Source organism: Manihot esculenta, chromosome 2, assembly GCF_001659605.2.
Source record: "Manihot esculenta cultivar AM560-2 chromosome 2, M.esculenta_v8, whole genome shotgun sequence".
In the NCBI taxonomy this organism is placed as follows: Eukaryota; Viridiplantae; Streptophyta; class Magnoliopsida; order Malpighiales; family Euphorbiaceae; genus Manihot; species Manihot esculenta.
In genome coordinates, this window is record NC_035162.2 from 18,572,716 (window position 1) to 18,644,804 (window position 72,089).

Here is a 72,089-nt window from a genome sequence, read left to right on the forward strand (position 1 = left end):
CAGCCTTCTTTTGCATGTTTTATGTGATTGTTTTAGGATGTTTTAGAGGGGTTATGGGGAGTTTTATAGAGATGTTCTTGAGTGAGTTTGGTCCCTCATTTGAGTCCACCTGTGTAGGAACGGACCAGAGGAACCGAAGAGATCAACAGTGAGCACTGCCTCAGAGTCAGTACAGAGTCAGCCAAAGGTGAGTGGAACTAAACTTAATCTTTTTAATATGAGAAATCAAATGTTTTCAGCATGCTTCATGCACCATGACTATGTAATAGGTTGATTGCATCAGAAATCACGAATATGTTGCATTGCATTCTATTTTATTGTTGATGTGGGTGATAGTGGATTATCCATTAGTCCCTGAGAAAGATCAGGTGTCCATTCTACGCCCTGGCATGGATTAGGAGGAAGTCCAGGTGCCCATTCTACGCCCTGGCACGGTATATGGTAAGTTATGTTATGATATGATATGGCAGGAAGACCAGGTGCCCATTCTACGCCCTGGCACAGTATATGGTAAGTTATGTTATGATATGATATGGCAGGAAGACCAGGTGCCCATTCTACGCTCTGGCACGAGATTAGGATGTCGGGACTATTGGTGACATGTTCACCCGAGATGATGTGAATTGTCTGTGATGTGATGCATTCCATGAGAGCATGTTTTATTAACATGTTGTATTGTTCTACTCACTGGGCTAGTATAGCTCACCCCACTCCCTTAACCCCAGTCTTGCAGGTTCAGAGTTCAGGGGGGAGTTCAGCAAGGTACAGAAAGAGTAAAGAGTTATGTAATAGCAAAGTGTGGACATGTAATGTTGTAAAAGAGATGTTTTAGTCTTGTACAGAGTATAGTATTGTGCTTGACCCATATGTAATGTTAATCCCTTTTTGTATACATGGTCTGTTTATGTAAATGTTTTATTGATAAGGATGAAAAACCAGGCTTAACATATATAGTATTGACCCGTCTAGAGCATTCATGAGAGCTCTAGTAAGGGGGTTCTGTAGTACAGAGAGTGTGCATACACAGGTTGAGCCTTGGTACAGAACAAAGTTTTATGTTTTTACAGAAAATGTATGATCATGTATGGGATGTTTACAGGTACACAGAGAGTATAGCAGGCTTGCTACGGGTGTAATACCCGGCTAGAGTCCGGCACCGGAATTCCTGTAGTCCGATGGAATCTCGGGTGTCGGAAACATCTAGAAGGGTATTGGGTATGTTTTAAGTGTTTTAAGAAGGTTTTAATGTTTTTAAAAGTATAAGGGAAAATAAGTTTTGAAAGAAAGGCAAAAAGGGAGAAAATGCAAAGTTCGGCCGCCGAAGGTGACTTTCGGCCGCCGAACCTTGCATGGTTTAGGCTTCACATTCGGCTGCCGAAGGTGGTCTGGCCAGCCACCTATAAAAGGGCCCAGGGTCGGTGGAGAGAGGGTATTTCCTTCTCCACTTGCAGCCAGAGGTGAGTCCAAGCCTCTCCATGTTGACTTTCATGATTTTCATGTTTTTCATCAAATCTTTCAAAGGTTTTAAGGGTTTTGGTGTGATTTGAAGGTTTTGAGCATAAAACCCAAAGTTTGAAGCTTGGAGAGTTTGGGAGCGGATTTCTCCATACCTCCACGTTAGGATCATCTGACCTCGAGTTCTTGAGGAGGTAAGTACTGATCCTTGGCTTCTTAAGTGTTTTTAAAGGTTTTATGGGAGTTTGCATGGTTAGATATGCATGTAGGTTTTTGGAGGGTTTTGTGCAAAGTTGGTGTAAGTTATGTTTTGATGTGTTTGCTTGAGGTTCTAAGCTAGTTTTGGACCTCTATATGCATGATATATGGTATGTGCTAGTTGGGAGTAGTTGGTTTGCATGATGGAAACGTTTGGGGGAAGTTTGCATGAAACAGAGCAAGGTTCTGCCCTTCGGGCAAAACCAGCTTCGGCCGCCGAAGGTAGGTTCGGCCGCCGAAGGTGCTTGGGAGGCGGTTTCGGCTGCCTAGCCCCCGCACCCGAAAGCTGGACTTTCGGCTCTGGAGGGAAGGTTCGGCCGCCGAAGGTGCCGCCGAAGGTGGGAGACTTTCGTCTCTGGAATGCTTAAGTGCCCCCGAAGCCTGCCCCCGAAAGTGATTTCGGGCTAAGGAGGGACATTCGGCCGCCGAAGGTTGAGGTTCGGCCGCCGAAGGTACCCGAGTTTCGTCTCTGGAGGGGACATTCGGCCGCCGAACCTGCCGCCGAAAGTGCCTGTCCAGCCTCCTTTTGCATGCTTTATGTGATAGTTTCAGGATGTTTTAGGGGGTCTTTGGGGAGTTTTATAGAGTTGTTCTTGAGCTTGTTTGGTCCCTCATCTGAGTCCATCTGTGTAGGAACAGAGCAGAGGAACCAAAGAGATCAGCAGTGAGCACTGCTTCTGTGTTAGTTCAGAGTCAGCCTAAGGTGAGTGGAACTAAACTTAACACTTGTTTTAAATGAAACATTAAATGCTTTTGGCATATCTCATGCACCATGATGATACATAGGATGATTGCATTAGAACTCACAAAGTTGTTGCATTGCATATCTAGTTGTGGTTGTGGGTAAATGCTGAATGATCCAGTAGTGCCAGACAGGAAGTCCAGGACCCCATTCTACGGCCTGGCAGGTATAGAAGTCCAGAGGCCCAGTCTACGCCCTGGCAAATGGTAAGACAGGTGTTATATACACGTATACATATATGGAAGTCCAGGACCCCAGTCTACGGCCTGGCACGGTTTACTGGACTATGTGGTGACAGGTTTACCCTTGTTGTGGATTGGTTGTGCTGTGATGCATTCCATATGAGCATGTGTTAATGGCTTATTTTACTGTTCTACTCACTGGGCTATAGTAGCTCACCCCACTCCCTTAACCCCAGTATTGCAGGTACAGTGTACAGGGCAAGTTCAGATGTGAGTAGAGATAGAGAAGAGTAAAAGAGTTCTGTAATAGTATAGTGTGGACATGTATTTTTGATGTAATTATTGTAAAGAGATAGAAGAGTATGTAAGAATTGATATATTGAATAGTGCTTGACTTTGTTGTATAAGTCCCTTTTGTTTACATGATCTGATATGTATGAGTTTGCATGAGATGAGTATGTATGATCAGGCTTTGTATACCTTGTGTGGACCTAACTAGAGCTTTGATGAGTGCTCTGGTCAGTGGGGTCTGTGCACAGGATCAGTGTTGTGCATGCACAGGTTGAGCCATGATATCTAAAGAAAATTTTACAGGTTTTTGTTTGATCATGTTTGGGATTATACAGGTATGCAGTGAGTATAGCAGGCTTGCTACGGGTTTTGGCGGCCTTAAGCCGACCTAAATCCTAGCGCCGGTGGCGGTCCATTTTTGGGTCGTTACAGATTGGTATCAGAGCCCTAGGTTCATATGGTCGGACCTATAGAGAGAGTGTTGGGCTCATAGAGGTTATAGTTGGTCAAGCACTATAGGGAAACATGTCCACTAGGATAGGATGAGGAGTCCTGTCTATATGATGATGTGAATGCCATGATTCATGCATGCGCATAAGTGATATGTGATATATGCTTGAGGGTTCATGTGTTTCCACATGGACTATATGTTGCTGATATGCTGTGTTATGTGCTGTTGTTTCAGAAGTAAGAATGCGGGGTACTCGTCGATCAGCAAGATTGACTAGAGTTCCATCTGAGGACGAGGGCACAAGTGCCGGTCCCCCTGCTTTGCCAGGAGCAAGGCCTAGCAGGTCAAGTAGAGAAGGTGCGTCAAGGGACCCTAGAAGGTCCTCTGACGAGAGCAGAAGAGGAATGGCTAGAGGAGGAAGGTCAGAAGAGGTGAGGGAAGCAATGGAGGTGGAGTCAGGAAGGGATGAGAGCATGGACGTGGGCAGATCTGATGAAGGGATGGGAGAGTCTCAGGGAGGTGCTCAGACCTCAGGGGTTGGTTATCCACCCTTTTCTCAGGGCCGGAGGTATCCGATGGGAGGTACGTCGGATTACTCCAGTTATCCTCCATATCCCACCTATATGCCCTACATGCCCTATCCTCCTTTTTATCCACCACCCCCACAGTATCCTGTGCATCCCCCTACACCTTTTCACCCAAGTGCAGCACCCTCAGAACCAAGCAGTGCAGTACCTCCTCCACCACCAGAACCAGAAGTACCAGTTGTTCAGGTACCTCAGCCTAGCTCGTCTGGGGATAGAAAGGTGAAGATGTCAGAGTATCTAAAGCTTGATGCTCCCAAGTTCAATACGGGAGATGACCCTTTTGAGTACCTCAGGTTAGTGAAAATGATAACAGATGAGCTGGGGGCTGATGACAGCAGGGCCATTGAGATGGCAGGATTCACAATAAGGTGCAAGAAAGCCAGAGAGTGGTACAAGAGCTATGTGGATCCCAGAATTGATAGTATGTCTTGGGGAGAGTTCGCCAATGAGTTTGCAGGGTGGGCTTTTCCTGACAGTTCCAGAGAGATGAAGGTAGTGGAGTTTGAACAGTTGAGACAGACCGAGGAAATGAGTGTTGATGAATACACTGATAAGTTCCTGGATCTGTTACAGTATGTAGGTCAGGCTTATGATACTGATCAAAAGAAGGCAAGGAGATATACCATGAGGCTTCATCCCAGGTATTCTTCCTTGATTCTGCCAGCAGAGAAAGAGAGTTTCCACTCTATAGTGGATGCAGCAAGAAAGATGGAGGCAAGTGCCATAATTCAGGGGACAGTCAAGCAGTCAAAGGCACAGTCTTCGGGAGTCAAGATAGATCCTTCTTCTCAGAGATCAGCAGGTGCAAGTAAGCAGAGATGGGGAAAGGTACAGGGTAAGAAGAATAAGTTCTGGAGTAAGGTCAAATCTGGTCTGGGAATGGGCAGTGGCTCAAGTTCTGGCGCAAGCAATCCAGTTTGCCGGAGATGTGGAAGACCACACAGAGGACCTTGTCAGTTGGGATCTACAGCCTGCTATAACTGTGGACAGCAAGGGCATTTTGCTCGAGAGTGTCCTACAGCGACTCTAGTGGCACCATCCCAGCAGATGACTTCTGGCAGTGTGGCTCAGTCAGCAGCGCCAGTAATGCCTCAGAGCAGTGGTAGAGGTCGAGGAAGAGGAGCAGCCTCTTCTTCAGCAGCAGGTTCCCGAGGTGGAGGTCCCGTAGCTCCAGCACGGATCTTCACAGTGACGCAGGAGGAGGCTAACACATCTAACACAGTGGTGTCAGGTAATCTCATCATTGGTTGCTCTGATGTGTATGCTTTGATGGACCCCGGTGCTTCTCATTCCTTTATCGCTTCTAGAGCCGTAGAGAGGTTGGGTTTGATAGTCTCTGGGTTAGAGTGTCCTCTCTGGGTCAGTGGACCCAAGTGTGATCCATCGGTAGCAGAGTCAGTCTGCAGGTTCAGTCCAGTGTTCCTAGAGGGTAGATGCCTTCCAGCTGACCTTGTGGTTCTAGATTTGACAGATTTTGACGTCATTCTAGGGATGGACTGGCTATCTACATATGGTGCTACTCTGGACTGTAGAGATAAGATAGTGAGTCTTAGAGATCTGGATGGGTCAGTCTGTGTCTTCAGGGGAGACAAGAGGGGGACACCTAGAGGCTTGATATCAGCCCTTCAGGCTCGCAGGTTGCTTAGGAGGGGTTGTCAGGGGTTTCTAGCTCAGGTGAGAGAGCTAGATAAACAGGTTAGGGAACCAGCTTCAGTACCAGTGGTTTGTGAGTTCCCAGATGTGTTTCCAGACGATCTTCCAGGGCTACCATCTGATAGGGAGATAGAGTTTGAGATAGAGTTGATGCCAGGCACCAGACCGATCTCTATTCCTCCCTACAGGATGGCACCAGCTGAGTTAAAAGAGCTGAAAGAGCAGTTGCAGGAGTTGGTAGATAAGGGTTTCATCCGTCCTAGTACCTCACCTTGGGGTGCTCCAGTGCTCTTTGTCAGGAAGAAGGATGGATCCCTTAGACTTTGTATCGACTACAGACAGTTGAACAAGGTCACTACCAAGAATAAGTATCCCTTGCCTAGAATCGACGATCTATTCGACCAGCTAGCTGGAGCAGGTTGTTTTTCTAAAATAGATCTGAGATCGGGATATCATCAGTTGAGAGTCAGAGAAGAGGATGTTCCTAAGACAGCCTTCAGGACCAGATATGGGCATTATGAGTTCCTGGTGATGCCGTTCGGGTTGACTAACGCCCCTGCAGCATTTATGGACCTCATGAATAGAGTTTTCAGTAAGTACCTGGACCACTTTGTTATTGTCTTCATAGATGATATCCTAGTGTATTCCAGGGATGCAGAGGAGCATGCCCAGCATCTGAGGACAGTTCTGCAGACCCTGAGAGAGCATGGCTTGTATGCTAAGTTCTCTAAGTGCGAGTTCTGGTTGAGGAGCATATCGTTCTTGGGGCATGTGGTGTCAGCTGATGGCATTGAGGTAGACCCCAAGAAGATAGAAGCTGTAGCTAACTGGCCCAGACCCACTGCAGTGACAGAGATTAAAAGCTTTTTGGGTTTGGCAGGCTACTATAGGAGATTTGTACAGGATTTCTCCAAGATAGCTGCTCCTATGACCAAGCTGACCAAGAAGAATCAGAAGTTCTTATGGTCAGACCAGTGTGAAGAGAGCTTTGAAGAGCTTAAGAGAAGGTTGACGACAGCACCAGTGCTAGCTCTGCCAGTCAGTGGTGAGGACTTCACAGTGTTCTGTGATGCATCCCGAGTGGGACTAGGTTGTGTTTTGATGCAGAAGGATAGGGTGATAGCTTATGCTTCTAGGCAGTTGAAGAAGCATGAGTTGAATTACCCCACACACGACCTAGAGATGGCAGCAGTTATCTTTGCACTCAAGATGTGGAGGCATTATCTCTATGGGGTGAAATGCGAGATCTTCACGGACCATAAAAGTTTACAGTATATCTTGAGTCAGAGAGAGCTGAACCTGAGGCAGAGGAGGTGGGTAGAGCTGCTTAGTGATTATGATTGCAAGATCCAGTATCATCCGGGTAAGGCGAATGTTGTGGCAGACGCCCTAAGCCGGAAATCACTTGGCAGTTTGTCCCATATAGCAGCTGAGAGGCGACCGGTGGTGTCGGAGTTCTACAAGCTCTTAGAGGAAGGGTTGCAGCTGGAGTTGTCTGGTACGGGTGCTTTGATAGCACAGATGAGGGTAACACCAGTGTTTCTGGAGCAAGTGGCTCAGAAACAGCACGAGGATCCAGAATTAATGAGAATTGCCAGGACTGTTCAGTCAGGCAATAATGCAGAGTTCAGATTTGACAGCCAGGGGATCCTTCGCTATGGGAATCGTCTGTGTGTACCAGATGACAGTGATCTGAAGGAGAGCATTATGAGGGAAGCTCATAGTGCCAGATACAGTGTTCATCCTGGAGCCACCAAGATGTATCAGGATCTAAAAAGAGTGTATTGGTGGCCAGCTATGAAGAGAGGGGTGGCACAGTATGTGTCCGCCTGCGAGGTTTGTCAGAGAGTAAAGCTTGAGCATCAGAAGCCAGCTGGTATGCTTAACCCACTACCTATTCCAGAGTGGAAATGGGAGAATATAGCGATGGATTTTGTGGTAGGGTTACCAGCAGCGTCCAACAGGTTAGACTCTATATGGGTGATTGTGGACAGATTGACCAAGTCTGCTCACTTCATTCCTGTTAGGAGTGGATATTCTGTGGACAAGTTGGCTCAGGTTTATGTGGATGAAATTGTGAGGTTACATGGGGTTCCAGTGTCTATTGTGTCAGATAGAGGACCTCAGTTCACCTCCAGGTTTTGGCGAAGTCTGCAGAGTGCAATGGGCACCAGATTGGATTTCAGTACTGCTTTCCATCCTCAGACTGATGGACAGTCCGAGAGGACCATCCAGACCATGGAGGACATGCTCAGGATGTGTGTGCTGGATTTTGGTGGATCTTGGAGGCAGCATCTACCTTTGGTTGAGTTTGCCTATAACAACAGTTACCATGCCAGCATAGGGATGGCTCCTTATGAAGCTCTGTATGGAAGGAAGTGCAGATCACCAGTTTGCTGGGAGGAAGTAGGAGAAAAGGCTCTTGCAGGGCCAGAGCTAGTTGAGATAACCAGCAGTGTAGTGCCCATGATCAGAGAAAGGATCAGAACTGCTGTTAGCAGGCAGAAAAGCTATGCAGATGTTCGCAGGAAGCAGCTTGAGTTTCAAGAGGGTGATATGGTTTTGCTGAAAGTGTCTCCGATGAAAGGGGTGGTTCGGTTCGGGAAAAAGGGTAAACTGGCTCCACGGTACGTAGGACCCTTTGAAATCTTGCAGAAGATCGGGAATGTATCGTATAAGCTGGATTTGCCTGCATCTATGGAAAGAATTCACCCGGTTTTCCATGTTTCTATGTTGAGACGGTTCGTGTCTGATCCGAGTAAGGTTCTTAGTGAGCCTGATGTAGAGATCCTTGGAGATCTCACCTATACTGAGCAGCCAGTGCGGATCTTGGACACCCAGATCAGGAAGTTAAGAAACAAGGAGATTCCAATGGTGAAAGTTTTGTGGAACCACCACAACCTAGAAGAGTGTACCTGGGAGACACGGGAGTCTATGCTCCAGCAATATCCATATCTGTTTTAAGGTTAGTTAGTTCCCCTTGCCTTGTTTTTGTGTTTAGTTGTTTCGGAACATTCGGGGACGAATGTTCTTAAGGGGGGGAGAATGTAATACCCGGCTAGAGTCCGGCACCGGAATTCCTGTAGTCCGATGGAATCTCGGGTGTCGGAAACATCTAGAAGGGTATTGGGTATGTTTTAAGTGTTTTAAGAAGGTTTTAATGTTTTTAAAAGTATAAGGGAAAATAAGTTTTGAAAGAAAGGCAAAAAGGGAGAAAATGCAAAGTTCGGCCGCCGAAGGTGACTTTCGGCCGCCGAACCTTGCATGGTTTAGGCTTCACATTCGGCTGCCGAAGGTGGTCTGGCCAGCCACCTATAAAAGGGCCCAGGGTCGGTGGAGAGAGGGTATTTCCTTCTCCACTTGCAGCCAGAGGTGAGTCCAAGCCTCTCCATGTTGACTTTCATGATTTTCATGTTTTTCATCAAATCTTTCAAAGGTTTTAAGGGTTTTGGTGTGATTTGAAGGTTTTGAGCATAAAACCCAAAGTTTGAAGCTTGGAGAGTTTGGGAGCGGATTTCTCCATACCTCCACGTTAGGATCATCTGACCTCGAGTTCTTGAGGAGGTAAGTACTGATCCTTGGCTTCTTAAGTGTTTTTAAAGGTTTTATGGGAGTTTGCATGGTTAGATATGCATGTAGGTTTTTGGAGGGTTTTGTGCAAAGTTGGTGTAAGTTATGTTTTGATGTGTTTGCTTGAGGTTCTAAGCTAGTTTTGGACCTCTATATGCATGATATATGGTATGTGCTAGTTGGGAGTAGTTGGTTTGCATGATGGAAACGTTTGGGGGAAGTTTGCATGAAACAGAGCAAGGTTCTGCCCTTCGGGCAAAACCAGCTTCGGCCGCCGAAGGTAGGTTCGGCCGCCGAAGGTGCTTGGGAGGCGGTTTCGGCTGCCTAGCCCCCGCACCCGAAAGCTGGACTTTCGGCTCTGGAGGGAAGGTTCGGCCGCCGAAGGTGCCGCCGAAGGTGGGAGACTTTCGTCTCTGGAATGCTTAAGTGCCCCCGAAGCCTGCCCCCGAAAGTGATTTCGGGCTAAGGAGGGACATTCGGCCGCCGAAGGTTGAGGTTCGGCCGCCGAAGGTACCCGAGTTTCGTCTCTGGAGGGGACATTCGGCCGCCGAACCTGCCGCCGAAAGTGCCTGTCCAGCCTCCTTTTGCATGCTTTATGTGATAGTTTCAGGATGTTTTAGGGGGTCTTTGGGGAGTTTTATAGAGTTGTTCTTGAGCTTGTTTGGTCCCTCATCTGAGTCCATCTGTGTAGGAACAGAGCAGAGGAACCAAAGAGATCAGCAGTGAGCACTGCTTCTGTGTTAGTTCAGAGTCAGCCTAAGGTGAGTGGAACTAAACTTAACACTTGTTTTAAATGAAACATTAAATGCTTTTGGCATATCTCATGCACCATGATGATACATAGGATGATTGCATTAGAACTCACAAAGTTGTTGCATTGCATATCTAGTTGTGGTTGTGGGTAAATGCTGAATGATCCAGTAGTGCCAGACAGGAAGTCCAGGACCCCATTCTACGGCCTGGCAGGTATAGAAGTCCAGAGGCCCAGTCTACGCCCTGGCAAATGGTAAGACAGGTGTTATATACACGTATACATATATGGAAGTCCAGGACCCCAGTCTACGGCCTGGCACGGTTTACTGGACTATGTGGTGACAGGTTTACCCTTGTTGTGGATTGGTTGTGCTGTGATGCATTCCATATGAGCATGTGTTAATGGCTTATTTTACTGTTCTACTCACTGGGCTATAGTAGCTCACCCCACTCCCTTAACCCCAGTATTGCAGGTACAGTGTACAGGGCAAGTTCAGATGTGAGTAGAGATAGAGAAGAGTAAAAGAGTTCTGTAATAGTATAGTGTGGACATGTATTTTTGATGTAATTATTGTAAAGAGATAGAAGAGTATGTAAGAATTGATATATTGAATAGTGCTTGACTTTGTTGTATAAGTCCCTTTTGTTTACATGATCTGATATGTATGAGTTTGCATGAGATGAGTATGTATGATCAGGCTTTGTATACCTTGTGTGGACCTAACTAGAGCTTTGATGAGTGCTCTGGTCAGTGGGGTCTGTGCACAGGATCAGTGTTGTGCATGCACAGGTTGAGCCATGATATCTAAAGAAAATTTTACAGGTTTTTGTTTGATCATGTTTGGGATTATACAGGTATGCAGTGAGTATAGCAGGCTTGCTACGGGTTTTGGCGGCCTTAAGCCGACCTAAATCCTAGCGCCGGTGGCGGTCCATTTTTGGGTCGTTACAACGGGTCCCGGCGACCTTAAGTCGATCTGGATCCTAGCGCCGGTAGCAGTCCGATTTTCGGGTCGTTACAATTCTTTTCTAACCCCTCAATGCGCTTATCTCATTGCTCAAAAGTAGGGGACATCCCTTCTTAGGTTGGGCACTCATTTGCCCCATTCAACAACTCTTCAACCCTTTTCTCTAGGGCACCCACTCATGAGTTTCTTTTCATCCTCCCTTTATATTACTTGTAGATCTTTCTTGCTCTGATACCAATTGTCACAGTTTTGGATTTTAGCAACTTCCTAAAACCGTGTGGCACTTGGTTTGAACACCTTCAAGCCAAGTCAGCCTTCAGGATCACCCGATATTCTGTAGATATGAACAACTTGGTGAGTCAAGGTTATATAATCGAACAGCGAAACCAACAGGTAGCATTCAATCAGAAACCTCACAGTAGGCACAAGAGATAAGAATTGAACATGAGAATTCATGAACAACCTACTTATTTTATTCCAAAGGCAAAATAATAATTATACATTGTCATCAACACAATTGTTACAGTAATTCTCACTTCCCTTGTAGACAAGGGGATGGTCTATAAGGAGTGAAGGCACAATTCAGGATCTTCGTAGGTCTACAGTAGCCAACTGGGTCTAGTCTCAGTTGGTGGCTAACTAGTTACTCCCCTTAAAAAGCCTTAGAAATAAATAGGCTTGTTGTACGAGGAGACATCAACATGTCTCATATGACACCCCCCAAATAAATATATGGAAAGGAATTACAATAAATTGTCTCGCCCCTTATTTTTCCGCTAATTTATACTAATTTATCCCAATATTATTTTATGGTAATTCCAATATTGAAAAATTACACTTTTGGTCCCTGAAAACTCTATGACCTTGACACATGGCAACACGTCTTTGGATACCTCACAAAAGAAAATGTGGTAGTTAAAAGAGTATTTGCAAGTCAGGTAACTTCACTATTGCCCTCCTTCTCCCCTCCAGTTCGTCAACCTTTAATTTTTGTTTTATTTTAGTTTATTATTTTTATTATTAATAAAAAATATAACTAGATACTATAGATGAAACAAAACAACATATAAAGTTATAAAATTTTATTTGTAGTCGACCTTTCAAGATCTCAAAACAAAATTCTCAGAGCACATAAATTTAAAATAATTAATTTATGATTAAGATTTGGTGAATGAAATTTTTTAATTGTGTTATAGCAAACTATAAGTCATCCACTTCGACATAACTTTTTAGATTTTCATGTTAATTTTAACGGATTAATTTAAAAACTCTTGTATTATTAAATATTTTTTATTTTTCACAAACAGCACCAATTTCATAAATATTTTTGCTTTTACTTCATTAGAAAAATTTTATAACACACTATCTTGAAATGGAAACTTGCAAATAGAAGAAAGGGGTTGGGAGGTCTACTGGTTACCCCAATAAAGATCCTAGGACACTCAAGTTAGGTCTTAAAAATTTAAGAGTGAAAGCTTCTTTCATAAAAAACTGCAAAGAAAAAGAGGAAGAAGAGGAAGAAGAGAAGAGGGGAGCAAATCATGAGCTATAAAAAGGTCCTTTTTCCACTTTACCTTGTGCAAAAGAGTTGTGAGAATATGTCTTCCATATTCTTTAGATGGTCTACTTTTTTTTATAAATTTAAATGATTTTATAATTTTTAAATGTTATCAAGAAGTAAAATAAAATTGTACTGATTCGTCCATTCAATATAAACTTATATTTACGAACATTTTTCTTCCATTATCCTCGATAAATTCATCTAAATATAAATTATCTAATCATAATTTAATTAAACCCAGATAATTTCTCACTGAAACTTATTTTTAATAAATATATTATTTAGTCAATCTCATTTTCTTTTAGAAAACTTATGTATTTACTATAATTATATTATATAATCTAAATGATGCCTTATACAACCCCTTTTTTATTTTAGATCAAAACTTCTCTTTTTCCTCTATGAAACTGCATCGTACTAGACAACAACATAAATTTTATAAAATGATAGTTATCATAGGACAGAGGTTGTAATTAACATATAAGCTAGTTTATCAGTCACTTGTAAACATTTTACATTTTAACTAAACACAATTATTTAAAATTGTAAGCCAAACCCTATAGCTAAACAATGTGCCTCCCAGTTTCCCACACCTCCAAAATCTAAATGCAAAATACAGACTCAAATATTTCATTTTCAGTTTTTTTTTTTTTTTTTTTATAATCGTAACTGGAACTGGGATTGTTATTGAAGAATATATTTTCCAGCAAAAACTATTTTCACACTTCAAAAAGTCTCAACTATCCAACTAAACAGCATTATATAATTTTTTTTAATGACAAAAGAAAAAAAAAAAAAAAAAAGGAAAAAAGAAAAAAGAGAAGGGTCAATCGGATTAAACTACAATCTCACGACAATCACTCGACATACCATGACCCAAACGGATTTGGTATACATCTGCCTCTCTGCATCGGATGGCTACTTGAACGTTGAACCTTTCCTTTCTTCTACCCCTTCGTTTCATGTGGTAGCGGCAACCAGTCCATTACAGCAGGTCTAAAAGAGGGGGCTGCTCCGATTGTGATTTAGCATGGCTAGATCTTGAAGTAGAAGTGGCCCCTCGTCCTCTTCCTCTTCCTCTGCCCACCGCAATTGATGGAGGTGGAGCAAGTTTAGGTGCAAGCTGGTCATTCTTGCTGGAACCAAATATAGATCCAAGGTCTGTTGAGTTCTTATCATTATATGAACCCAAAGCTGGCATACCTTGATTCTGTTTCATGAAACCAATTGAATTCTGAGGATTACCAGCATTCAATGTAGAAATCCCTTGGTTTGATTTCAAGGGCTCAGATGAACTTAGGTTGTTGAAGGCCCAGCTACTATTTCCATTAGCTTGGAAGTTCATGTTGTTGGGTTTGCTTGCATTCAAACTGGTACTGTAATTGTTTACCAGTGATCCCAGAGAGCCATTATTAGAAGTTCCAGAGGCAGTGGAAGTACCACTAGGTCTTGGAGGCCAATTAGCAAAAGGATCTAGATCATCAAAACTTGAAGATGACGATGCTACCGTATTTGGTTGCTTATCAACATTACCTAACTGAGGTGTTACACCTGAAGATGCCCGAGGAGGCCATTCTATGTCAACTGGAGGGCATGATGCAGTTGGTTGCTGACCAGGTATAGAAGAGATCAAAGAAGATTCTGATTGCAAAGAAGCTAATTGAATTGGTTGATTGTTTAAAACAGAGGGAGTAGGCAATGGCTTGCTTGTAGAAGGCTGGTTTCTAGCGGTAGGTCCTTTTGATACAGGACCCCAATCCTCATCCCATGAAGGACTACTTTTTGATGCCGGAGCAACAGTCCCACTTGTTTTGCTTGAGGCTAGAGACTGAAGCCCATTGGGGATAGGTGTCATCTTTACCTCTGGAATTCCAGAATCAGTGATGGTAACTCCTTTCTTTTCTTCTATTTTCCTATGAAAAATATCAAATAACAGAAAAGGGTAATGTCATTAGTACATGCAAATAGACAAAAAGATACTAGTACTACTAACATTTAACAAAGAAAAACAAAATGACTGTTGAATCCCACATTGATTGTGAAAAGGCCTAATGTGCCCCCTTATATGGACTATAGGCACTCCTCCCCTTGAACTCGCTTTTGGGATGAGTTAGGCCTAACTCAAATTTAACATGATATCAGAGCCGTCCTATTCAATGTTGGGCCTCCTATAAATATGTCACGCACCAATAAAATTCTGGGCGTGAGAGGGTGCAGGGCATAGGCACATCGGTTGTGAAAAGGCGTAATGTACCCCTTATATGGGGCATAGGCACTCCTCTGAGCTAGATTTGGAGTAAGTTAGGCCTAATCCAAATTTAACAAACTGAATAATTTATCGCGCATGTGCATACAAGTTAAAAAGAGAGGATTGAGTTTGGAAGGGCTATGGTAAAAAAAAATATTATTGTAGTACCTGAGGATATCCTTTACAAAGAGCATGTATTTGGCAAACTGCTGAACATTTAATTGTTGGGCAGTGAGAAGAGGTACAAGTAGTGGAAGGACATGCTCTGCTACGAATTCTACTCCATACTGGCAAAGAATTAAGCCAAAAGGGACAGGGAATCAGATTCTTCTACATATAAAGAATGAGGGGAAACTATTACATGCATCAGTAAACACTATTACCTGCTTCAGAATTGAATTTGCAACCCCAAGGGTACACATAAGAGTAGGAGCAGAATGGTCAACAGCTGTACAACGTTGAATTGTTTCCAAGATTTCCAGAACTGCATGTTTATCGAGAGTGTGAACAAGATCCCCGAAGCATAACAGAGCATTCACTCTTACCTAATAATAGGAAAAAATTCTTAGCTTCTGATTAATGTCTGCAATTCCCCCAAAGTCATTGATGCGTTACAAGTCTCACAAAGGTACAAAATTTCCTTTTAGGTGTTCTCATGAAGAGACCAACTCATTAAAATCAGCTGAATTAGCAGAACGAAAAAAACAATATAATTGAACATGAATGATAAATAAATACAGAAACAAGCATACCGCAGCAACAGTTGTTTTTAGTGCCAATCCATGGACACGAGGCAAAATTGATTGTTTCACTAGCTGCAAGGAGTAAAATAAATTAAAAGACAGAAAGAGTGAGATGATATGGACTTTGGAACCCATCCTTGGTAAAGCATACAAACAAGAAGGAAATATTGATTAATTAGCAGTGTCAGTCTTTTTCCTTCTCTCATAAAGTGCTGCAATGTTCGCATAACAGCTAAAAAGGAATGTGATACAAATAATTGTGCAAATTCAATAATGAAATCATAAAGCCTACCTCCCATAAGCATATTTATAATTCTAGTTTATACATTTCTTTTGCTAAGGACAAGAAAAAAAATATTACTCCCTCTGTCCCATAATTTTTATTCACTTTGCTTTTTCACACATATTAAGAATGACAAATTCTTTTATTAACTTTTCAATTATACCCTCTTAAAGTTATTAAATTTCATTAAACATTAAAAGATATTTTCAATAATCATTTAGAAAAATAACCATTAATGAGAGGTTGTTTTGAAAATAAAATAAAAGTAAATAAGGCTATAATAGTCAATTTATAAGTTAATTATGCATAAAAAAGGAAAATAGATAATAATTTTGGGACAATAAAAAAAAGGGAAGATGGACAAAAATTATAGGACGGAGGGATTATTAATATGTACCTAAGTCCAAAGGGGTACAAGCTCAAAACTAGGCAGGCTTACACGCATAAAAAGGACCCTACTCGAGAAACAATATGGTCATCCACAAAAAAAAAAAATCTGCTCCAAAAACAGAACAAGAAAAATTGCTCCCTTTCTGATGAGACTGGCAGTGATTAACAATTTAAGAACCTCTACAAGATGCTTCAAAGAAATTATAAAAAAAAAAAAAGAGCTACTTTAGATGGACCCTCATACTTCAAATGTGCCTCCATGAAGAAGTATGATTTCCATCAGGATAGAGCCCCGCTTAGTAAAGGGCTTAAAGTAAAATCCTTCCCTTTCTTGACTGTCTACCGAACACTATCTCACTAATCCACTAATTTTTCACACTACCCACAACTGGAAAAACTAGGGAATAAATAGAGGCCCCAATATTGCATTCAGTTAAGAATGACAGCCTGTGATATATTCCTGTTTATAAGTTATAACATTCATGGAAACCCTATTCAAGTTCTCTCAAGCTAGCAAAAAAAAATCTTGCATTTGAATTTAAAGGGGAATAATTTGTTGAACATCATTGCAGAAAACAAAATATAGAGCTCAGCCCTATCTCAAAGAAAATCTACGCATCGTTTGGACACCAAACCATTAAACTTTGCAGTGACAATCTTCCTCCACAAATAGCTTTTGTAAGTCATGACAAGTCACACATTTTTATGTGCCAAAGATCACAGATGAATTAATATGTCAATAACCAAGAACAAGAATCAATTGAAAGAATCACATTCTGTTAGCTAGAGTATGTAAATCTATATAAAAAGACACGCTGAGCAAACATTAAACTGTTATAAAGATGCCAAAACAAGATTCCAGCCAATTTGATAATGTTGGTTCTTGGGCCTCACCATTTTTATGTGCCAAAGATCACAGATGAATTAATATGTCAATAACCAAGAACAAGAATCAATTGAAAGAATCACATTCTGTTAGCTAGAGTATGTAAATCTATATAAAAAGACACGCTGAGCAAACATTAAACTGTTATAAAGATGCCAAAACAAGATTCCAGCCAATTTGATAATGACTAGTGACATTGGTTCTTGGGCCTCACCAAAAGTGCATTTAGAAATAATGCAAAACAGATCTTGCTTCTCTTTTAGGCTTGGTTTTTTTTTTTTTTCCTTTTAGCTTGACAATAGATTCCTCTGACAAATCCAAATCAGAGTTTGAAATACCATAAAAAATTCATTCTTATTAACTATCCATTTTGTCTCCTTTCCCCTGCAATCTCAAATCATGTGTTTTAGGCTGTTTCGCTTGTCACTATTCAACTTGGATTATATTCCTTCCTTGCTCCTTCCATAAATCATCTCTCTCTCTCATCTGTTAATATGTTCCTTATATGCCATGAAACACTTCTAATAAAAATTTGTCCTTTTCACCAAAAAAAAAAAAAGTCAAAGTGGGAAAAAAAAACACTACTAGATATAAACAAAAACCTAATAACACAATTGAAATGAATAACAAATTGAATAGGTCCTCATATAAAAATTGTTACATTTTTTAATATAAATAAAAAGAGTTTTTTTTTGTTTCTGCTTCATGGCATCAATATTCTGGATTGACTGTCAATCATAGTTCTCACTTGAGATCCAAATTGAATTCAATTATAAGATTCACTAAAAATTCTACAAATTAATTAAAAATGATATAAGTTCTAAACATTGAGTAAGAAAAATATCACAACAATATTTTTAATAAATATAGAATTGTCATTTAGCTAATGAGAAAGATGCTTTCTAATAGAACAATATATACTTATTATGTTATGTGATTTATGTTATAAATTATGAAATATTGAATTTAGACAATGATTATCATTGTATATCTATATGCACTGGAACTTCCATTTAAATTTGATCAAATTGCTAAACAATAAAAAATATAGTGGACTAAATTAAAATGCCAGTATACAATAATACAAAATGTTATAATTTGACAATTACAATTAGAAAAAGTAAAAAATATAACAAAAATAAAAGAAAGAAAAAGAAATAAGAGAGATGGAAAAGAATGGCTAGTAAAAAAAGAGCAAGATAAGGGAAGGTTGTTATATGCACTGTTCACAATTAAAAAATTAAGCAAAAATTTCAATTTTGAAGCTATAGGATCTAACACCCTCAAAAAAAAAAAAATTAAACAATTAAAGAAGACAAATAAAAGAAGACCAAATTGTTAGATGCATATTGATTCACCCGATTCACCATCTGATCATAAGATTCAGTCATTCAGGTGTATTTAAGATTCACCTGTAGATTTGAATAGCTAGAATGGGAATTGAATAGAATCATATGAAACAAATCGAGAACCACAAAATTCTAACATTGCTGTCAATCACCATGTAATTGTGATATTAGGATACTGATGCAAATATGAATTTACATAAATGAATGGAAAACACTAGGTATAAACACATGCAGGCACACAAATCCATACAAATGGCAATCACCTGAGCATCAAGTTGCTTAGCAAGAGATGATGATTTTTTCAGGACTTCCTCTTGAATTCGTGGATCAGTGTCAGCATAAGCTTGAACAAGCAATGGCAGGACATGGGATATCAAGTTCTCCTTACTAGTCTACAACAATTAGATAAGACAAAATATCAGTATTGAGTATTATAAATGCTATAAAGCAGGGGAGGCAGAGAGACTGACAGAAAAGAGACAAACAAAGATGCTATTTAAATATTACAATCCTTTGACTCGGCAAAGGAACTCACAAATAGAACAAGGAAAAAAAAAATCCACAAGCCAGCCATATTCATTTGTACATGTCAAAATAATATTGACATCAAGCTTAATCCTTTAGAAGGGAAAATTTTTTCAGTCCATATTTTCATAAGTTAAGATAATAAAATTTTTAGTACCAATGCACTAGCAGCCTAAAATACACTTTCAGTTTAAATAACAAAAATTACAAGGACAAGATCCTCCAACTAAAGACCCTATGGAAGAGAAATTAGAATCATCATTGTGCAATGAGCTTATCTCAAACTTCATGTCTACTATGTTATCGGCTATGTTATGTGGACTTAGGTGTGGGTGTCAGAAATAGGTGCATATTCCTGTGCCTAACTTGTCAACTTTCTAAATCGAAAATATAGATTTAAATTTAGACACAAATACTTGGATATATTATGTTATATAAAATAGAATAAAAGAATATAAAATTATGTAATAGCAATTATAGTCAAACTAAATGATCATCCAAGTACATGCTCTTCATCTTCTAAGAAAATAATATTCTATTAATTATGAATGAATATGTCATTCAAGTGTCCAATGGTATGAATATGTGTTGGACACTGTTGACCAACATAGAAGGTTCTTACTTAGAAAGATTCAAATTTTTGGAATCCTAATTAGACTTGATTTAAGAGATTTTATTCTTATCGTAAATATTCCTAATTTAAATTGATTATTCATGTATAAATACTCAAACCTTGTAAAGATCAATTCAATTGAAATAGAGTAAAAAATTCCTCTCAAAATTCTTCATGGTATCATAGCTTTTTCGTTGATTTTAAAATTTAAATTCAATTTTTCTCTTAAGGTTTCTAAAATCCTAAATCTACCTTTTTTGGGTCGTCGGACCGTCACCGGCCAGCCTTCCAGTTCCGACGCCGGAAAGCCACGCACGTGAGGCTCACGCGCCCTTGCAAGATTTTGCGTCTTTCCCACGAACCGGCACGTGTGACGTTTTTCAGTGGTATTTTTTGACGGCAATCCTTCCCGGCAGACTCGCCTTCAAGTCGCACTTCTATCCTGTGTGAACCCCATGACTTGGTTCACCTTTTTCCGGCATGGGAGACGTTTTCCGGTGGTTTTTCCACCAATGACCCTTTCTGCCAGACTCGCCTTCAAGTCACGCTTCTGATCTGCTGGATTTGTGCCTTTTTCACTAGTGAACAGTCATTCTTTCTTCAGTAACAAGAATTTTTCACTGTTTTTTTCAAAAAAAGGGAGGTTTTTTTTTTTCTTAAAATGACAATGACTTGTGTAGTTAATGTAAGGACTTCTGATAATATTTTTGTTTCGTCTCTTGATTCTGCTCTATGGATTATTAATTCTAGTGCAAATAGACATATGATGGGCTCCTCTGAAGGCTTTCTTAATTATCTTCTATATCTACAAAAAGACACTGTCAGAATCGTAGATGGTTCTTCCACTCCTATATCTGGAATCGATTCTATTATTTGTACTCCAAATATCAAGTTATTCTCTGTTCTTCATGTTCCTTGTTTTCCTGTTTATCTTTTATCTGTTAGTACTCTCACCAAAGCACTTAATTGTAAAATTGAATTTTTTCTTGACCATTGTGTTATTCAGGACCTTCAAACTGGGAAGAGGATCAGCGATGGTAAATTGCACGATGGCTTACATATGTTGGAAGGGAATCTGAGTTTAAATTCAGCTCTGGCTCTTTTTGAAAGAAATCAGAATGTCAACCACGAAATTATACAGTGGCATCGACGGTTAGAACACCCATCATTCTTTGTTTTAGAGAAACTTTATCCTGATTTATTTTCCAAGGCTCAATGTGGTTTTTTAGATTGTGATGCTTGTGAGTATGCTAAGCATACAAGAACCTCTTATAGCTCCAATAACAATAGGAGTACAATCCCTTTTGTGACTATCCATTTTGATTTTTGGGGACCTACTCAAACGGTCTCACTATTTGGTAATAGTTGATTTGTTACTTTTATTGATTGTTGCACTCACATGACTTGGGTTTATTTGATAAAGGCAAAGAGTGATATGATTTCTTGCTTTCAACCTTTCATAAAATGATTTATACTTAATTTGATGCAAAGATAAAAGTTTTGAGAACTGATAATGGTGTACATGGATGGCCATTTTTTTGCTTATCTAGAGTCTAATGGGATACTGCATCAACTAGTTATCCTTATACTAGTGTCAAAAATAGTGTTGTTGAAAGAAAAAATACACCTGTTGGAAGTAGTCCGATCTCTCCTTTTCAGCAGATCCTAAATGGAATATAGCAATTATTGAAGAGATGAAAGCACTAGCCAAAAATGAGACCTGAGAGCTTGTCACTCTTCCACCTGGAAAGAAACTTGTTGGCTGCAAATGAGTATTCACTATGAAACACAAAGCAGATAGATCAATTGAAAGATTCAGGGCTAGACTAGTGGCCAAGGGATACACTTAAACCTATAGAGTGGATTATCAGGAGACATTTGCTCCTGTTGCCAAAATGAACTCAATCAGAGTATTGTTATCTTGCGCTGTCAACTTTGACCGGGATCTACAACAATTGATGTGAAAAATGCATTCATCCACAGAGACTTGGAGGAGGAAGTGTATATGGAAATTCCTCCTAGATTTGCTGATGGAAAAACATAAGGAAATGTGTGCAGACTAAAGAAGGCTTTATATGGGTTGAAGTAGTCACCAGAGCTTGATTTGATCGATTCAGTAGAGTTATGATTTCTTTTGGCTATCAACAAAACAATGCTGACCATACCCTATTTATCAGACATAACAAGGATAAAATTACTTTTCTTATAGTCTATGTTGATGACATAGTGGGGATGCTACTGTAGAGATGACTTGACTGAAAAAGCTTTTAGCTCAAGAGTTCGAAATTAAAGATCTAGGAAAACTACAATATTTCCTGGGAATCGAGGTTGTCAGGTCAAATAAGGGAATTTTTATTTCTCAGAGAAAATGCATTCTGAATCTTTTAAAAGAAATTGGTATGTTAGGTTACAATTCAGTAGAAACTCCCATTGAGAGCAATCACAAGCTACAAGCAGGGATTGGTGAATCAGTGGATATAGGCAGATATCAGAGGTTTCAACCAGACAAAGCATATGCAGTCAGCTTAGTCAGTCAATTTATGCATGATTCTCGTGAGTCTCACATGCAAGTTGTTTTTTGCATTTTGCGATACTTGAAATCTACTCCTGGAAAAGGTCTCCTATTCTCTAAACATTGTCATCTTTGCATACATTCATGCACAGATACAGATTGGGCTAGATCCCTTTATGATAAAAGGTCGACTAGCGGGTACTGTACACATGTAGGAGGAAACTTTATCACTTGGAAAAGCAAAAAGCAAAGTGTTGTTACTTGATCAAGTGTTGAAACGGAATATAGAGCGATGACGCAAGGTGTGTGTGAACTCCTATGGTTGTAGATATTGTTGGAGGAATTAAAACTATTGGAGAGGGACAAACTCCTCTTATACTATGACAATAAAGCTGCCATCAATATAGCTTACAATCCGGTTTAACATGACTGAACAAAGCACATAGAGATCGATCAACACTTCATTAAAGAGAAATCAAGAAATGGTGTCTTGAGGTTAGACCATATGACTTCTGATCAACAGCTAGCTGTTGTGTTTACTAAAGGGTTCGGCAACAAGAACTATCATATCTTGATTTATAAGTTGAGCATGTGTGATATCTATGCACTAACTTGAGGGGGAGTGTTGACCAACATAGAAGGTTCTTAATTAAGAAGATTCAAATATTTGAAATTCTAATTAGGCTTGATTTAAGGGATTTTATTCTTATTGTAAATATTCCTAATTTATGTTGCTTTTTTATGTATAAATACTCAAATCTAGTAAAGATCAATTCAATTGGAACAGAATAAAAAATTCCTCCCAAAATTCTTCAGACATAAATTCCTTGTCGTATCCCATGCCATGTTAATACAGATACAGCACAACAAAATGAAGAGCTGGAATATCAGGGGTTACCGGCTTATAACTGCAAGGCCCTACATCTTTTACCATAAACAATAAAATGGCAAGAAATTCCAATAATGATTTATTGAATTTTAAAATAAATTTTTAGGAAGAATGCATATGTAACAGGGAATTAGAAAATTGATGTCTTGATATTTGTTGGCATAAGAAGCTTTCACAATGGTACTAAACTTTTAATTTCAGTTAATTGAAACAGTCCGGCCCAAACTGACCCAAATAATTTTTGGACATACTTTCCACTTAACCCAAAATGATTAACCTAAGTTAGCTATTATATACAATTTTGATTTTTCGTACTTTGCCGATGTAGGATGTGAAAGCACCTAAATATCACACTCTTCCCTACTAAATTTGCGACATCCTCGTCGCAACTGAATACTGGATCGGATACAATTGCCAAGTCAAGACCGAACCTATATTGTGGTTCGCTAGTACCTCGGGCGACTCCACCTCGTCTTACACGGGTAGCCCTTTCCTCGCAGCCCCACTCGCTCTGCACAATTTTTTCTGATCCAGGGTGGCTCTAATACCATGTAATAAGATAAAGAATAATTGGACAATTTCAGTATATTTTTTCATTGAAGTGGGTATATATACCGATTACAAGGTCTTGTTAAGACAACTCCTAATAATCCTCTATCAATCAATTAATTTATGATTATGTAATCTCTTATAACTACGTACAGATTATATTCACACTAACAAAATCAAATAGAAAAGCTTTTAACAGTGGAAGCAACTTTAACACTCAAAGCAACAGTTCCTTCAATCAACCATGTACATGAGCAGCACAAGCACAATGCTTCAGTTACCTTGTTGATAATGATTTCAGCACGCTTTACAAGCAACAGTAGTGTCTCGCCAGCAGCGGTATTCAGGACAGGAATGAGAGCTGGAAGTGTTGATTGCTCAAAATCATTTTTATCCTACAACAGAATTTAAAACATCAAATTATTTTCTAAGAAATTATTGCATTTTTCATGAAAGTTGGAATAAACAGATAAAGACATTAACAATAAATAAAACATTAACGCTAGTTTAAACAAATTAAGGGATTGATAGGAAGGAATGTTTAGTGTTTACTACTAATATGTTCATAGTGTTATTGTTAAGCATATAAGGAGGATAACTATCAGAACCATGATGTCAAAAATAGATAAAACAATGTTCAAGCCATTTCATAATGTAAAAAGAACAAGCAATGGAAGTACCAAGATGTCTGAGTTGAGGGACATCAAGAAGCCCATAAAGCAAACAGGGTACTTACTTATCTCCAGCATGAATAGATTATATTGGAAATAGAGAGAACAAACTACATGAATAAACCAGCCCAAGACATAAATCACAATGATGAGGAAACCAATACCTGAGAATCTGCTATTGTGAGAACCATGGGAAGGATCATTGGTTGCATCACCATATTCCTAAGTTCCGCACATAATGGTGGAAGTACCTACAAGGAAGTATTGTTTGCTAAAATTGTTCCTTCAATTTAAGAAAATAATAATAATAACTATCAACAACTATTTCCCATTTTGCTAAATGAAACAACAGCTTGAAGAGGAAGCATACACAATGACCGTCATGCATGTATTAGAAATGGACAATTTTATAGCATGAATTTAGCAATGTAGAACATTCACTGTTTGCAATGATTCTTGTGCTACAATTCAATTCTATTAAAAGTATTCAATTCAAGTAATCAGGTTAAAAAAAAGTTACTGTAATTGGAATAAATTTTCAAATGATAGAATTCATTTGAATTCTATTATTTGGTATAGTTGACAAATGAAACGAATGTCATTTTTCTCTACTTTGCGCTCATACATAAAGCAATAAATATAACTTAAAGAAGGGCATTTTGAACCTATAATAGAAAACTTCACTAAATCAATTGAATTCTTCCAAAATCATACCACTTTTGGCAAGAATTTATTTCTGTCAAAATGATCTCTTAACAAAATTGGATTTTATTCAGTTTACACATTCCAAACATAGGTATTGATCAGATAGAGTTTGATTTATTTGAATTTTTTCATTTTTATACTTTCTGAACACAACATACAAGCATATGTGAAACAAGCAAGCAAACAAACAGTGGCCATTAAATTTCACGTTATCAACAAAGTAGGGTGTAGTTACGTATAACATCAGAAAGTAACTCTATACAAAGGCACAAGAAAAAATTGAACAAGACATCAAATTGGTGAGCAAAGAAAAAAACACAAACCTTATACCGCAATACACGGGAGTCAAAATCTTTCCACATATCTGATAATGCCTTTAAGAACTCAGACTTCTGCATATTATCTCTTTCCTGCAATTAAAGAAACACGTCATTAATTATCATTCACAACATTTACTCTATTTTATCTATTTTATTTTTCCCAGAATTTCCTTCAAGCAAAGTATCTCAGGTGAATAAATCCCAGAAGCATTAATCAGTCAAGATTATATGCAATAGCATACAAGCATGTGGTCCAGGAACCGAAGAGCACGCAACCTAGTGTCATTCCGGAAAAAAGGAGAACCTGTAATGGAAGAACATAGAACTTAAAAACAATACAGAAATTTACAAGAATGAATTAAGTGGAGATGCCTATTTATGCTTGTTAGACGATAAGGCACTGAAATTGTTAATATGCCATTCAAGCATCTGTCAGGTAATGAAAATACAGGCATTTGAAGTCTGCTAAATATGATGGTAGAAGTTACTGGTGTTTCTGATACAAAAATATAAAAGTTGGAGATTGCATTATTAATATGAAAATGGAAGAAGCAATGTCCCTATCCTTTCATCGATCAGAATGGGAATATATCAAGAGTCAAGAGACTCATCCTCAAGACTAAATCAGAATCTGTGATGTTGTTAACCAAGCAAAGCAGGCAAAAGGCAGATGTATGAACACAAAAGGTAGTTCTTCACAAGATTGCTAGGGATGACAATGACATAAGAGTTAAAACTTTAGACCTAGTTTATTTACCAGGAATAAGAGAGCAGGAATGGCAAAAAGGATTGATCATTCTGGTTCTTGATTTCCAATACCTAGCAGCTAGCCTCCATGTAGGAATGAAATTAATGCAATAAAAAAACATCTTAACTCGTAATTGATCTTTCACGTATTCTTCATTTCAGCTAAACATACTCGAGAAATTTGAATGGAAGCTTGTCATTCTTGGTCTCCTATTCACAGTAACACACAAGGCCTTGGCCACTAGTACTTTTTGCATGCATCCTGCAAATTACTTATGAGAAGAAACACCCTCCAATATTGCACTATATACTTTCCTTCTATCATTATCTTTTTGATAAACTCCAATTATATTCCATCTTTAGTACATCTCATCTACATGTCATTATTTGTAAAAATAGCAACCATATGAAAATTGAATTAACTGTGCATGCAACATATGTATTACCTAAGTAGATGGAATATAGATAAATAAAAAGACATATGCAGCCATACGGTATTGTCCAGGGGCTCATGTTTTACCCGTAAAATCCATTGCTGTTGGCCTGAAAGACTCATTTGCAGAGATCATCCTCTGCAGGTCGGGAACTAATTCTTGTGGAATAGACGAAAAAGCTTCACTAGACAAGTAATTCAATGTATTCATGTACTGCAGAGAGAATCAGAAAACAAATTAACAATTGCTAACTGAAGATAGAATCAAAAGAAGTGTACAATAGCAATGTTTTGTCAAACAAATAACAATTATCAGACATCAGATGTCAGCTAACAGCAGCTAAATAGCTATGCAGTCAAGAAATCTAACTAGGAATTCAAAATTTTCACTGTATAAATAAGACATTTAATTTTCTACTAATTAAGTAGAATTTTATTTTGTGTTGGAAGTTAGAATTTGAATTTGTTTTATATTCTTAAATAGCATTTCTAATCCTAGTAGAAGTAGGACTATTATACAATAAGTACTTATGTCCTCCAGGTACTTTTAATATTTTTATTATTGACAATTAAAAATTAACAAAGTTTGAGAATTTATTATGATGACAATTGAAATTGTGAATTAATACAAGTTACGAGAAATGATCCACCCCCTTTTAAGTGTTCTTTTGGGTTTTACATCAATTTGTTATAAGAACCTGGTTTGGTTGATTGCCTGTGAGCAATTAGAACACAATCTGTCCTTTGGACATTTCCTTCATTGCCATTGCAAAACCTCTTGTTTCCAAACCCCATCATTATGGTTACTTGCTTCCTTATCTCATTGGCCTCACTTTATTCCCTAGTGTGAAATACTCACCCCTATCTTCAATTTCAAAAAATATAAAAAATTGAAAATAAGAATGCACAAAATCCTTGAAACTTTGGCTAGGTTGAAAGCAAATCTGGAAAAAGCAGCAAGAGTTCTTGAAAATATATGCAACCTAATGGGACACAAGGTAAGAAATTCATAATAAAGAACAAGAAGGAGCAACTAGAAGAATCTGAATCTTTGCATGTTGAAATCCAATATGATAAAGACTGAGTTGGAAAATTTAGGTGAACAAATTTTAGGAACCTTTTCTAGAGGAAAGAACTAATGAAAATGAGCGAAAAAAAGAAGAAGAAATTCAAGCCATTGAAAAGATCATGGAAATTGAAGCTTTAGCTAATACTCTTGTTCCTAGTAAATTCAAAAGCCTTTCAACTGTTGTGTTCCTGAATCTTCAACACTACAAAACTGAAGACCTAGTTTCATCCAACCAAGGGAGAAATGATGCAATCAATTAAGTAGAAATTGTTTTATCAAGGAAGTTTGAGTTTGAGTTGGTTTATACTCCTAATTAGTGTTTTCAAGTCTGTCCTAGTCCTAGATTAACAATTCTACCATAAATAAATATCCTCTAGGCATTTTGGTAGACTTATTATTGCCAATGCAGAATTAGTAAAATTTGAGAGTTTATTATTATTATTATTGTTATTGTTGAATCCCACATAGGTTTGGGAAAGGGTAATGTGCTTTTATATGGACCATAGACACTTCTCCCCTTGAGCTAGCTTTTAGGAGTGAGTTAAGTCTGACCCAGATTTAACATGGTATCAAAGCCTCCCATTGGGAGACCCATGAATGTGTCATGCTCCAGTGTGGTTCTGGGCGTGAGGGTGTGTTGAATCCCACGTCGGTTTGGGAAAGGAAAGTAGGTCTGACTTAGATTTAACAATTATTATTGATTTTAGGATTAATGCAAGTTTTGAGAATTGTTTTTATGATCCCATTTTGAGTGTTCTTTTGTGTTCTACCTCAAGGACATTTAGACTGATAAACAAAGTCAATTCTTTTTTTTTAAAAAAAAAAAAGAAAAATAAAGGCTATTAGCAGATACCATCTTAACATTGTTGTGGCAGTTAAACAAAGGCTTGCGAGCAATCAAGTGGTAGGCAAGACATCCAAAACTGAAAATATCAGAAGAGCAACCAGCTGACGGTGATTTGCTCCGAACAAGTTCAGGTGCAGTATAATTCAGAGATGGCTCAAGTGGCAGTATAGAATCCTCAACATCATATTCCTGATTGATTGACAAGAAGAAAAAAAAAATAAAAAAGAAACTTAAAACATACTTCAATTTTCAATCATCTCTGTGATGAAATGAAACTGAACGGAATAGAATTAATAAGCAAGAAGTCCATATATAAGATTGATTGCATTCAAACACACAAGGCATCCATAGTTCATTTAGAAAGAGTAGGTATCGCTTAGAGGGTGTTTGGCTTAGCTTATAAGCATTGTAGCTTATAAAGCTTAGCTTACAAGCACTTAGTGCTTATAAGCTTTTTGAAGCTTATAAGCATTAAAAATTTTAAACAGATATGTGTTTTATTAAAATGCTTATAAGTGACTGGTAAGTAGTTGACATGTTTGGTAATAATTAGCTTATAAGTACATTTATTATTAAAATTACTAAAACATGATATTAAATAAGGTATATCATGAAGTTCTAAAACTAAATGAAGTTAATATAGTGACTTATTTGGTTATAACCTTTGTGTAAGCACCAAAATGAAAAGCTGGTGCCCCTAACTTATTTTTTTTAGCTTATAAGTTGCAGTCACAATTTCAAAAAATGTTTTTAACAAAAAGGTCATCTTACTTTTAGAGCTTATAAGCTGGTTTGACCAACTTATAAGCTAACACAAACACAATATTCAGGAGAACCTGGAATAATTGCTTTAGAGATACCAAGGGGGAAATCAAAAGGAAAAAGGAGAAATGATTTAAGATTCATAATAAACACATCAAAATCGCAAGTCATGCAAGGACTTTATGATGAAATGTGAGATCACATATAAGAAATGCTGGAACAAGGATTGGACTTATAAACAAAATACAACAGTGGTTATTATGCAAAAGCTGAGATTATGCCATCTAAAGTTAGCTTACCATATGCAACACAACACTTTAAAAATATTGATGAGGAAGTGTGAATACTGAGAATCTTTAAGTTCAAGTAGAAGGATTGATCAGTATGCTTTATGAAAAATAACCATGTGAAACACATTTTCCAAAATAAACAATTCGGTATTTTGTTTTAAAACTCAAAGATATTGGAATTATTTAATGGAACATGCAGAAATGAGAAAAATTAGTCACTTTTCACAAAAGAATGCCATGAGAATGTTTGGGCTTAAAATGACTAACTATTTTTCCTATTATTAAGGAAGTATACTATAAATGCCTTTTCTAACGATTGTTTTGCCATAAATAAAAAAATAAAAATAAAAAAAAAAAAAAGAAGCAAAGTTCAGCTCACAGCATAATGAAAGGCCTGAGAGTTAGGCAATTCGCCTGTCGCCTGGTCTGTTGTGATTGTAAATCCAAATCCACCAAGCTTCCATGCTCCGCTTGAAGTGATTAGGATATTCTGCAAATTATAAACTCCTGTTTAGATATCTGAATGCCTAACTACAAATATCAATTTCATAGGTTCTTAACCACAGAGTTGAATATCATTTAAAAGAATTGAACAAACAAATCTAGTGGAATAAATAAAGAAATGAGATTCAATTTATCCCAAAAAAAGAGTTGCTCCATTGTACAAGAAAAAGGATAATGGAAGTGCCGTCATTTATATCTGGACATATTTTGTGTAGCTTGTCATCTTGAATCAGATCTTTTACCAGCTTTGATATCAGTACCAATGCCATAGTTCAGCAATTACCATCATATAATAATAATTATTAATAATAAATGTTTTCACCACCCTCTTTGAAGTGCTGATGTAGCTCAAGTTAAACTCAAAAATTAGCTGATTCCGATCTTGAATTTTCTGTCGACCAATATTCATTGGCGGGTAGTCATCATTTTCTTTACACTCTTTCACTCTTATGGCTCGTATTATACATGCATTTGTAATTCTCTTCTTTGAACTGCTCTATCATGTTTTCATTTGTGTATTTAGCATTTAATTTTCATAATTACACATCAAATATATTATCTTATTTCTGTACATCATTTAATAAGGTGTCTTCCCTTATGCATGTGCTTGCACCTTGTACCTCTCATCCCAATGCCAATTTCACCTTAATGATAAATAAGCTTCTGAATATCTTGAAACTGGGGGACACCATCCATGCCCCAGGTGCCACATTTCCTTAACAGGTCTTTTGATAACTATGCTTCTGAATACCTTAAAATTGGGGGGAACAGATTGAAACACATACCTCAGGTGATATAGCCCGATGAATGAGTCGTGCATGGTTGTGGAGGAAGTCCAAAGTTTCAGCAATTTGGAGTAAACCATGTTTCACCTCCAACAAACCCATTTCCTGCATAGAGAGAAAGAGAAGGATGAAGCGCTTTCAGAAACTGAAAGGTATAAATATCATCATGACCATAGAAAGAAAATATCAGCAAAAATTATAGATGAAGTGCATGCAATTCTCATGGATACATTGATTGAAAACTTTGACAACTTAATCCATTGTTAGAATTTGATTTTTCTATTAAACAATAGGTATATCCTTATGAGAACTCCTCATAGGACATTAATAACAGCCATCTATGATAACTCTGTATTCTAGCCTTTGTGGGTTTGTCTAAACATATCCTTTTAGGCTCAAATATTCCAGCCAAAAAGCACTTCACAGACCTTGTCTAGCCAGACTCCTTCAAAGACTAGAAAAATAATCACCAATTCGTTATGGTTGTCAAAACAAGTACACCATTTGAAACCTAGTACAGATATTTAAAAAAGAGAGCCATGAATTCAATGGACATGTGCAAAGTAACCTCAAAGATGAAACACTTGAAGCATATGCATATAATGAAGAAAGAAGATCTGGAGGATAAAATTGTTGTTAGACCAGTCACTACACTAACATATTGCCAATAGAAGAGTAACTCACATGAATAGACTTGATGCTAAAGATGTAACTGAGCTAATTAATGCTAAAACGTCGTGTTGTGGGAGAGTGAAGAAGAATACCTATAGAATGATATCCAGCCAAAATTATTAAAGGCACAAAAGGGAGCTAGAGCCTAGGCACAAGGTGCAAATGCATGATTGAGAGAGGTCAAGTGGGGAGGGGGGGGGGGAGGAAGGGAATTTCAAATTGAGACATAATATGCATAACAAACTCAAGATATTAACAACATTGATAAAGATAAAAATTAGTAGCAGGTTCGAAGAAATTCTGCAATCCTTGCAGAAAAGGGTTTAAGAGGTGAATGAAATAAGCCTTCAAATTTTGGACTTGCTTTGATGAGAGAACTCGAAAAAAACTGATGTAATCCAAGCAGCTAAAATAACAACCAAAAAAAGACCTACAAACTGCTTTTTCAACTGTGAAGAAATTAGGCTAGAGACCCAGAGCTTATGCACACAAAACCAAAAGCCTTAGATCTGAAAGCAAAGATGTGGCTTCAGAATTGAAACAAGGGTAAAGCATTGATATGTAGGTGCGGATTTTGAATTAGAGTTTTTCATAAGAAATTTGGTGATGCTTTAATGGAGAGTGTTGTGCAGTGTTTTAACAAGTTATGAGAAGAAGTTAGCATGGAAGAATTTCAGGCAAGATTTGAGGACCTATAATCCCATATGGAAAGAGTTAATCCCTAACAAACATAGTCCAATTTTATTTCTTGTTATACAGGGTTTCTCAAAGATGAAATTAAGGTGACAGTGAGGATGTCGAAACCTGACAGCCTTATTCAGGCAATGGAATATGCCGAATTACAAGAGACCCTCCTGGGTGGTGCTGCAAGGGCAAATCTACTACCAAACAGATGCATACGCCTTACACTCTCCAAAGTCCTAGCCTAATCAGAATATCATCCATTCATTTTCTTTTCCTAACCCATCAAACAACATACTAGTTATTCAAAAATTGATACACCAAAACCACATAGACTCCCACAAAACAACCCCCACCTGAATCCAACGGCTCTAACCAAAATAAATATACATCCAAAAGAAACCATAGTTGCTATAAATGTTGGGAATGATACTTACCAGGGCACCACTACCAACCAAGAAAATTAATGTCCTTACAGGAACAAAGGTGAAGAAACTAGGGACAAGGAGTAGCATGAATGGCCGAAGAGGATAAAGAAGTATAATTGAGTGAAGAAAACATTGAATTGTCGGTCACTTCACAAAGAAGCTATAATATTGTATTATTTCTTAAGATTTGATGTTTATATGCATAAGAAAGATAAGAATGAGGAAATTAGAATCAGAAAACGATCAACAGAATATGCTTTCAAGCTTACTGAAGCATCTCAAATTAACTTGCTAGTGAAGCAATAGTGGATCACATTACCATCCCAGATAAGAATATGAGAAATTGATACAAGAATATAACTATATAATTTTGCAGACTCAGAATACAATATGTATATTAGTCTGCCAACCAAAATATCAACAGTAGATGCTGCTACCACTCTAAATCAGGTAGGAAAATGGATATACAGATAAGTGCATGCCAAAGCAACATAAAATACGTGCAATTCACGAAGATCTAGTAAACTAAAAAATTGTCACTACTATGTGAAAACCATGAAAAGCGAAACTTCCCAAACTGAACAGTCATTCACTGCTACAACACCTAATGAGATCGCAATGTCAAATTAACACCGAAATTCAACTTGGCGTTCACTAAATCATATATAATTTTCCAAAAACTAAACCACGATCGATCTTTCATTAAAAATAAATTAAAAAACCCCAATTCAAGCAGCTAACCACAATAATCGAAGCCAATGGTTAGTGCTTACCATTCCCTGCAGCTCCTTAGGCACCTTTGGCACATTCTCCAGGTTTCCAAGCGCATTGGCTACTGACGCAAACAGCGGCTCCGTCACCATTGCCATCGCATTCTTGTTCTCATCCAACGCCTGCACCACATGTACGACTCCTGGGTGCCTAAGCCTCACCAACCGCGATGCATCAGCCCGAATCACATCCAGAAACGAGTCCTCCACCGCCTTAGACAGTCCCGCCCGAACACGAGCCTCCGACAACGTCCTCTTATCCAGCACCCAAACACAAACAGTAGGATACTGGTGAGCGCGCGTAGCCTCACGTGCGGCCTTAGCAGAGTATAATTTCCAAGCAAGGCCAGGTCCAGCGGAGCCGATCTGGTCGATGAGCTCATAGTCCTGCAAGGGCTTTGGACCTGTTACTTCCTGTACGGTAGTCTGCACGGTCTTCTCGATCACTGCTGCCGTCTTGGCAAGCGCTTGGGTTAGGGTTTTCATGTTCAGAGACATTTTTTTTCTTCTATCTGAAGACTAAATAGATGCCACCAAATTACAAATCAATAAATATGTATATACAGGTGGCTTAACTGTCTATATTGCGTGTATGTGAGGTGTTTTTGAGCGGACAGACGAGAAGGAGGAGGAGGAGGAGGAGGAGGAGGAGGAGGAGGAGAAAGCGGTGGTCGTGGAGAGACGGTGGTTTTGGAGGAGGAGAGGAGTAAGGAATTGAAGTCAGAGATCAACAAGGTTGATTCATCTTTTCCTTTCGGTCCACTTCTTCTCCCCCTTCCCTCTTTCGAGTTCTCTCTCTGTAAATTGGTATTTTAACTAATTTTTGTTTTTTTATTAACAGTGCGGGTATGTGAAACTGCTGACATAAAACTATTTTTTATAACTGCATAAATTACACTTTAACCCTTCAACTATAGGTGATTATCCAAATCAACTCTTAACTATTTTTGGGTAAATAGCCTCTAAAATATTTTAAATGTCGTATTTAAAACTCAATTGATAGAATAAACAACAGCATTAACATTGAATATATGAGGCCCACCTTAAAAAAGCAGTGGACAGCTACATTTTCTGTGTAGCCTAACTACTATTCTCTCTACCAAAAACAAAGTAAAAGTGAAAATCCCTTATATTCTCCTTTCTACTTTCTCATATTCAAACCAAGAGTAAATGAAGTTTACATGGAGAAATTGAGGGAGACATGAGATGCAAGAGAGGGATATGAGATCTAATGAGAAAATTTAAAGGGTTGCTAACAGTGAGTTAGAAAATAATGGTAATGCTCGGAGAAAGAGAGCTTTTGATGTGCTTGTCAATGAGATGAAGAGAATTTTGTAATTATTTTATAGATTCTTTTTTATTAAGAAAATTTTTATATTTTCTTAGCAATAATTAAACTTTTTTTTGTTATAGAAGAAAAAGCACAAGTGCTCTACATCATAGTATGCATATTTGCTAAGCCTACAAAATTATAAACGAGCATAGGGTGCAGCTCTTGTGGAGGGTCGGTAACAACATGCAGGCCAATTGGAAGAGATGATGCTTTATTGGAGATCCAATCGGCACATAAGTTTCCTTTTCGATAGATAAGTCAAGATGTTACCAAGCATTCTGGTTTGATCAGGCCACGGATGGTCAAGGCAATATTATTTATCTCTTTAGGGTTAGTGAGCTTGTCGTTTAACATGTCCACCACCTTGCCATAATCACTCTCAAGAAAAAGCAATTGGATCCCAACTCAATAGCAAGTTTGATACTCTCATAAGCCGCTTTGAGCTCAACTCCTAGCACACTATCATTACTACTATTGAGCTCATGAAGTAATTAAAAGCCAAAGAGTACCATGAGATGGTTGTGCTTAATTATTTCATGCCATCTAAATAGAGTCAACCATATGTATTTAACAATTACAGATTTGGTTTTCACAAACTCAGCGACTGCTATAGAGATAGCTGACATCATAAGCCCTACTTCAATTATTTGAAGGTACTGAACTCCAGTGAGTATTCCTGTGATCTTCTAAGGTAATGGAAACACATACGATCATATTTGGGGACAAACAACAAAAGCAAGGGGTTTACTAGAATTATGGGAAAAAAGTACATTTATGTTTTCTCCAATCTCTCAATCTTAGACTAAAAGACTAGCTGAACTCTAAATCTGATTGTAGATTACACCTAGCTTTGCTAAAGCTCGGCCTCAATAAGTGGAGACAGCCCTCTTTTCCAACTTATCTTTGAAAGAACTATTTTTTTGGCAATCACTCTTGTAACAAGTCCAATTGGTTGTATGGGAGATAGTTCTAGAATGTAAGGTATAAGAAAAAACATTCCTTTAAATATCATAAGAAACAAATTATAGACATTCATCACTGTTGATATTGCCACATGAACAACAGTTAATAAATTTATAATTTTTAAAAAATTTTGAGTTTAAATGACACTTAAACTACTTTATGGAATTATTTGTCTTCAAAAATAGTTTAAGTGTAATACCCGGCTAAATTTTAATATTGAAATTCCAACTTTCCGATGAACTCTCTATTGAAATTTAGAATCTCGAAACTGGAAACTTTAGAAGGGTAAAAATGAGTTTTTCTATAAAATAAATTTTAAGCATTTTATAATGTGTTAAAAAAAAAGAATGATTTTCAAATTATCAAGGTTCGATCGCGGAACACAAGCTGGCAGATCTAGTTATAAAAGGCCTTCAACCCAAATTTATGAGAAGTTCTTCTCTCTTCTTTTGGGCAGAGGTGAACCTAAGACCTCTTGATGATTTTTGCTTTGAGTTTTCTACAAATTCTTTATAAATTCATGAGTTTTACCTTTGTTTTGGAAAATCAAGTTGAATTTTTAAAGTTTTAATTTTTGGGATCTTCAGATCTCATCCCTTCTTTCTGAAATCTTTCCTTGTTCTTGTGGTTGTGCCTCCAAGAGGTAAGTTATAATCTTTGTCACTCTTTTGTTGCTGGAGTTTTTAAAAGAAGCATAAGTTGTTTCAATGGTTTGATGATGCATGCAAGATCTTTTAAATGTTTTGGGGTTTAAGTTTTTGGTTTTTAGATAATGGATGTATTCTTGTGTGGTTAATGCATGATGAAATTTAGGTTAGTTTTAAGTGTTTCTTGTATTTTGAGTTGTAAATGGTTACTTGTGAGCTGTTACATGTGGGCTTTGATTGCGTTTGGGTGGTTGTTGGCTGAGATAGAATCAGATTCTGCATTGCATAAGAACTTAGGTTCAGTCGCCAAACCTGCCTGTGAAGGCTGCCTTTTGGCCGCCTAACTTACTTCCGAAGGTTTAACCTTTGGATCTGTAAAGGGACTTTAGGCCGCCAAACTTGCCATTGAAAGTCCCCCTGTCCAGCCGTTTTTAGCTCATTTTCTGTATGCTTTCTTATATGTTTATAGAGATTTCTTAGGGTAGTTTTAAGAGTTATAAAAGTTATATTTGGTCCCTCATTAAAATCCATCTGTGTGGGATCGAACTTGAAAGACTGTAGAGGCCAGCAGTGAGATAACTGCTTCAGAACTAGGCTTGCGTCAATCAGAGGTTAGTAAAACTAAACTAAACTATTAATTTAAAGAAGTCAAATATTTTAAGCATGCTCATGCATCACGAATGCCATGTATATATGATTAGGTTGTTTTGCATTAGAATTCACGAATATGTTGTAGTGCATAATTTATTGTTGTTGTAGATGGATGTTGAATGACCCACTAGCTCTTGAGTATGTTATGATATTTTATGACGGATATGAAAGTGCACTTCGAGACCCATTTTATGCTCCTGAAACTATGGATATATTGTGGGTCGGGCACTATTGGAATTTATAAAGGGTTATTAGTGACAAGTCCATCTTGATGTAAATTATTTGTATTGTGACGCATTCATATGGTCATACATTTTATTAAACTACTTTTGTTTATATTTCTGCTCACTAGACTCTTGTAACTTATCCATTTCCCCTAACCCTATGTTTGCAGGACCAGCGTTAGGTCGAGAGGTCTGCAGTGTTATATGGTATAGTTATGATGTAATAGTATAGCCGTGGATATGTAATTCATATTGTGGATTATAATTGTACTTTTCCCAAATTTTCTGTTATAATCCCTTTGTTCATGGTCTTATTATATAAAAATTTTAAATTTTAAGCTTTATTTGGACCAAACTGAGATATGTAATGATGACCATACTGGAGTATTTGTTGAGGGCTATAGTATGAGATTTATGTTTTCAGTTATGTTACATGCACATATCGAGTTTTGGTTCATGAGATGGAAATGTTTTTATATATTTTTATGATCATATTTGGGATTATATAAGGTGTAATAGGATGTATAGTAGGCTTGCTATGGGCTCCAATGATCTTCAGTCCATCTGAACCCTAGCGCCGGTAGCAGTCTGGTTTCTAGATCGTTACAGAATGGTATCAGAGCCCTAGGTGCATATGGTTGGACCTAGAGTGTTGGGCTCATAGATGTTATAGAGGGTAAGCACAATTAGGAAAATTCATGTGCACTAGGGATAGGATATAAAGTCCTGTCTTGATGTATGCATGATGATGTGAAATGCCATGAATATATGCATGTGCATTGATGATGTGATATGTATGTTGTGGGTTCATATGTATCCACATGAACTATATGATGCTAATGTTTATGTGTTTAATGTTCTTTTTCCATAAGATAATATGTGTGGCTCACGTTGATTCGCACGATTGACTAGAGTACTACCTGAAAATGAGGGTATGGATGCCCTTCCCCTTACTACTCCATCAAGAGCACGGACAAGCAGAGTAATAGGAGAGAAGTGTTAAGGGACCCTAGGAGGTCTTTTGATGTAAACAAAAGAAGAATAGATCTGAGTAGGATGTCTACAGATGTTAGGGAAGCAGTGGGTGATGATCAAGGAGAGATAGAAGTTTGCATATGAACTTTGAAAGAGAAGGTGTGGGAGAGTCTGAAGGAAGAAAAGTAGGCGCACAGGCCTCAGGATCTGCCTACCCACCTCAGTACCAATAGTACCCACAAGGACCTGTGTATTCAATGGTGGTTTCATCGAATTACTCTAGCTACCACCCATGGCCCTTATACATGCCCTATCCTCCCTACTACCCACCATATATATCCTACCCTATATTTTCACCTCCACTTTTCTACCAGAATCCAGCAAACCCTAACCTAGGGAGTTTGCACCACCATCTCCTCCTTCAGCAGAACCAATAATTTCTGAAATCCAACCACCCAAACCTAACCCAACCTAACCCATCAGCAGGGAGCAAGGTAAAGATGATGGATTACCTGAAGTTTGATGCTCCTAAGTATAAGGAGGATGATAACCCATTTGAGTACATCAAAGTAGTAAAAATAATAGCTGATGAGTTAGAAGCCAATGATGATAGAGCCATTCAAATGGCGGAATTCACTTTGAAGTGCAAAAAGGCAAAGAAGTGGTTCAAGAATTATATAAAATCGAAGCTAGATAGCTTATCCTAGGAACAATTGCAAATAAGTTTGCATGATGGGCTTTTCCAAATAGTTCAAAGGAGTTGAAATTGATAGAGTTTGACTAGTTAAGACAGACTGAGGAAATAAGTGTAGATGAATAAATAGATAAGTTTCTGGAGTTACTCTAGTATGTGGGTTAGGCTTATAACACGGACTAGAAGAAGGCTAGAAGGTATACCATGAGACTCCACTCTAGGTATTCCTCCCTAATCTTAGCAGAGAGAGAGAGAGAGTTTCAACAATATAGTAGATGCAGCTAAAAAGATAGAGGCTAGTGTCATCATTCAAGGAACAGTGAAGCAACAAGTGGCAGAATCATTAGGTTCTAAGGTCTCGAATACCAGAAAGTTTGATCTTTCTTCTCTAAATGCAGCCACCTCAGGAAGTAGAAAGTGGAATAAATCTACTAGGAAGACTAAAAAGAACAATTTCTAGAGCAGGTTGAAGTCTGGTCTAGGAATGGGCAGTGGTTCAAGTTCGAGTTCAGATAGCTCTGGATGTGTAAGATGTGGAAAGTTGCATAAAGGGCTTTGTTGGTTTGGGACTGCAGTTGTTATAGATGTGGACAAGAGGGACATATGGCATATGAGTGTCCAAATGCAGCCAAGATGGCACAATCGCAACAGATGAATTCTGGCAGTATGGCTCAGCCAGCAGTTTTAGTCACATCTCAAGGTAGGGGGCGAGGTAGAAGAAGAGGGATGGCCTCTTCTTCAGCAAGTTCCTAAGGAGAAGGTCTTTCAGCACTAGCACGGATCTTCACCATGATACAGTAGGAAGCCAACACATCAAACATAGTGGTGTCAGGTAAACTCACTATTGGATGTTCTTATGTGTATGCTCTTATGGACCCTAGTGCTTCTCATTCTTTTGTTTCTCTGAGGGTTATAGACAGTTTGGGTTTGATAGCTTCTAGGCTAGAGTCTCCTCTTTGAATCAATGGGCCTAAGTGTGATTTGTCTGTGACAGAATCAGTCTATCGATTCAGTCTAATTATAGTTGAGGACAGGTTCCTTTCAGCCGATCTTGTGGTTCTAGATTTAACTGATTTTGATGTTATTCTAGGGATGGATTGGCTCTCTACTCATGGTGCTGCCTTGGAGTGCAAAGACAAGATAGTTATGTTCAGAGAATAAGATGGATCAAAGATTATCTTTTGATGGGACAAGTCAAGTATGCCTATAGGTTTGATATCTGCCTTACAAGCTCATAGGTTGTATAGGAGGGATTGTCAGGGGTTTCTTGCTCATGTCAGAGATTTTGACAGTTAGGTCAGGGAACCAACTTTAGTGCCCGTGGTTAAAGAGTTTCTCGATGTTTTTCCAGATGATTTGCCAAGTTTACCACATGATAGAGAAATAGAGTTTGAAATTGAAGTGTCGCTAAGAATTAGACCCATCTCTATTCCTTCCTACAGGATGGTACCTGGCAAGTTGAAAGAGCTAAAGGAACAGTTGCAAGAGTTGGTAATTAAGTGTTTCATTTGACCTAGTACCTCACCCTGGGGTGCTCCAATATTATTTGTGAAAAAGAAGGATGGATCTCTAAGACTTTGTATTGATTATAGACAGTTGAACAAAGTTACTATCAAGAATAAGTATCATTTACTCAGGATTAATGGTCTGTTTGACCAGCTAGTAAGAGCTGGTTGTTTCTCCAAGATAGATTTGAGATTCGGGTATCAAGAAAACGTGCCTAAGACAACTTTTAGGATTAGATGTGGGAATTATGAGTTCCTAGTAATGCCATTCGGGCTTACCAATACCCCTATAACATTCATGGATCTCATGAACAGAGTTTTCAGACAGTTTATGGATCACTTTGTTATTGTATTTATTAACAATATCTTATTGTATTCCAGTAATACAGAGGAGCATGCCCATCATCTGAGGAGAGTGTTGCAGACCTTGAGAGAACACGAGTTGTATGCCAAGTTCTCTAAATGTGAGTTCTAATTGAAGAGTATCTCTTTCTTGGGGCATGTAGTGTCAGAAAATCAAATTGAGGTAGACCCCTAAGAAAGTAGAGGTAGTAACTAACTGGTTTCAAACCTACTACGATAATGGAGATCAAAAACTTTTTGGGTTTAGTAGGTTATTACTAGAGATTCGTTCAAGATTTCTCTAAAATAGCTGCTCTTATGACCAAGTTGACCCAGAAGAATCATAAGTTTATCTGGTCAGATTAGTGTGAGAAGAGTTTTCAAGAGTTGAAGAGAATGTTGACGTCAGCACTAGTGTTAACTCTTCCCACGAGTAATGAGGATTTCACAGTGCTCTGTGATGCATCCTGAGTGGAATTAGGTTGTGTGTTGATGCATAGTGATAGAATAATCGCTTATGCTTCTAGACAATTGAAGAAGCACGAGTTAAATTATCCTACATACGATCTGGAGATGGAAGCTATTGTAACGACCCGGAAACCAGACCGCTATCGGTACTAGGATCCAGATCGACTTAAGGTCACCGGGACCCGTAGCAAGCCTAACATACATCCTGAATACCTGTTTAATCCCATACATGATCAACCATTTACATAAAAACTTTAAACTTTTTCATCAACCAAGCTTGACCTGTGCATGCACCATAAACATAAACATAAAACCTCAACTAAAGCCCTCATCAAATGCTCTAGTGGTTTCACATAACATATGTCAAGTTGGTTTCATAACTCATAAAACATCATTATAACATTTAAGATCATGTACAAAAAGGGGATTAACCATAAACTAGGGCCAAGCACAATTTTATCCTCAAAATACTTCTTAACATTTCATTACAATACTTTAACATAATTCAATACATGTCCACAAACTGCTAACTATTACATAGACGTGACTTCTACTCTTGACGACCGCCCGGTCTATTCTGAACCTGCAAACCTGGGGGTTAAGGGAGAGGGGTGAGCTACAAGAGCCCAGTGAGCAGAATAGTAAAACATTATATTAACATTCATGCTTTCATGAAATGCGTCACATCACAAACAAATCACATCAAGGATGGACTTGTCACCGATAGTCCTCTACATAGTCCAATCGTGCCAGGGGCGTAGAATGGGCCTCATTGGTCTTTCTCTTAACATAACGTAACATAGCATAATATTCCATAGTGTCAAGGGCGTAGAATGGGCCTCACTGGTCTTTCTCTTAACATAGTGCCAGGGGTGTAAAATGGGCCTCACTGGCTATCCATACCGTATCATCATCATACCATAACATACGAGGACTAAAGGATCATTCAACATCCATCTGCATCATCATTAAATTATGCAATGCAACATATTCATGAATTCTAATGCAAACAACCTAGTATATTACATGGCATATGTGATGCATGTATCATGCTCAAAATTCATTTACTTTAAAACATAAAAGTTTATTCTACTCACCTCTGACTGATGCTCTAGAGACTCTGAAGCAGCTATCTCACTGCTGGGGTCCTCGATTCTTCGGGTCCAAACCTACACAGGTGGACTCAAATGAGGGACCAAACATACACTAACATAACTCTAGACTACTCCCCAAAAACCCCCTAAAACACCTTAAAACAATCATAAAAATCATGCAAAGGAAGGCTGGACAGGGCACTTTCGGCGGCAGGTTCGGTGACCGAAAGTCCCTCTAGAGCCGAAACTCAGCCACTTTCGGCGGCACCTTCGGCGGTCGAAACTCCCCTCCAGAGCCGAAAGTCCACTTTCAGGGGCAGGGTTCGGCAGCCAAAAGCTTGCCTCCATAGGCAGGTTCGGCGGCCGAAAGCTCCTTCGGCTGCCGAACCTGAGTTCTTCCAAAGGGCAGAACTCAGCCTCTTCATGCTCATATTGCCTCCCAAACCATTCAAACATGCAATAAGCTATTCTACAACATGCATAAACATGCCAACAAGCATATAGGGGTCTCAAACTATCCTAAACCCCAAAAGCAACACATCAAACATCATAAACAACCTACATTAACCATAAACTCAAAAACAATCTAAACATGCATTTCTACATCATAAACTTCATAAAACTTGTTTAAAACATAAAACGAGCTAGAGATCTACTTTTACCTCTTGAAGATCGAGAGGAGAAAGATTCTAACTTAGAGATGAGAGAGATCTAGTCCCTTGAGTCTCCAAGTTCCAAAACTTGCTCTTTAGCTCCAAAATCTTCAAAAACCAAGCAATCACTTGTTAAAACTTGAAGGATTTGACAAAAAGCATCAAAATCGACTATGAGGGGACATGGACTCACCTCTGGCCGAAAATGGGGAAGAAAACTCGCCCATTTTTGGCCATGGGGTCTCTTATAGGGGCTGGCCAGGCAACCTTCGGAAGCCGAAAACGCCCCCTAAACTCATGCAAGTTCGGCGGCCGAACCTGGATTTTCCCTCCAAGAACATTTTCATTCAAAACTTAATTTCTTTCTTACTTAAAACCTTAAAATACATTAAAATATTTTATAAAACATACTTTTGACCCTTCTAGAGGTTTTCGACATCCGAGATTCTACCGGACGGTAGGAATTCCGATACCGGAGTCTAACCGGGTATTACATTCTACCCCCCTTAAGAACATTCGTCCCCGAATGTTCCTGAACTACCACATGCAAAGCATAAACATAAACATATACATACAACACATAACACTAACCTTAGAAGAGATGAGGGTATTGCTGGAGCATAGACTCCCGTGTCTCCCAGGTACATTCCTCTATGTTGTGGTGATTCCAAAGGACCTTCACCATCGGGATTTCCTTGTTTCTCAACTTTCTGATCTGGGTGTCCACGATCCGTACTGGCTGCTCAACATAGGGGAGATCCCCTGAGATCTCTACATCTGGCTCACTAAGAACCTTGCACGGATCTGACACGAACTTCCGTAATATGGAAACATGGAAAACTGGATGGATTCTCTCCATTGAAGCAGGTAAGTCCAGCTTGTACGACACATTCCCAATCTTTTACAAGATCTCGAAGGGTGACTCGCGGTTGTCGAAGCCGGTCAAAAATAACCTTCTTGGTTATCAACAATTTACAACTGCAGATAGTGGTGAAGGATCGAATCCACAGAGAATTGATAACAAGTCTATATTTCTTAATCAAGACCAAGATGATTAATTGAAAACACAATTGAAAGCAAATAACTAAAGAACAATGGAAGTAAAGTGCAAGGAAAGTAAATAGGGGGGTTCTGAGAGTGATTTGACTAACAACTATTGAAAGCAATTAAAACAACAAGTAATCTAAAATATAAGAGAAATCAATATGAGAAAGGTCTAGTTGAAGATATGGATCCACCTTGGTTGTTTGGGTTGATCATTGAAACATGGTTATCTTGATTGAATCAATAGGTTGGTTATGGGGGTGGAAATAGATTCTCACCACCATGTCTTTCCTTATGAACAAATTAATTAGGGAACGTCCTCTAACCAATTACTAATCAACAAATTGCCCAGGAATGTCCTTGGGCCTTAGGCATCAAAACAATTGCCAATTGCATAAAGAACTAGAAAGATCCAAACCCTAACTACTCAAACGCATGAGATGTTGTTAGATCATACAATTCTTGGTTTTTACACCAAGTGTTCTATGGACAGAATATTTCCAGCAATTACGGACTAAAAACACCCTAATCCAATAATCAATTACCTTGCAATCAAAAATCAAGTGACCAATTTGATCAAAACAACAAAGCAATTGTGGAATTCAAGAATCAATTGTATGAATATCAATCAAATCAAAGACAAAACTTTCTGTTCAAATCTCACAACCTTTTAAACAACCCTAGTTTCAACCAATCCTCAACTAGATAGAGGGGTTTCAGCCACTCATGGCTGAACCAAAACAGAAAATAAAAGAAAAGAAAAGAAAGAAGATGAAGAATCAAAGTGGAGAGTCTTGGAGAATTTGTGTGTGACAAAATTTGCTTTCCTTGTCTTCTTGAAGCCTTTAAATATGTCTTGAGAGGCTCCTTAGGGTTTGGTGGCAGTCCATGAGTCCTTTGGAGGCTGTCCAAAGTGCCCTTGGTGTTGCATGTGCCTTGGTTGTGCATGAGTAGAGGCAAAAACGAGTCACATGTGATGGGAGGCAAGTGGGGGCACATTGGTCTTTTCATAGCTGTCCAAGATCCTCAAGATGCTGTACATTAAGTCCAAGAGATTGCCCATGCACTAATAAGGAAGGTGGAGCCTTCTTTGGAAACTTGAATGAAGTGGGAAACTTGTGATCTTTGGATTTGGCTCACTTAATGAGCTAGATCTTTGATGTAACGACTCGGAAACCGGACCGCTACCTGCGCTAGGATCCAGATCGGCTTAAGGCCGCCGGGACCCGTAACAAGCCTCTATACATCCTGAACACCAGGTATAATCACATACATGATTAACATTTTCTTAAAACTTTTAAACTTTTTACTCTCTCAGGCTTATCCCGAGTATTTTCTGAAACAGAAAACTTTTCTTTTCTTTCTATCAGGCTGAACCTGTGCATGCACATATTCATAACTTAAACTCTACCCTGGAGTCCTTAAAGGCTGCTCCTTTGGGTAACATCTCATTCATAAAGCTTGCTTTTCATAAAACATATTAAACATTTATCTCATAACGATCATGTATACAAGGGATTTAACCAACCACTAAGGTCAAGCACAAGTCTATCCTTAGACACATTCACACATAACACTTGACTATACATTACTTGACATAAACTCTTTCATTATATAACTCTTTACAATCATTACTCTAGTACAACATAGCTATGATCATGCCATAGCCACTCAGACTTCCCATAGCTGACTTTGACTTCCCATACTCAGACTTAACTCTGGTCTTGCAAAACTGGGGATTAAGGGAGAGGGGTGAGCTACTAGAGCCCAGTGAGTAGAAACCATAAAAATCATTAAGTAAAATATATGCTATCATGAAATGCATCACAACACAAACATATCACATCAAGGATGATATTGTCACCAATAGCCCTCAATACATCAAAGATGCCTCTCAAGCATCGCATAGCCTATCAAGTCCAAGGATGTCAGGGAGGCGGAGCCTCATACCTGATCATCTCTTATAGTCCAACTGTGCCAGGGAGGCGGAGCCTCTAACCTGTTCTCTTACAGTCCAACTGAGCCAGGGAGGCGGAGCCTCTAACCTGTTCTCTTACAGTCCAACTGCGCCACTTTCTGTCTAGCACGTGCCAGGGAGGCGGTGCCTCTTACCTAGTTTCCCCTAACTCATCTCTAACTCATCTCATATCATAGCATATCATAGCATATCATGTCATCTCCTATCATTTCATATCATTCCTATCATATCATTCTGAGGGCTAATGGATCATTCAACATTCATCCACAGCAACAACAATAAAGAATGCAATGCGTCATCTTTGTGAACACTAATGCAATACAGCCTAATATATCTCATGGCATTCATGATGCGTGGATTATGCTAAAACATTCATTAACTTTAAAACATAGTTCAGTTCTACTCACCTCTGGCTGACACTCCTGACTCTGGAACAGCTACTGACTGCTGGACACCTCGGTTCCTCAGGTCTGATCCTACACAGGTGGACTTACATGAGGGACCAAACAACTCTAACATAACTCTAAACATCTCCCCAAAAATCCCCTTAAAACATCACAAGCATGCAAGGAAAACCATGCAAAGGAAGGCAAAACAGGGCACCTTCGGCGGCACTTTCGGCGGCCGAAAGTCCTCTCCAGAGGCGAAACTCGGGCAGGTTTAGCGGCAGGTTCGGCTGCCGAACTTACCTTCGGCGGCCGAACCTGGCACATGCCTCCTGGGTCTTTTCTCTTTCAAAATCTATTTTCTTTCCTTTTAAAACCATAAAATCCTTTAAAAACATTGAAGAAAACCTTTCCTTTTCCCTTGCTATACCCCTCTCAAAGGGTCCGACATCCGAGATTCCACCGAGCGGTAGGAATTTCGGTGCCTGAACGAGCGGGGTCGTACATTCTCCCCCCTTTAAGAACATTCGTCCCTGAATGTTCCTCGGGTAACACATGCATGAGCATACATAAACACATAAACTTGCAAGCAAAAAAACAAGCGAAACCTAAAACCGCTCTCCAAAGAGAGACACAGGGACTGCTGGAGCAGGAACTCTCGGTCCCTCAAACACACTTTTCACACTGAGGTGATTCCAAAAGACTACCATCAGGATTCCTTGTTCTTCAACTTCCTCACTTGTGTGTTGATCATCCGCACTCACTACTTCACATAGGTGAGAGGTCTTACACTCTCCACCTTTGGGTCCGTAAGAACCTCACTTGGATTTGACACGAACGTCCATACTACAGGAACCTGGAAGTCCAAATGGATTTTCTCCATACAGAACCACCAGGACTGTCCATAAGAAACACCTTCAGCAAACCGCAAACCTTCTCTTAAACTTCACAAGCTTCCGCTGCGCACTCTGATCCTTTCTCTTCTCCCTTCTTCTCTACTCTTCCTCTCTTCTTCTTTCTTCTCTACTCTTCCTCTCTTCTTCTTTCTTCTCTACTCTTCCTCTTACTCTCTACTCACCTAACCTCTGCTTCTTCCTTATGCTTTCTTAGGGTTCGCTTTAACTCTGAAACTCTCATTTGGAGAACTGGGCGTCCAAGCCGTGTTCTCCTAAGGCTAAACTCTATCCTCAGATACTGGGCATGCTCCTCTGCGCCCTAGGGCGCACCAAGGCATCGTCAATGAAAACAATACCATAGTGTTCCAGAAACTGGCTCTAAACTCTTTTTATACGGTCCCTGAATGCTGCAGGGCATCGGCTGGCCCGAACGGCATCACTAAGAACCCTACTGCCCATATCTGGTCCTGAACATTGTCTTCGGCACCTTCTCTTCTCTGGTTCTCAACTGATCGTACCCGAATCTTAGATCTATCTTGACAAACAACCGGCTTTCGCTAGCTGGTCAGATAAGTCGTCGATCCCAAGTAATAGACACTCCTTCCTGGTAGTGACTCTATTCAACTGACTACAGTTGACACAGGGTCTCAAGGATCTATCCTGCTTTTCCCACAACAACACTGGATCAATCCAGGGTAAGGTACTAGGTCAGATAAACTCCTTGTCTACCAACTCCAGAAACCGCTCTTCCACTCTTTTATCTTGCTGATACCATTCTGTGGGGGATAGAGATTGGTCCAATGCCATGCTTTCCTTCTCTTGTGACCTCTATCTCCTGAACAGATGATACTCCTGGAACTTCGTCTGGAAAAACATCTAGAACCTTTTCTATCTACAGGCACCGAGGCTGATTCCCTAACCTGACCCTCGCACTCACTCTCTTTCGAGAGCTGGAACCCCTTGACAACCTTTCCAAAACAAACCACAAGCCTATAGGGCTGATAACAAACCTCTAGGTGTCCCTTACACTGACTCTGCTCTAGACTACCTCTGATCCATCCGACTCTCTGTACCTGACTACCTTGATCTGCTCTGCAAGGTAGTACCATAAGTAGAAAACCATATCCATCCCTAGCATGGCGTCCAGACACTCTAGTCAAGGACCTCAAGGGTGGGTGGAAGGCATCTACTCTCCACAACCTCTGACCTAAACTGGCAGACTGACCCTGCCACAGATGGATCACACTTGGGTCGACTAACCCAAAGAGGACAGTCTAACCCAAAAGCTATCAAGCCCACTCACACTACGGCTCTCAAAACAAACAAAGGAAAGAGAAACATCTGGGGTCACAAAACATACACATCAGAACATACCAGAGTGAGATTACCTGATCCCATCGGGTCCGATGTGTTAGCCTCCTGCTGGGTCATGGCGAAGATCCGCGCTGGCGCTGATGGACCTTCTCCTCGGGAACCTACTGAAGAAAGAGCTATCCCCCTTCCTCCGCCTCGACCACTGCCCTGCCTCATAGATGGAGCTACTGGTGGAGCTATTCTGCTTGAAACTGCCTGCTGGGACTGTACTAGCAAGGTCGTAGTGGGACACTCACGTGCCATGTGCCCCTCCTGTCCGCACCTGAAGCATGCTGTTGTCCCAATCAGACAGACTCCCTTGTGCGGTCTACCGCACCTCGTACATCTGGAGCTAACCGAACCAGAGCTCGAACCATCACCTATTCTCAGACCAGACTGCATCCGGTTCCAGAACTTGCTCTTCTTCGACCCTTTAAGGCCTCTGACTTTCTTTTTCCTCCTTGCGACAGCTTCTCCCAAAGAGGACAAATCAACATTCTCCATCCCTGGGGTTTTAGAACCTGAGGATTGTGCCACCTGCGGTTTAACTGAACCTTCGATGATGGCACTAGCCTCCATCTTCCGTGCTGCGTCCACAATCGTGTAGAAGCTCTCCCTTTCTGCGGCAATGATCAGGGAGGAATACCTGGGATAGAGCCTCATGGTATACCTCTTAGCTTTCTTTTGATCAGTATCATATGTCTGACCAACATACTGCAGCAGATCCAAAAACCGGTCCGTATACTTCTCAACACTCATATGCTCCGTTTGCCTCAACTGCTCGAACTCTATAACCTTCAGCTCCCTCGAGCTGTCCGGAAATGCCCAACCTGTGAACTCATTGGCAAACTGTTCCCATGACATCCTGTCCAACCTTGGGTCCACATAATGTTTAAACCATTCTCGAGCTTTCTTACATTTCAATGTGAACCCTGCCATCTGTAAGGCTCTACTGTCATCAGCTCCTAGCTCATCGGTTATCATCTTCACCGTTTTGAGATACTCAAATGGGTCATCTCCTGTTTCGAACTTGGGAGCATCCAACTTTAGATAATCCGTCATCTTTACTTTGCTTCCCTCAAAAGAGCTAGGTTCAGGTACTTGACCTTCTGGAACCATAGGTTCTACTGGTGGTGGAGGAGGTACAGCATTCTCCGGAGTAGGGTTTGCTGGACTTTGATAGAAAGGTGGGGGTGGATACATGGGGTAAGGTGGGTATGGTGGATAAACAGGTGGATAGGGCATGAAACTAGGATATGAGTGAAAACCAGAGTACTCCGACGTAACCCCCATCGGATACCTTGAACTCTGCGGATGAGGCTGATACTGGGGTGGGTGAGCAAAACCCGAGGCCTGACCGCCTCCTTGAGATTCTCCCACATCCTCTCCTGGCATACCCATGCCCAGACTACTATCCCTCCTCTGGTCCTCCTCCTCTGCTTCCCTCGCATCAACTGACATTCTGTCCTGAACTGATCTCCCTGTGCCTGCATCCAAAGCCCTTCTCGAGTCCCTTGATGCACTCTCTCCACTGGTCCCTCTAGACATTGCTCTAGGCAATGCAGGCGGACGGGCATCCATGCCCTCATTCTCAGGTGGAACTCCAGTCAATCTCATAGATCGACGAGTACCTCGCATTCTGCTCCCTGAGAAACAACACGCAACACTTTAAACATCAGCATCATACGATTCATGCAGAAACACATGAACCCACACATACATAGCATAACATTAATGCACATGCGTGTAAACATGGCATTTCACATCATCATATAGACAGGACGCTACATCCTATCATAGTGGTCATAATTCTTCCTATTGTGCTTGCCCTTCTCATACCTCTATGAGCCCCAACACACTCTAGGTTCGACCATGTGAACCTAGGGCTCTGATACCACTCTGTAACGACCCGAAAACCGGACCACTACCGGCGCTAGGATCCAGATCGGCTTAAGGCCGCCGGGACCCGTAGCAAGCCTCAATACATCCTGAACACCAGGTATAATCCCATACATGATTAACATTTTCTTAAAACTTTTAAACTTTTTACTCTCTCAGGCTTACCCCAAGTATTTTCTGAAACAGAAAACTTTTCTTTTCTTTCTATCAGGCTGAACCTGTGCATGCACATATTCATAACTTAAACTCTACCCTGGAGTCCTTAAAGGCTGCTCCTTTGAGTAACATCTCATTCATAAAGCTTGCTTTTCATAAAACATATTAAACATTTATCTCATAACGATCATGTATACAAGGGATTTAACCAACCACTAAGGTCAAGCACAAGTCTATCCTTAGACACATTCACACATAACACTTGACTATACATTACTTGACATAAACTCTTTCATTATATAACTCTTTACAATCATTACTCTAGTACAACATAGCTATGATCATGCCATAGCCACTCAGACTTCCCATAGCTGACTTTGACTTCCCATACTCAGACTTAACTCTGGTCTTGCAAAACTGGGGATTAAGGGAGAGGGGTGAGCTATTAGAGCCGAGTGAGTAGAAACCATAAAAATCATTAAGTAAAACATATGCTATCATGAAATGCATCACAACACAAACATATCACATCAAGGATGACATTGTCACCAATAGCCCTCAATACATCAAAGATGCCTCTCAAGCATCGCATTGCCTATCAAGTCCAAGGATGTCAGGGAGGCGGAGCCTCATACCTGATCATCTCTTACAGTCCAACTGTGCCAGGGAGGCAGAGCCTCTAACCTGTTCTCGTACAGTCCAACTGAGCGAGGGAGGCGGAGCCTCTAACCTGTTCTCTTACAGTCCAACTGCGCCACTTTCTGTCTAGCACGTGCCAGGGAGGCTGTGCCTCTTACCTGGTTTCCCCTAACTCATCTCTAACTCATCTCATATCATAGCATATCATAGCATATCATGTCATCTCCTATCATTTCATATCATTCCTATCATATCATTCTGAGGGCTAATGGATCATCAACATTCATCCACAGCAACAACAATAAAGAATGCAATGCGTCATCTTTGTGAACACTAATGCAATACAGCCTAATATATCTCATGGCATTCATGATGCGTGGATTATGCTAAAACATTCATTAACTTTAAAACATAGTTCAGTTCTACTCACCTCTGGCTGACACTCCTGACTCTGGAACAGCTACTGACTGTTGGACACCTCGGTTCCTCAGGTCCGATCCTACACAGGTGGACTTACATGAGGGACCAAACAACTCTAACATAACTCTAAACATCTCCCCAAAAACCCCCTTAAAACATCACAAGCATGCAAGGAAAACCATGCAAAGGAAGGCGAAATAGGGCACCTTCGGCGGCACTTTCGACGGCCGAAAGTCCTCTCCAGAGGCGAAACTCGGGCAGGTTCGGCGGCTGCACTTACCTTCGGCGGCCGAACCTGGCACATGCCTCCTTGGTCTTTTCTCTTTCAAAATCTATTTTCTTTCCTTTTAAAACCATAAAACCCTTTAAAAACATTGAAGAAAACCTTTCCTTTTCCCTTGCTATACCTCTCTCAAAGGGTCCGACATCCGAGATTTCACCGGCCGGTAGGAATTCCGGTGCCTAAACGAGCGGGGTCTTACATTTGAGATCCAATAATTAAATGTGAATCTTGAAGATTTGGATCTCAAGATACTTCCCTTATTTGGCTCCTCAAATATGGCAACTTGGGATATGGCTTCTTGAATAAGGAAGGAGGAGATTTGAATGCATTTTCGGCTGCCTAAAGTTCCTTGCGGAAGGGGACTTTCGGCTCTGGAATGAAGGTTCAGCGGCCGAAGGTGCCGCCGAAGGAGGCCGACTTTCGTCTCTGGAACTAATGTTCGGCGGTCGAAGGTGCCGCCGAAGGTGGGGCAGTTTCGTCTCTAGACTAGGTTTTTGGCCGCCGAAGGTGCTGCCGAAGGTGGCTTTTCCAGATTTGGCACTTTTGAGCAGTTTTAAGAGCATTTTCTCTTGAATGTTCCTTTTCACCTAATATCTGCAAAACATGATTAAAAACCACAAAATTAGGTAGAAAAGATGTAAATAGACATCAAGAACATCATGATAATATGGGCTAATTTATGCTCTATCAAATACCCCCACACTTAAGCTTTTGCTTGTCCTCAAGCAAACAAACATAGTCAAATAAGTTTTCTTTGCTACTTGATCCTTATTTCCACTTTAAGCTCTTACTCAAGACACCTATGTTGAAGCATTGTAGTGAAGAGTATGTGCATGAAGATTACTTACCTCTTTTCCTTGCTTCCTTTTGCTCACCATGGCTAGGATTTGTTTTCCTCAAGAGAGATCATACATGCAAATTATTGTTAAGACTTTTTCTAGCTTTTGGTGTGACTTGCCCTTACCTTGAAGTACTTTATTCAGGCTTTTGCACTTTAGATCTTGCTTGGAGAGGTCACCAACCTATTTTTTATGTAACTTTTTGATATTTCAGTTGGTCACCTATCCAAGTGGCTAGTAGCCTTGTTCTTAGTCTTTTGACCATTGGAACAGTTTTTGAATTGTGCTTTTGAGGGCTTTGCCTTTGCTGAATTTTCTTTCTCTCAATGATTTGGGCAAATCAACACTTATTGCTAAAGCAAGTCACATTAAGTTCATTCACACACTTTCAACTTTTTCTCATCAATTGAGGGTCATCAATATATTTTTCACCATGGCAAACTCAAAGATTCAATTCAAAAGGTAATTCTCAAACATGAACACAACTCACTGCAAGTGATTCAACATAAGTTTAAAGAGTCATAACATCAATGGGGTCAAGGAAAGAAAAACTCATCCTACATAGTTCATAAGTTTGAGTAGAGCAAAACAAAAAGGGGAGGAATGGTTGTGGTTGTGTGTATATTATTGAAAGCATAAATGAAAAAGAAATTAAATTGTGGCTATTCAGAACTAAGCAAATCGCAAAACTGAAAGGGAAAAGAAAAAATTTTCGCCAAAACTGAAAGGAAGAAGGAGAAGAAGAAGAGAAGAAGAAGAAGAGGAAGAGAGATATGCATCCCCACACTTAAATCATGCATTGTCCTCAATATATAAGAAACATAAAAGAATAAAGGAAACTGAGTACTCCCCTGGGTGTGGTGTGCATGGTGCGATCCACTTGATCGAGGCTCAAGTAATTGGAGAAGGGAAAAGAGTCCCAACTGTATTGAGCAAAAAGTGTAGCACTCCTTTTGATTTGGTCATTGCCCATCCTATTTTTTCCATGTACTCATGAAGTAACATGATTAGCTTCTCTTCTTTCGGATGAGGTGTGCCTCTAGCACTTATGTTTGCATTCTTGAGATGATTGGGAAACATTTTGAACTCCAATTCGTGTTTCTCTATGTGTAGCTGCAAATTGGTACTAAAATCTGGCAAAACAAACTCTACCTTATCTGGAGGTTTGGGAAGGCATTGATCTGCATACTCCTTTAGTTTAGGTGCTTGGAACACCATTTGTTCCTTATGAGCATGGGCTGTTTGTGTTGGAAGGCTGAAAGGAGTTTCAGATTGCTCCTTCTGCGCAAGACTTACCGGAAGTGGAAGACTGATCTGCGTTGGAAGCTGATGTGAGAGATTCGGCGTCTGCAAGCCATTTAGGTTCAGCGGCCGAAAGTGCTCAATGTTCGGCGGCCGAAGGTCTTCTGTTTGCGCAATGTGTTTCTGAAGTGGTGCTACAGGATTCGGTGCCTGAAGGTCAGTAGGGTTCGGCGGCCGAAAGTGGGATATGTTCGGCGGCCAAATGTTTTCAGTGTGCGGAGCAGGCTGTGGCGAGGGATTCGGCGTTTGAAAGTCAATCAGATTCGGCGGCCGAAAATCTTCTGGCTGCGCAATGTCAATCTGTTGGATGCTGCAAGTGGTTTCTTTCAGTTTTGGTTCTTCCTGACTTTCATCATCTTCTTGGCTAGCCTCCCTGCATGAATCATTGGTTAGAATATCATCTTTTATATCAAAAATATCTTTGCTCAAACAATCAATGATATTTGACTTATCAACAATGTAACAGCCCGGTATTCCGAACCGCCACCGGCACTAGGATCCAGATCGGCTTAAGGCCGCCGGGACCCGTAGTAAGCCAAACATATACTCTATTACCTGGTCAAATCCCAAACATGATTCACATATCATTAAAACTGTAAACTTTTCTTTCTAACTTCTCAGGTTTACCCCGAGCATACTGAACTATAGCTGTAAACTGTTTCTTTTCTATCTGTACCTGTGCATGCACAATGGAGTCCTCATAGGCTCCTCCAACATCTCATCATTCATTAAGCTTACTTATCATAAAACATTACTCAATCATTAACAAGGGATTTAACCAACCACTAAGGCCAAGCACAACTCTAACCTTTAACTCATTACATGACATATGGCTTATACTTTGACATAAATTCTATTATTACATTTCTATACAATCTCTTTATATACATCATGCTTAACATACATCATGTCCACACTATACATCTATTACAGCATAGCTATGATCAAGCCATAGCCACTCTGACTTCTCTTTGCTGACCTGACTGCTCAAACTCAAGCCTGATCCTGATCCTGCAACACTGGGGAGTGAGGGAAAGGGGTGAGCTACTAGAGCCCAGTGAGTAGAGACCATATAAAAACCGTTCATTTACTCAGTCATTCAATCACGCTTTAATGAAATGCATCACAACACAAACATTTCACAACAAGGATGATATTGTCACCGAAGGCCCTCATTCCTAAGCCCGGCTCTCCAAGGAGCTCATCTGGGCTTCCTATTCTAGTATGTCCAAATGTGCCAGGGGCAATACCGCCACACCCGGTCTCCTCTTAAGTATCATATCTTATGACCAACTAAGCCAGGGGCAACACTGCCACACCCGGTCTACTTTTACTTGTCCAACTGTACCAGGGGCAAAACTGCCACACCCAGTAATCATCTGACCAGGGGCAACACTGCCACACCCAGTCTCATGCGCATGCTATATCATATCAAGCTCATACTGTCATATTATTTCACTATGAGGGCTAACGGATCATTCAACATCCATCCATAGCAATAACATCAAGTAATGCAATCTGTCATCTTCGTGAAAGCTAATGCTATACAACCTACCATATCACATGGCAATCATGATGCGTGTCTCATGCTCATACTGTCATTACCTCTTATACATTTACTTTAAAAAACATGCATAGTTAGTTCTACTCACCTCTGGCTGACACTCCTGACTCTGGGGCAACTACTGACTGCTGGACACCTTGGTTCCTCAGATCCGATCCTACACAGATGGACTCAGATGAGGTGCCAAACAACTCTAATATAACTCTAAAACATCTCCCCAAAACCCCTCTAAAGCATCACAAAAGCATGCAAAGAAACACCCAAGAAAAGGCTGGACAGGCACTTTCGGCGGCAGGTTCGGCGGCCGAATGTCCTCTCCAGAGACGAAACTCACATACCTTCGGCGGCCGAAACTCCACTTTCGGCGGCCGAACCCTTTCGGGTGCAAGGTTCGGGGGCCAAAACACACTCCAGAGACGAAAGTCTCTAACCTTCGGCGGCACCTTCGGCGGCCGAACCTCCCATCCAGAGCCGAAAGTCTAAACTTTCGGGGGCAAGGTTTGGCAGCCGAAACCACCTCCTCACAGGGTTCGGCGGCCGAAGCTCCTTTCGGCGGCCGAACCTGGCTTTGCCCAGCGGACAGAAACTTGCCCTGCTTCATGCAAACTTCCCCCAAACGCTTCCCAACAAGCAACACACTAAACCTCAACAAACATATACGCTTGTATATGCACATAGGGGTCTAAAACTAACTTAAAACCCCAACAAACACAACAAACTCAACACATAACATGCATATACACATAAACACCCCAAAACTCAACTAAACACCAACATGCATCTCAACCATGAGACTTTCATCAAACCTTTAAAACATGCTTCTAACACACTCTTACCAACACATAGAGGCTTAGAACCAGCTCAAAACCCCAAAAGCCATTCACTTGGCTCACAAAGGCATAAAGGGTACAAAGAACCCTAATATGCACAACTCATGCAAACCATGCAACTTCTACCCTTTCTCCCTCCATAAAACTTACTAAAAACATCATAAAAACCATGGATCAACACTTACCTCTTGAAGAACAAAGGCTGGTGTGATCCTAGCTTGCAAAGGTGGAGAACTCAAGCAACACAAGCTCCAAGTCTCCAAAACTCACTCTTTTTGCTCAAAACCTTAACACCAAGTTAAAACTCATTAAAAATCCATAAAAGAACTTGGAAAACCATGAAATCATTTCAAGGAGGGCAGGAGCTCACCTTGGGTGGGAAGAGGAAAGAAACTCTCCTCTTAAACCGACCTAAGGGGCTTTTATAGAAGGCTTGGTCAACCACTTCCGGCAGCCGAATGTGCCTCCTAAACTCATGCATGTTCGGCGGCCGAACCTCACCTTCGGCGGCCGAACCTTGTTTTGCTTGAGCTTAGCTTTCGGAGGCCACAAAGCGCACCCGAAGCCTTCGCATGTTCGGCGGCCGAACTTGACCTTCGGCGGCCGAACTTTGCAGACTCCTCCTTGGCCTTTTATCTTCAAAACTCATTTCCTTTCCTTTAAAACCTCAAAACCATTAACTCTTTTACAATCTTAAAACACTTAAAACATTTTAGAAAACCTTCATTTACCCTTACTATACCCCTCACCTAAGGTCCGACATCTGGGATTCCACCGGACGGTAGGAATTCCGATGCCAGAACAGACGGGGTATTACAAACAAGTTCTGTTTGATCCGTTTGTTTGGACAAACAGTATTCTAGTTATGTTTCTTCAGCAACTCATTCTTGCACTTGCCAACTTTCATCATCATCCCATACATCTTGAAGCTCTTCCTCTCTTGTCAACATGTTTGCATTCGGTGAGGTGGCTAATTGTTCCACTCGCTGTTCGAGGTTTTGTATAGAAATTGCCAATGCCCTCATCTTCTCTTCAAGGTGTTGGTTGAAACTTGGAGGTTTTGGTTGGGCTTGATATCCTTGATAATTTTGATAGTCGTTATCCCATGCATAGCCATAATTCGGACGGTCTCCCCAATTTGAATTGTATGTGTCATGGTAGGGATCGTGTCTTGGCTGTCCATAGTATCCTCCAAATGCATCTACTTGTTGGTCATCCTCAATAAGTGTAGGACATTCAAAAGTTAGATGTCCCACATATGCACATATCATACATGGCTGAGATAGCTTAAGTCGTCGAGCCTGTAGTTCTAAGACAAATCTTTCCACAATTGAGGCTAGGTTAGGAATTTGAGAAGGGAGATTAGATGTACATACCTCCTCCATGATTCAGATCTAGTCGTGAAAGAAAATAAACAAGTAAAATCAATTCCCCGGCAACGGCGCCAATTTTTGACTCGCGGTTGTCGAAGCTGGTCAAAAATAATCTTCTTGGTTATCAACAATTTACAACTGCAGATAGTGGTGAAGGATCGAATCCACAGAGAATTGATAACAAGTCTATATTTCTTAATCAAGACCAAGATGATTAATTGAAAACACAATTGAAAGCAAATAACTAAAGAACAATGGAAGTAAAGTGCAAGGAAAGTAAATAGGGGGGTTCTGAGAGTGATTTGACTAACAACTATTGAAAGCAATTAAAACAGCAAGTAATCTAAAATATAAGAGAAATCAATATGAGAAAGGTCTAGTTGAAGATATGGATCCACCTTGGTTGTTTGAGTTGATCATTGAAACATGGTTATCTTGATTGAATCAATAGGTTGGTTATGGAGGTGTAATACCCGGCTAGAGTCCGGCATCGGAATTCCTGTAGTCCGGAGAAATCTCGGATGTCGGAATCCTCTAGAAGGGTAATAGGTATGTTTTTCTATGTGTTTTAAATGTTTTAAGGTTTAAAGTATAAAGGAAAATGAGTTTTGAAAGAAAAGCACCAAGGAAGTTTTGCCAGGTTCGGCTGCCGAAGGTAAAGTTCGGCCGCCGAACATGCATGGCATTCGGCTTCACGTTTGGCCGCCGAAGGTGGTCTGGCCAGCCACCTATAAAAGGTCAAAGGTCGGTGATTTGGATAAGATTTCTTCCATTTTCACAGACAAAGGTGAGACCATGATCTTCCTTGGGTGATTTTCATGTTTTCTCAAATATTTCATGGTTTTAATGGGTTTTTATGTTGTTTTGAAGATTTTAAGCAAAAGACCTAAGTTTTGAAGCTTAGAGACTTTGAGAGTGGATTTCTCCATATCTCCACGTTAGGATCACTTCTTCTCTAGATCTTCAAGAGGTAAGTGTGATCCTCAGCTTCTTTAATAATGTTTTATGAAAGTTTTATGGAGTTTATGGGTAGAGATGCATGTTTAGGCTAAGTAGGGTTTTAGGTGTGTTTTGTGCACAAGCATGTTTATGTGTTGTTTATGGGTTGCTTGGTGGGGGTTTTAAGTTAGTTTTGGACCCCTTTGTGCATATACTTGAGTATATGTTGCTGTGGTAGAATTGGTTGCATGTTTGAGTGAGTTTTGGGAGAGTTGTGCATGAGTTGGAGCAAGGTTCTGCCTAACTGGAAAAATCCAGTTTTGGCCGTCGAAGGTGCTAAGGAGGTAGTTTCGGCTGCCTAAACCCGCCCCTGAAAGTTTGGACTTTCGGCTCTGGAGGGAGGGTTCGACCGCCGAAAGTGCCGCCGAAGGTTTGAGACTTTCGTCTCTGAAGTGTTATCTGCCCCCGAAACCTTGCCCCCGAAAGCAGGGCTTTAGGGCTAGGAAGGGACTTTCGGCCGCCGAAAGTTAGGATTCGGCCGCCGAAGGTACCCGAGTTTCGTCTCTGAAGGGGACTTTCGGCCGCCGAACCTGCCGCCGAAAGTGCCATATCCAGCCTTCTTTTGCATGCTATATGTGTTTGTTCTAGGAGGTTTTAAGGGGTTTTTGGGGAGTTTTATAGAGATGTTCTTGTATTAGTTTGGTCCCTCATCTGAGTCCATCTGTGTAGGAACAGACCAGAGGAACCAAAGAGATCAGTAGTGAGCACTGCTCAGAGTCAGTACAGAGTTAGCCAGAGGTGAGTAGAACTAAACTATTAATGTTTTAAAGTTAATGAAAGTTTTAGCATGCAGCACGCATCATAAATGCCATGTGGATACTAGGTTGTATCACATTAGAGATCACGAATATGTTGCATTGCATTATTTAATGTTGGTGTGGATTGGACCAAGGCGACTTCAGTAGCCCATAGATCTGTTTAGTCTTGTGTGAGTCCTTTGAGAGCCGGGCATTATGATGGATAAGTCCTGTGTGAGCCCTTGTTGGGTCGGGCACCATATCAGGTATTGTATAGCCTGTGTGAGCTCTCTGTGGATCGAGACTAATCTTATGTGAGCTCCTTTAGGGGCCGGAATAACAGAGGGAGTCCTGGAGTCATGTCTAATCCGAGATGTGAATTGTTTGTGCTATGACGCATTCCATGAGAGCATGCTTTATTAACATGTTTATATTGTTCTACTCACTGGGCTAGTATAGCTCACCCCATTCCCTGAACCCCAGTTTTGCAGGTCTAGTGTACAGGGGGAGTTTAGCAGAGGATGGGAAGAGTAAAGAGTTTTGTAATAGTATAGAGTGGACATGTATTATTGTAAAAGAGATAGTAGCGTATTGTAAAGAATGTTGTATAGTGTTGTGCTTGACCCATATGTATGTAAATCCCTTTTTGTATACATGGTCTGTTCATATAAATGTTTAATTAATGAGTATGGAATACCAGGCTTAACATATATTGTGTGGACCCAACTAGGGCATTTGATGAGGGCTCTAGTAAGGGGGTCTGTGCATAGAGATCAGAGTTAGTGCATGCACAAGTTTAGCCTTGAGATAGAGCAAAGTTTTAAATGTTTTTACAGGGTATGTATGATTATGTATGGGATTTTACAGGTATGCAGAGAGTATAGCAGGCTTGCTACGGGTCCCGGCGGCCTTAAGCCGATCTGGATTCTAGCGCCGGTAGCGGTCCGGTTTTCAGGTCGTTACAGATTGGTATCAGAGCCCTAGGTTCATATGGTCGGACCTATAGAGTGAGTGTCGGAATCATAGAGGTTATAGTAGGTCAAGCACAATAGGAATCATGTCCACTAGGATAGGATGTGGAGTCCTGTCTATATGATGATGTGAAATGCCATGATTCATGCATGTGCATTGATGACATGTGATGTATGCTTGAGGGTTCATATGTTTCCACATGGACCATATGTTGCTAATGTGTTATGTTATGTGTTGTTTCTCAGAGTTAAGATGAGAGGAACTCGTCGATCTGCACGATTGATTGGAGTCCCACCAAGGAGTGAGGGATCTGATGCTCGTCCTCTGGCGTTGCCAAGGGCAATGTCTCAAAGATCAAGCAGTGAGGGCACGTCAAGGGACCCTAGAAGGCCTTCTGACGAGAGCAGAAGAGGAATAGACAGAGGAGGGAGGTTGGATGAAGAGAGGGAGGCTATGGATGTTGATCAGGGAGGAGAAGAGAGCATGGGTATGGGTAGGTCTGAAGAGGGTATGGGAGAGTCTCAGGGAGGCGCTCAGGCCTCGAGGTTTGGTTATCCACCCCAGTATCCACCCTTTCCACAGGGCCCGGGATATCCGATGGGAGGTACGTCGGATTACTCTAGCTTTACCCCATATCCTACCTACATGCCATATGTGCCTTATTCTTCTTTTTATCCACCCTATCCCATGTATCCACCTACACCTTTTCATCCGGGTACAGCATACCCTGAACCAAGTAGTTCAGTACCTCCTCCACCACCAGAACCAGTGACCTCAGCTGTACAAGTACCTCAGCCTAGCTCTTCTGGGGGAAGTAAAGTGAAGATGACAGAGTACCTGAAGCTGGATGCTCCCAAGTTTAATACGGGAGATGACCCCTTTGAGTACCTCAGATCGGTTAGGATGATAACCGAGGAGTTAGGGGCTGATGATAGCAGAGCCATTGAAATGGCAGGGTTCACGTTAAAGTGCAAGAAAGCCCGAGAGTGGTACAGGAGTTATGTGGAGCCCAAGATAGATAGCATGTCTTGGGAAGAGTTCGCTAATGAGTTTGCTGGGTGGGCTTTTCCTGACAGTTCCAGGGAGATGAAAGTTATAGAGTTTGAACAGCTGAGACAGACTGAAGATATGAGTGTTGATGAATACACTGATAAGTTCCTGGAACTGCTACAATATGTGAGTCAGGCTTATGACACTGATCAGAAGGTATTCCTCCTTGATTCTTCCAGCAGAGAAAGAGAGTTTCCACTCTATAATGGATGCAACTAGAAAGATGGAGGCAAGTGCCATCATACAGGGGACAGTCAAACAGTCTAAGGCACAGTCTTCTGGGTCTAAGTTAGATCCTTCTTCTCAGAAGTCAGCAGGTGCAAGTAAACAGAGAGGGGAAAAGGCAAAAGGTAGAAAGAACAAGTTCTGAAGCAAGATTAAATCTGGTCTGGGAATGGGTAGTGGCTCAAGCTCTGGCACAGGCAGTCCAGTATGTGCAAGATGTGGGAGATCACACAGAGGAGCTTGTCGGTTGGGATCTACTGTCTGTTATAATTGTGGACAGGAAGGGCATTTTGCTTGGGAATGTCCTACAGCAACCTTAAGGGCACCATCCCAGCAGATGACTTCTGGCAGTGTGGCTCAGCCAGCAGCGCCAGCCATGCCTCAGAGTAGTGGCAGAGGTAGAGGGAGAGGGGCAGCCTCTTCTTCAGCAGCAGGTTCCCAAGGTGGAGGTCCGGTAGCCCCAGCACGGATCTTCACAGTAACACAAGAGGAGGCTAACACATCTAACACAGTGGTGTCAGGTAATCTCATCATTGGTTGTTCTGATGTGTATGCTTTGATGGACCCCGGTGCTTCTCATTCCTTTATTGCTCTAGAGCCGTAGAGAGGTTGGGTCTGATAGTCTCTGGGTTAGAATGTCCTCTCTGGGTCAGTGGACCCAAGTGTGACCCATCGGTGGCAGAGTCAGTCTGCCGTTTCAGTCCAGTGTTCATAGAGGGGAGATGCCTTCCAGCTGACCTTGTGGTTCTAGATTTGACGGATTTTGATGTCATTCTAGGGATGGATTGGCTATCCACATATGGTGCTACCTTAGACTGTAGAGACAAGATGGTTAGTCTCAGAGATCTGGATGGGTCAGAGTGTGTCTTCAGGGGAGATAGGAGGGGAACACCTAGATGTTTGATATCAGCCCTTCAGGCTCGTAGGTTGCTTAGGAGGGGTTGTCAGGGGTTTTTAGCTCATGTGAGAGAGCTAGATAAGCAGGTTAGGGAACCAGCCTCAGTGCCAGTAGTCAAAGAGTTTCCAGATGTTTTCCCAGACGAGCTTCCAAGACTACCACTTGATAGGGAGATAGAGTTTGAAATAGAGTTGTTGCCTGGTACCAGACCGATCTCTATTCCTCCCTACAGGATGGCACCAGCAGAGTTAAAAGAGCTGAAAGAACAGTTGCAAGAGTTGGTAGACAAGGGTTTCATCTAGTACCTCACCTTGGGGTGCATCAGTGCTTTTTGTCAGAAAGAAGGATGGATCCCTCAGACTTTGTATCGATTACAGGCAGTTGAACAAGGTCACTATCAAGAATAAGTATCCCCTGCCTAGGATCGACGATCTATTCGACCAGCTAGCTGGAGCAGGTTGTTTCTCTAAAATAGATCTGAGGTCCGGGTATCATCAGTTGAGAGTTAAAGAAGAGGATGTGCCAAAGACAGCCTTCAGGACCAGATATGGGCATTATGAGTTCTTGGTAATGCCGTTCAGGTTGACTAATGCCCCTGCAACATTTATGGACCTCATGAACAGGGTTTTCAGCGAATATCTGGATCACTTCGTTATTATCTTCATCGATGATATCCTAGTGTATTCCAGAGATGCAGAGGAGCATGCCCATCATCTGAGGACAGTTCTGCAGACCTTGAAAGAGCATGGCTTGTATGCCAAGTTCTCTAAATGTGAGTTCTGGTTAAGGACCATCTCATTCTTGGGGCATGTAGTGTCAGCAAAGGGTATTGAGGTAGACCCCAAGAAGGTTGAGGCGGTAGCTAGCTGGCCCAGACCCACCACAGTGACAGAGATTAAGAGTTTCTTGGGTTTGGCAGGCTACTACAGGAGGTTTGTGCAGGATTTCTCGAAGATTGCAAATCCTATGACTAGACTGACCAAGAAGAACCAGAAGTTTGTATGGTCAGACTAGTGTGAGGAGAGCTTTGAAGAGCTAAAGAGAAGGTTAACGACGGCACCAGTGCTAGCTCTGCCGGTCAGTGATGAGGACTTCACAGTGTTCTGTGATGCGTCCCGAGTGGGACTAGGTTGTGTTTTGATGCAGAACAATAGGGTGATTGCTTATGCTTCTAGATAGTTGAAGAAGCACGAGTTGAATTACCCCACACACGACCTAGAAATGGCAGCAGTTATCTTTGCACTCAAGATGTGGAGGCATTACCTGTATGGGGTTAAATGTGAGATCTTCACAAATCACAAGAGTTTACAGTACATCTTGAGTCAGAGAGAGCTGAATTTGAGGCAGAGAAGGTGGGTAGAACTGCTCAGTGACTATGATTGTAAGATCCAGTACCATCCGGGTAAGGCGAATGTAGTGGCAGACGCCTTAAGCCGGAAATCACTTGGCAGTTTGTCCCACATAGCAGAAGAGAGGCGACCAGTGTTGTCGGAGTTTTACAAGGTCATCGAGGAAGGGCTGCAGCTAGAGTTGTCTGGTACGGGAGCTTTGATAGCTCAAATGAGAGTGACACCCATGTTTCTGGAGCAGGTGGCTCAGAAACAACATGAGGACCCAGGGTTAGTGAAAATTGCCAAGACTGTTCAGTCAGACAACAGTGCAGAGTTCAGGTTTGATAGCCAAGGGATCCTCCGTTATGGGAGTCGACTATGTGTACCAGATGATGCAAACCTGAGGGGGGACATTATCAGAGAAGCTCATTGTAATACCCGGCTTGAGTCCGGCATCGGAATTCCTGTAGACCGGGGGAGTCTCGGGTGTCGGAACCCTCGAGAAGGGTATTATGTATGTTTGCTAAAGTATTTTAACATGTTTTAATGTTTTAAAGTGTTAAAAGCAATAAGTTTTGAAAGAAAAGAAGTAAGGGAAAAACAGCAAGTTCGGCCGCCGAAGGTGACTTTCGGCCGCCGAACCTTGCATGGTTTCGGCTTCACATTTGGCCGCCGAAGGTGGTCTGGCCAGCCATCTTTAAAAAGGTCAAAGGCGGTGATTTGGGTAAGATTTCTCCATTTTCACTACCAGAGGTGAGGCTCTGAGTCTCCTTGGGAGATTTTCATGTTTTCCCTCAAGCTTTTCAAACTTTTGATGAGTTTTGTTGTTGTTTTGAAGATTTGAGCAAAAGAAGTGAGTTATGAAGCTTGGAGAGTTTGAGACAGGATTTCTCCATATCTCCACGTTGGGATCGTGTAATCTCTTGTTTAGGAGAGGTATGTACAGATCCTGAATCTTCTTTAATGTTTTTTAAAGGCTTTATGGAAGTTTGATGGATAGTATGTATGATTAGGTATAGGTGAGGTTTTGTGATGATTTGGTGTAAAAGCATGTTTAAGTGTTGTTTGATATGTTTGGTTGAGGTTTTAGGCTAGTTTTGGGCCTCTATATGCATGATGTATGGTATGTGCTAGTTGGGAGTAGTTGGTATGCATGTTGAAGGGTTTTGGTGCATGTTTGCATGAAGCAGGGCAGGTTCTGTCCACTGGACAAAACCAGGTTCGGCCGCCGAAGGAAGGTTCGGCCGCCGAACATGTTTGGAGGTGGCTTCGGCTGCCAAAGCTTGCCCCCGCAGTTTGGGACTTTCGTCTCTGGAGGCAAGGTTCGGCCGCCGAAGGTGCCGCCGAAGGTGGGAGACTTTCGTCTCTGGAGAGCCTTTTGGCCTCCGAACCTTGCCCCCGAAGGGTTTCGGCCGCCGAAGATAAGGGTTCGGCCGCCGAACATGCATGAGTTTCGTCTCTGGAGTGGGGTTTCGGCCGCCGAACCTGCCGCCGAAAGTGCTCTGTCCAGCCCTCTTTTGCATGTTTTATGTGATTGTTCTAGGATGGTTTAGAGGGGTTTTGGGGAGTTTCTTAGACATGTTCTTGAGTTAGTTTGGTCCCTCATTTGAGTCCACCTGTGTAGGTACGGACCAGAGGAATCAAGGAAGTCAGCAGTGAGTACTGCAGCAGAACCTGCAGAGTTAGTTCAGAGTCTATCAGAGGTGAGTGGAACTTCTACTGTTTTAAAATGCTTTTAGCATCTTTCATGCATCATGATGACTATAGTAGGCTGATTGCACTAGTTTCACGAAGATGGTGCATTGCATTGCATAATTTGCTGTACATGATGATGTGGACGGACCAAGGCGACCCCAATAGCCCTACCTCTGTAATGTAAGACCTGGCCGGGCCAGGCAGGCAGAGAGACTCTGTTATAAGACCTGGCCGGGCCAGGCAGCCATCTGTAGGTAAGACCTGGCTAGGCCAGGCAGCAGAGATAGTAAGACCTGGCTGGGCCAGGCGGGCAGAGTGAGTAAGACCTGGCCGGGCCAGGCAACTTGAGGTTATAAGACCTGGCTAGGCCAGGCATCCTCCCAGGATAGGGATTTTTGGTGGTCATGTCTGTCTGCGATACAGGATGGAATGGCTGTGATGTGGTGCATTACATGAGATCACGTTTTATGGTTCTACTCATTGGGCTTGTATAGCTCATCCCTCTCCCTCCACCCCAGTCTTGCAGGTACAGAGTCCAGAGAGAGAGTTCAACAGGGTATGGAAGAAGAAAAAAAGAATTGTAATAGCTAGCGTGGACATGAAAATGTAAAGAGATAGTAGTTCTGTATTATGATGTATAGAATTGTGCTTGACCGTTGATAGTATCCCTTTGTATATACATGGTCAGTTTATGTAAATGTTTTATATTATGTATATGAGAAAACCATGCTTAACATTATGAGGTTGATCCGCCTAGAGCATAGATGAGAGCTCTAGTAGGGATGTTTATAGTACAGAGTTAGTGCATGCACAGGTTAAGCCTTGGAATGAAGAAAAGTTTTAATTGTTTACAGGAAATGTATGATCATGTATGGGATTTTACAGGTACATAGACAGTATAGCAGGCTTACTACGGGTCCCGGCGACCTTAAGTCGATCTGGATCCTAGTGCCGGTGGCAGTTCGGTTTCCGGGTTGTTACAGATTGGTATCAGAGCCCTAGGTTCATGTGGTCGGACCTATAGAGAGAGTGTTGGGCTCATAGAGGTTCTAGTAGGTCAAGCACAGTAGGAAAACATGTCCACTAGGATAGGATGTTAGTCCTGTCTGTATGATGCTGTGGAATGCCATGATTTATGCATGTGCATTGTTTATATATGATTGATGTTTGTGAGTTCATGTGTTTCCACATGGACTATGTATTGCTGATAAGTTATGTTTTGTGCTGTTTTCAGAAAGAGTTAAGATGCGAGGAACTCGTCGATCCGCGAGATTGACTGGAGTCCCACCTGAAAGTGAGGGTACAGCTGCTCAACCACCTGCATTGCCAAGGGCAAGATCTCACAGGTCAAGCAGGGAGGGAACGTCACGAGACCCTAGAAGGTCTTCTGACGAGAGCAGAAGAGGTGTAGATAGAAGGGGAAGCTCATAAGAAGGTAGAGCTGCTATAGGGGGTGATCAAAGTAGAGATGAAAGTATGGGTGTTGGAAGGTCAGAGGAAGGTATAGGGGAGTCTCAGGGAGGCGCTCAGGCCTCGGGGTATAGCCATCCACCCTTTCCACAGGGACCAGGGTATCCGATGGGAGGCACGTCGGATTACTCTAGCTTTGCCCCATATCCACCCTACATGCCATATATGCCCTATCCTTCTTTTTATCCACCATATCAGACGTATCCACCCCCACCTTTCCAACCAAGTCCTACACAGCCTGAACCAAGAGAAACAGTACCTCCACCACCACCAGAACCAGTAGCCCCTGTTGCCGAAGTGCAGCAACCCAGTTCTTCAAGGGGAAGCAAGGTGAAGATGACTGAGTACTTGAAGTTGGATGCTCCTAAATTCAATACAGGAGATGATCCCTTTGAATACCTCAGTGCAGTGAGAATGATAACAAGTGAGTTAGGAGCAGATGATACCAGAACCATTGAGATGGCAGGGTTCACGTTAAAGTGCAAGAAAGCTAGAGAATGGTTCAAGAGTTATGTGGATCCCAGAATAGACAGTATGTCGTGGGAAGAGTTCGCCAATGAGTTTGCAGGGTGGGCTTTTCCTGACAGTTCCAGGGAAATGAAGGTTGTAGAGTTCGAACAGCTGAGACAGACGGAGGAGATGACCGTTGATGAATATACAGATAGGTTCCTGGAATTATTGCCGTATGTGGGTCAGGCGTATGATACAGATCAGAAGAAGGCAAGGAGATATGCTACAAGGCTCCACCCCAGGTATTTCTCCTTGATCCTTCCAGCAGAAAAGGAGAGCTTCCACTCTATTGTGGATGCAGCTAGGAAGATGGAGGCAAGTGCCATTATACAGGGAACAGTCAAGCAGCCAAAGGCACAGTCTTCTGGTTCTAAACCAGTTTCCTCCTCACAGAGTATGCCTAGTGCGAGCAAGAAGAGATGGGATAGATTCAGAGGAAAGAGGGGCAAGTTCTGGAACAGAGTTAGATCCAGGTCTGGGAATGGGTAGTGGCTCCAGTACTGGCACAGATACTCCGGTATGCAAGAGATGTGGAAGGCAGCACAGAGGAGCTTGTTTGTTGGGATCTTCAGCCTGCTTTAGATGTGGGCAGGAGGGACATTATGCTCGGGAATGTCCTCAGGCGACTTTGGTTGCACCAACCCAGCAGATGACTTCCGGCAGTGTGGTACAGCCAGTAGCTGCAGCCGTATCTCAGAGCAGTGGCAGAGGAAGAGGAAGAGGGTCAGCCTCTTCATCAGGGATGGGTTCCCGAGGTGCAGGTCCGTCAGCCCCAGCACGGATTTTCACCATGACTCAGCAGGAGGCAGACACTTCGAACACAGTGGTGTCAGGTAATCTCATCATTGGGTGTTCCGAGGTGTATGCTTTGATGGACCCCGGTGCTTCTCACTCTTTTATTGCTTCTGGAGCCGCAGAGAGGTTGGGTCTGATAGTTTCCAAGCTAGAGTGTCCTCTCTGGGTCAGGGACCCAAGTGTGATCCATCTTTAGCAGAGTCAGTCTGTCGGTTCAGTCCAGTATGCATAGTGAGTAGATACCTTCCAGCTGACCTTGTGGTTCTAGAGTTGACAGACTTTGATGTCATTCTAGGGATGGATTGGTTATCTATGTATAATGCTACCTTGAACTGCAGAGACAAGGTGGTCAGTTTCAGAGACTAGGATGGATCAGAGTGTGTCTTTAGAGGAGACAGGAGAGGGACACCTAGGGGTTTGATATCAGCCCTTCAGGCTCATAGGTTGTTGAGGAGGGGTTGTCAGGGGTTCTTAGCTCATGTAAGGGAGCTAGATAGTCGGGTTAGGGAACCATCCTCAGTACCAGTTGTTAGAGAGTTCCCAGACGTGTTTCCAGAGGAGCTTCCAGGTTTACCCCCTAGTAGGGAAATAGAGTTCGAGATAGAGTTGGTGCCTGGTACCAGACCGATCTCTATTCCTCCCTACAGGATGGCACCAGCAGAGTTGAGAGAGTTAAAAGAGCAGTTGCAGGAGTTGGTAGACAAGGGTTTCATCCGCCCGAGTACCTCACCCTGGGGTGCTCCAGTACTGTTTGTCAGGAAGAAGGATGGATCTCTTCGACTTTGTATCGACTACAGGCAGTTGAACAAAGTCACTACCAAGAACAAGTATCCTTTACCTAGGATCGATGATCTATTCGACCAGTTAGCAGGAGCAGGATGTTTCTCGAAAATAGATCTGAGATCCGGATACCACCAGTTGAGAATCAGGAAAGAGGACGTACCCAAGACCGCCTTCAGAACCAGATACGGGCATTATGAGTTCCTGGTAATGCCGTTCGGGTTAACTAATGCCCCTGCAGCATTCATGGACCTCATGAATAGAGTTTTCAGAGAATACCTGGATCGCTTTGTAATCGTCTTCATAGATGACATCTTGGTGTATTCCAGGAATGCAGAGGAACATGCCCAGCATCTGAGGATCATTTTACAGACCTTGAGGGAGCATGGCTTGTATGCCAAGTTCTCCAAGTGCGAGTTCTGGCTAAGGAGCATTTCTTTCTTGGGACATGTAGTATCAGATGAGGGTATAGCAGTGGACCCCAAGAAGATAGAAGCTGTAGCCAATTGGCCTACACCCACCACAGTGACTGAGATCAAAAGTTTTCTGGGTCTGGCAGGCTACTATAGGAGGTTCGTTCAGGACTTCTCGAAGATAGCTGCTCCTATGACCAGGCTGACCAGAAAGAATCAGAAGTTTGTATGGTCAGAGGAATGTGATGACAGTTTTGAAGAGTTAAAGAGACGGTTGACTTCAGCACCGGTGCTAGCTCTGCCGACCAGTGATAAAGATTTCACAGTGTTCTGTGATGCGTCTCGAGTGGGTCTGGGTTGTGTGTTGATGCAGAATGGTAGAGTGATCGCTTATGCTTCTAGACAGTTGAAGAAGCACGAGCTGAATTATCCGACACACGATCTCGAGATGGCAGCTGTTATCTTTGCACTCAAAATGTGGAGGCATTATCTCTATGGGGTAAAATGTGAGATCTTTACAGATCATAAGAGCCTGCAGCACATCTTGAGCCAGAGAGAGTTAAATTTGAGGCAGAGACGATGGGTAGAATTGCTTAGTGATTATGATTGTAAGATTCAGTATCATCCGGGAAAGGCTAATGTAGTAGCTGATGCCTTAAGCCGGAAATCACTTGGCAGTCTGTCCCACATTACAGCAGAAAGAAGGCCGGTGGTGAAGGAGTTCTACAGGTTAGTCAGTGAAGGGCTTCAGTTGCAGATATCTGGTACAGGCGCGTTGATTGCGCAGATGCGAGTTACACCTGTGTTTCTAGAGCAAGTGGCTCAGAAATAGCACGAGGACCCTGAGTTAATGAAGATTGCCAGGGCTGTTCAGTCAGGCAATAGTGCAGAGTTCAGATTTGATAAGGAGGGGATTCTTCGTCATGGGAAAAGGTTATGTGTACCAGACGACCCCAGTCTAAAGGAAGACATTATGAGAGAGGCTCATAATGCAAGGTATAGCATTCACCCTGGAGCCACCAAGATGTATCAAGATCTGAGAAGAGTATATTGGTGGCCAGCAATGAAGAGAGAAGTGGCACAGTTCGTGTTAGCCTGCGAAACATGTCAAAGGGTGAAGCTAGAGCACCAGAAGCCGGCTGGAATGCTTAACCCACTGTCGATTCCAGAGTGGAAATGAGAGAGTATAGCAATGGATTTTGTAGTGGGGTTACCGGCGACGTCCAACAGACTAGATTCCATCTGGGTGATTGTGGATAGACTGACTAAATCTGCACATTTCATTCCAGTCAGGAGTAACTACTCTGTGGACAAACTAGCGCAGGTGTATGTAGACGAGATAGTGAAGCTGCATGGAGTTCCAGTGTCAATAGTCTCAGATAGAGGACCTCAGTTCACCTCCAGGTTTTGGCGGAGTCTGCAAGCTGCTATGGGCACAAGGTTGGATTTCAGCACTGCTTTCCATCCACAGACAGATGGACAGTCAGAAAGGACCATCCAGACTATAGAGGATATGCTCAGGATGTGTGTGCTGGATTTTGGTGGATCTTGGAGGCAACATCTACCTCTGGTGGAGTTTGCCTATAATAACAGTTACCATGCCAGCATAAGGATGGCTCCTTATGAAGCTCTGTATGGAAGAAAGTGCCGAACACCTGTATGCTGGGAAGAGGTAGGAGAGAAGGCTCTCGCAGGGCCAGAGTTAGTAGAGGTTACCAGCAGATTAGTGCCTATTATAAGAGAAAGGATCAGAACAGCTGTTAGCAGGCAGAAAAGTTATGCAGATATCCGCAGGAAGCAGATAGAGTTTCAGGAGGGGGATATGGTATTGCTAAAGGTGTCTCCAATGAAAGGAGTGGTTCGGTTTGGGAGAAAGGGTAAGTTAGTGTAATACCCGGCTAGAGTCCGGCACCGGAATTCCTGTTGTCCGATGGAATCTCGGGTGTCGGGACCCTTTAGAAGGGTAATGGGTATGTTTTTAGGTGTTTTAAGGTGATTCTAATGTTTTAAAATGTTCAAAGGTTTGAGTTTTGAAAGAAAAGCAATAAGGGAGGAAATGCGAAGTTCGGCCGCCGAAGGTGACTTTCGGCCGCCGAACCTTGCATGGTTTCGGATGCATTTTCGGCTGCCGAAGGTGGTCTGGCCAGCCACCTATAAAAAGGCCCAGGGTCGGTGGAGAGAGGATATTTCTTCTCCACTTGCAGCCAGAGGTGAGTCCAAGCCTCCTCCATGTTGACTTTCATGTTTTTCATGTTTTTCACCAAATCTTTCAAGGTTTTAAGGAGTTTTGTTGTGATTTTGAAGATTTGAGCATAAAACCCAAAGTTTGAAGCTTGGAGAGTTTGGGAGTGGATTTCTCCATACCTCCACGTTAGGATCATCTATCTTCAAGTTTTATAGAAGGTAAGTGCTGATCCTTGGCTTCTCTTGATGTTTTTAAAGCTTTTATGGGGTTTGTATGGTTAGAAGAGCAAGTAGGGTTTTTGAGGTGTTTTGTGCAAAGGTTGTATATGCATGTTTGAGTGTTGTTTGATGTGTTTGGTTGAGGCTCTAAGCTAGTT

The 72,089-nt window shown here is 41.1% G+C and overlaps 1 protein-coding gene across 1 annotated transcript; it reads right to left on the reverse strand.

Moving 5' to 3' along the window:
- Positions 1-13,256: 13,256 nt before the first annotated feature.
- On the reverse strand, positions 13,257-33,980 carry LOC110609056 (SCY1-like protein 2). Its single transcript, XM_021748372.2, has 14 exons — positions 33,146-33,980; positions 30,592-30,696; positions 29,682-29,792; positions 28,257-28,439; positions 26,422-26,548; positions 25,397-25,458; positions 25,158-25,244; positions 24,294-24,380; positions 23,740-23,853; positions 18,634-18,762; positions 15,472-15,534; positions 15,103-15,264; positions 14,888-15,006; positions 13,257-14,384 (listed from the first exon to the last, which is right to left on the reverse strand). Exons 1-14 carry the CDS (start codon positions 33,638-33,640, stop codon positions 13,457-13,459), a joined length of 2,772 nt encoding a protein of 923 aa, XP_021604064.1. The 5' UTR covers positions 33,641-33,980; the 3' UTR covers positions 13,257-13,456.
- Positions 33,981-72,089: the final 38,109 nt, after the last annotated feature.

Excerpts from the sequence above, each read along its gene's own strand:
- LOC110609056 (XM_021748372.2), bottom strand. The coding sequence starts at position 33,640 with ATGTCTCTGAACATGAAAACCCTAACCCAAGCGCTTGCCAAGACGGCA. Across the intron at positions 28,440-29,681 it reads CTCAGGCCTTTCATTATGCT|GAATATGATGTTGAGGATTC; the intron begins GTGAGCTGAACT and ends TCAATCAATCAG. Across the intron at positions 24,381-25,157 it reads CCCGTGTATTGCGGTATAAG|GTACTTCCACCATTATGTGC; the intron begins GTTTGTGTTTTT and ends ACTTCCTTGTAG.